The sequence below is a fragment of the Capricornis sumatraensis genome, chromosome 2, assembly GCF_032405125.1.
Source record: "Capricornis sumatraensis isolate serow.1 chromosome 2, serow.2, whole genome shotgun sequence".
Classification (NCBI taxonomy): Eukaryota; Metazoa; Chordata; class Mammalia; order Artiodactyla; family Bovidae; genus Capricornis; species Capricornis sumatraensis.
In genome coordinates this window covers 154,803,899-154,856,335 of record NC_091070.1, presented here as the reverse complement: position 1 = coordinate 154,856,335, position 52,437 = coordinate 154,803,899, and the positions used below count along the sequence as shown (strand labels likewise).

The 52,437-nt window shown below is 40.4% G+C and overlaps 1 protein-coding gene across 1 annotated transcript; it reads right to left on the bottom strand.

Moving 5' to 3' along the window:
* Positions 1-22,004: 22,004 nt before the first annotated feature.
* LOC138069656 (guanylate-binding protein 6-like) lies at positions 22,005-43,904 on the bottom strand. Its single transcript, XM_068960986.1, has 10 exons — positions 43,709-43,904; positions 42,794-42,921; positions 38,064-38,173; positions 37,669-37,865; positions 27,157-27,402; positions 25,591-25,871; positions 24,689-24,901; positions 23,675-23,777; positions 23,142-23,335; positions 22,005-22,229 (listed from the first exon to the last, which is right to left on the bottom strand). Exons 1-10 carry the CDS (start codon positions 43,896-43,898, stop codon positions 22,005-22,007), a joined length of 1,887 nt encoding a protein of 628 aa, XP_068817087.1. The 5' UTR covers positions 43,899-43,904.
* Positions 43,905-52,437: the final 8,533 nt, after the last annotated feature.

Here is a 52,437-nt window from a genome sequence, read left to right as displayed (position 1 = left end):
TGTGACATTTGGTGGGAGCAAGGGGAAAAACATCATGTGAAATAAAATTCATATTTTATGGCAAGAGAAGAAAAATTTAATCATATAAATCTGTGCTCTTTGCCCTCCTCTCTCCCTCCTACGGTACACTGTGTATGTGCATTATGTATCAACAAAACTTTCACCATGGGCAGAAATACCTGCTCAGCCATAAACAGCAACACTCCCCTGGCACCAAGACAATGCCTTAAAAGATAACATTCCTTCCTGATCTCATAAAGGGTCATGATGACGCTTCATTCTAGGTTATGTGAACCACCAATAATATGCCATTTAATGTACAGCTGCTGCTGCTGCTAAGTCGTGTCAGTCATGTCTAACTCTGTGCGACCCCATAGACAGCAACCCACCAGGCTCCTCCCTGGGAGTCTCCAGGCAAGAACACTGGAGTAGGTTGCCATTTCCTTCTCCAATGCATGAAAGTGAAACATGAAAGTGAACCCACTCAGTTATGTCCGACTCTTCGTGGCCCCATGGACTGCAGCCTACCAGGCTCCTCCATCCATGGGATTTTCCAGGCAAGAGTACTGGAGTGGGTTCCCATTGCCTTCTCCATAATGTACAGCATCTATCTCCAAAATCTTTTATCACTGACTTGACTTCTAACAGGTGGATCAGTTCTTGGAGCTTTCTGAGATGCTCTTTTCAAGTTATAATCCTCAAATCTGACTCAAATAAAATTTCGGATTTCTTCCAGAGGTCAACAAATTAATTTTTCATCAGCAACTGCATCAAAGAGTTATAGCACCTTTCATTGTTATTTTTTCAAGAGCAAGTATATGGCACTTAGCATTTTAAGTCTTGCTTTTAATTTTAGGAAGCCCCAGACTGGTCTATTTGTAAGGTTGGTGACATGACCTGGTATCAGTTTTGCCTATGTTTGTACTCAGTCACTTCAGTAGTGTCTGACTCTTTGCAACCCCATGGACTGTAACCTGCCAGGCTCCTCTGTCCACAGGATTCTCCAGGCAAGAATACTGAAGTGTGTTGCCATTCCCTCCTCCAGAGGATCTTCCAGACCCATTAATAAGCAACAAAAAGCAGAAATTAGCATTAATCAAGCATTAATAAGCATAAAATGCTTAATAAATAATAATGCTTAATAAATAGATAAATAAATGAAGTTTGATAAATAATTAAGCATTAATAAGCAACAAAAAGCAGAAATATGAGGAAGTACAGCCTGAATTTGCTAACTGAATCCTATTACTTTCATTTTCTACAAAAGATCAGTTCAGTTCAGTTCAGTCGCTCAGTCGTGTCCGATTCTTTGCAACCCCATGAATCGCAGCACGCCAGGCCTCCCTGTTCATCACCATCTCCAGGAGTTCACTCAGACTCACGTCCATCAGGTCAGTGATGCCATCCAGCCATCTCATCCTGGGTCGTCCCCTTCTCCTCCTGCCCCCAATCTCTCCCAGCATCAGAGTCTTTTCCAATGAGTCAACTCCTCGCATGAGGTGGCCAAAGTACTGGAGCTTTGGCTTTAGCATCATTCCTCCCAAAGAAATCCCAGGGTTGATCTCCTTCAGAATGGACTGGTTGGATCTCCTTGCAGTCCAAGGGACTCTCAAGAGTCTTCTCCAACACCACAGTTCAAACGCATCAATTCTTCGGTGCTCAGCCTTCTTCACCGTCCAACTTTCACATCCATACGTGACCACAGGAAAAACCATAGCCTTGACTAGACAGACCTTAGTCGGCAAAGTAATGTCTCTGCTTTTGAATATACTATCGAGGTTGGTCATAACTTTTCTTCCAAAGAGTATGCATCTTTTAATTTCGTGGCTGCAGTCACTATCTGCAGTGATTTTGGAGCCCAAAAACATAAAGTCTGACACTGTTTCTACTGTTTCCCCGTCTATTTCCCATGAAGTGATGGGACCAGATGCCATGATCTTCGTTTTCTGAATGTTGAGCTTTAAGCCAACTTCTTCACTCTCCACTTTCACTTTCATCAAGAGGCTTTTTAACTCCTCTTCACTTTCTGCCATAAGGGTGGTGTCATCTGCATATCTGAGGTTATTGATATTTCTCCCGGCAATCTTGATTCCAGCTTGTGTTTCTTCCAGTCCAGTGTTTCTCATGATGTATTCTGCATAGAAGTTAAATAAGCAGGGTGACAATATACAGCCTTGACGTACTCCTTTTCCTATTTGGAACCAGTCTGTTGTTCCATGTCCAGTTCTAACTGTTGCCTCCTGACCTGCATACAGATTTCTCAAGAGGCAGGTCAGGTGGTCTGGTATTCCCATCTCTTTCAGAATTTTCCACAGTTTATTGTGATCCATACAAAAGATCAGGCAATTTAAACATTTTAGGGCAAAGAAGACATCTTCTGTAGACATTGCTAAGTGGCTCCTTCCTCCATACTTTTCTTCAACCCTGAAGACCGATCAAGCCCAGGAGCACCAGTTATGAGACTGGAATGTGTTTGCATAGAGATGGTTTCATTTATTCCAGCTTGGTAGCTCCCAATGGTGCTGATTTGGCCCCCAGGTGACATTTGTCAATGTCTAAGGACATGTTTGCTTGTAAATGGCTTGGTTAATTGTCTACCCTGGAAAGTTTCCCTGGAATAAATGGGAGCTTCTCTGCCCAAAATGAATGGCCCACAGCCAATGCCTGCTGTGGGATATTGATATCCAACCCTTTGCTGCAAGGAGGAAGCAACTCTGGTGCTGGTTGTGCTACAGCGGTCTCATGGGACCAGCTTGAAGCCAGTTTCCACCTGAGACTGTAACCATTTTTATTTTCATATTCTTTTCCTCTCCCCCTTCTCTCAGTCCCCTTCTACTGAAAGCACTCGCTCAGTGAGTCATCTGTATAAAACTATAGCTCTCAGTCTCTGCTTCTGAGGAAACTGACCTAAGACAATACAAAGCCTGCTTTGTGGTTTAGTATATGTAAACTTCATGTGAAGGCTCCAAATGTGTTTTAAAAGAATGAGTATTATGTTTCAGGGTGAAGGTTCTACAATTAAACATTAAGCCAAGTTTGTTCATCAAGTTTTTAAGATATTTTGTAACTTCTCCAATTTTTTGGTCTTTTATTTTTTGAATTACTGAGATGTGTAAGTCACTTTTATGTTTCACAGTACAGAAATTAAAAGCCTTCTCTGTTCTTTATCTTATTGTGACATAAGTGAAAAACATTCATGCTTAAATCATCACACTCAAAATTATTCACCTTTACTCTCCTCCAGAATAATTTGAAGACTTTAGAACACTTGATCTGTACCCCCAATCTTCCTGAACTATTTAATTTTAATTCCATCTTCTCATTTTTTAGTCCGAGCATATATTATTATGATTGTTTCATGCAGTCAGTCGTTTATTATTTCACATTCTACTGCTGTCTTAGATTTTCATTTGCTTTTGCATTTCAGACTTCCTGTCTCTTGGATCTTTTTACTCCTGCTTAAAGTGAAATATTTAGAATTTCAATTACAGTTGATGTGCTCATGGCAAACTCTCCACCAGATATGAATTTTGTACCCATTTTTGAATGTTTTTTTTTCTGCATATATCTAGGTTAACAACTATCTTTTTCTTTACCATGCACTTTCTCTCTTGCACCATCATGTCACTTCCCTTGATGCTGCTGAGAAGTCAGCTTCACTCTGTCTTGCTGTGAACTAAATGTGTTTTTCTTCTGTAAATATTCTTCAGACAGTCTCATTTGCATGCCATAATTTCACTCTGATTTCTCAGGGGTAGATTTACCATTTTTTCCACTTGGATTTAATCTTGCATTTGCACATGGATGATTTTTAAAGTTCTGGGAAATTCTCTGACATTGTATCTTCAAATATAGCCTCTGTCCTATTTCTCTTTCTCCAGCTACTACTTGATTCCATATCAGTTAGACATCTTGTTCCATTCTCTCCATTACCAACCTATTCTTCACTTTGAACCATTTTTTACCATGTTTCCCTACCTCAATCAATTTCTCTTCCTTTGGGTCTGATCTGCTTCTTAGCCATATAGCTCCTCCCACAGACAAAGATGCCCTCTTGAGGCTTCCTCGGAGTTCACTTTTCCCGTCAAGTAGAACTTGACTTTAATCCTTGTCCTTTCCTAGCCCAACTTTAGTAAGAATCCTGTTAAGTTAGTTTATTGAGATTCCCCCATCCTTGATTTATGATTAAAATTCTTCATCACTCACTCTTGATGTTATGGACTAAATTTCTGTATCCTTCCAAGACAGAATTTGATATCAACAACTGAGGTGCTAAAGTTTAACAAACACCTTAAAATGTGGAAGCAGCTTTGGAACTAGGTAATGGGTAGAAGCTGAAAGAGTTTTGAAGTAGATGCAAGAAAAAGCCAATGCTGCCATGAAGAGAACTAGAAGGGTGATTCTGGTGAGAACTCAGATGGAAATGAGAAATGTGCTTTTTTAAACTGAAGGAAAGATAATTATTTTTGTAAAGTGATAAAGAACCTGCCCCAATTTCTTCATGTTCTACTATTTGGTAGAAAAATAGATGAAACTAGAAATTTAGTTGAGATTTCTAAGAGAAGTGTTGAGAGAGAAGCTTGATTCCTTCTAACTGCTTTATACTAAAATGTGAAAAGACAGAAAACAATGAAGTTGTAAATGTTAAGGAAAGAGGAACCAGAATGGAAAGATTTTGAAAACTCTCACTCAGGCTGACCACATTATAAAAAATAAGGAAGTCCACTCAGAAGAGCACAGTAAAGTTGTGGTGGCAGGACCATTTGATAAGGAAATCAGTGTGGTGTGAGCATGAATTTAGTCAGCCATCTCAACACAAGGCAAGTATAGAGATGGGACTATACCCACAGAAACACTGCCAGCTGGAACTACAGGAAACAGACAAAGTGGGATGAAATGAAGAAAGACTGTTGGACTTCTTAGATTCAAGAGAACTGGTCCATAGAGCTCTTTGTCAGCTAATAAGCATTCTTCTTTAAGACAAGGGAAGAAGAATCCCAAATACAATGCAGAGATCATCAGGGCTGCCACTTCCACCTCAGGCACAGAGTTCATGGACACGTGGTTTAGGAGTAAAGCAATGCCTTTATTTTGATTTCAGGGGTGAGGAAAATGCCCAGCAGAGAATCTGTGGTGTATGACCTCCACCCCACAGAGCCACAGGAACATGACCCCTGCCAGGGAGAGCCTCACCCACACAACCCCCACCAGGCAGAACTGTGGGGCTAATGACTCAGTGAGCCCGGGGGCAGAATTCTGCCCCAATAAATACAGAAGGGGGTGCACTGAAAAAAAAAAAAAGAGGATTATTGTCCTGCCTTAAGATTTCTAGTAGAGCTTGCCTTGCTAGGAATTTAGACTTGCTTAGGACCCTCACCCCTTCCGTCTTTCTCTCCTATTTTTCCCTGTGGGGATGGATTGTGTATCCATCCTTATACTATTTGTCCATGCTCCACCATTGTATCTTGGAAGCATGCAACTTGTCTGGGTTCACGGGTTCACAGCTGGAGAATTTTGCCTCAGGATGATTCCTACTGCAAGCCTCATCCATATCTGATATAGAAGATACTTATGTGAGACTTTTTGTGACACCCTGGGTCCGAGGTCAGGGGCAGTGGCCGGGAGAAGCTATCCTGCGTCTGAGGTCAGGGGCGGCCAGGAGAAGCCACCTGCACCCGAGGCCAAGGAAGGTGACCCTGAGGAGCCACCCCGAGCACGAGGCAAGGGGCAGCAGCTGGGAGGAGCCACCCACGCCCGAGGCCAGGGCCGGCGTCTGGGAGGAGCATCCCAAGGAGCAGTGGCTGGGCAAGCTCAGGAGGGCCTAGAGGAGCTATCCCACGTTGAAGGTCAGGAAGGGTGGTGGTAAGGAGATACCCCTCGTCCAAGGTAAGGAGCAGCACCTGTGCTTTGCTGGAACAGCCATGAAGAGATATCCCACACTCAAGTTAAGAGAAACCCAAGTAAGATGGTAGGTGTTGCAAGAGGGCATCAGAGGGCAGACACACTGAAACCATACTCACAGAAAACTAGTCAATCTAATCACACTAGGACCACAGCCTTGTCTAACTCAATGAAACCAAGCCATGACTGCAGGGTAACCTAAGATGGGCAGGTCATGGTGGAGAGATCTGACAGAATGTGGTCCACTGGAGAAGGGAATGGTAAACCACTTCAGTATTCTTGCCTTGAGAACCCCATGAACAATATGAAAAGGAAAAATGATAGGATACTGAAAGAGGAACTCCCCAGGTCAGTAGGTGTCCAATATGCTACTGGAGATCAGTGGAGAAATAACTCCAGAAAGAATGAAGGGATGGAGCCAAAGCAAAAACAATACCCAGTTGTGGATGTGACTGGTGATAGAAGCAAGGTCCAATGCCGTAAAGAGCAATATTGCATAGGAACCTGGAATGTCAGGTCCATGAATCAAGGCAAATTGAAAGTGGTCAAACAAGAGATGGCAAGGATGAACGTCGACATTCTAGGAGTCAGTGAACTAAAATGAACTGGAATGGGTGAATTTAACTCAGATGACCATTATATCTACTACTGCGGGCAGGAATCCCTCAGAAGAAATGGAGTAGCCATCATGGTCAACAAAACAGTCCTAAATGCAGTACTTGGATGCAATCTCAAAAATGACAGAATGATCTCTGTTCATCTCCAAGGTAAACCATTCAATATTACAGTTATCCAAGTCTATGCCCCAACCAGTAACGCTGAAGAAGCTGAAGTTGAATGGTTCTATGAAGACCTACAAGACCTTTTAGAACCAACACCCAAAAAAGATGTCCTTTTCATTATAGGGGACTGGAATACAAAAGTAGGAAGTCAAGAAACACCTGGAGTAACAGGCAAATTTGGCCTTGGAATGCAGAATGAAGCAGGGCAAAGACTAATAGAGTTTTGCCAAGAAAATGAACTGGTCATAGCAAACACCCTCTTCCAACAACACAAGAGAAGACTCTACACACAGACATCACCAGATGGTCAACACCAAAATCAGATTGATTATATTCTCTGCAGCCAAAGATGGAGAAGCTCTATACAGTCAACAAAAACAAGACCAGGAGCTGACTGTGGCTAAGATCATGAACTCCTTATTACCAAATTCAGACTTAAATTGAAGAAAGCAGGGAAAACCGCTAGACCATTCAGGTATGACCTAAATCCAATCCCTTATGATTATACAGTGGAAGTGAGAAATAGATTTAAAGGCCTAGATCTGATAGATAGAGTGCCTGATGAACTATGGACTGAGGTTCGTGACATTGTACAGGAGACAGGGATCAAGAGCATCCCCATGGAAAAGAAATGCAAAAAAGCAAAATGGCTGTCTGGGGAGGCCTTACAAATAGCTGTGAAAAGAAGACAGGCAAAAAGCAAAGGAGAAAAGGAAAGATATAGGCATCTGAATGCAGAGTTCCAAAGAATAGCAAGAAGAGATAAGAAAGCCTTCTTCAGCGATCAAAGCAAAGAAATAGAGGAAAAGAACAGAATGGGAAAGACTAGAGATCTCTTCAAGAAAATTAGAGATACCAAGGGAATATTTCATGCAAAGATGGGCTTGATAAAGGACAGAAATGGTATGGACCTAACAGAAGCAGAAGATATTAAGAAGAGGTGGCAAGAATACACGGAAGAACTGTACAAAAAAGATCTTCACAACCCAGATAATCATGATGATGTGATCACTAATCTAGAGCCAGACATCTTGAAAAGTGAAATCAAGTGGGCCTTAGAAAGCATTACTACGAACAAAGCTAGTGGAGGTGATGGAATTCCAATTGAGCTGTTTCAAATCCTGAAAGATGATGCTGTGAAAGTGCTGCACTCAATATGCCAGCAAACCTGGAAAACTCAGCAGTGGCCACAGGACTGGAAAAGGTCAGATTTCATTTCAATTCCAAAGAAAGGCAATACCAAAGAATGCTCAAACTACCACACAATTGCATTCATCTCACATGCTAGTAAAGTAATGCTCAAAATTCTCCAAGCCAGGCTTCAGCAGTACGTGAACGGTGAACTCCCTGATGTTCAAGCTGGTTTTAGAAAAGGCAGAGGAACCAGAGATCAAATTGCCAACATCCGCTGGATCATGGAAAAAGCAAGAGACTTCCAGAAAAACATCTATTTCTGCTTTATTGACTATGCCAAAGCCTTTGACTGTGTGGATCACAACAAACTGTGGAAAATTCTGAAAGAGATGGGAATACCAGACCACCTGACCTGCCTCTTGAGAAATCTGTATGCAGGTCAGGAAGCAACAGTTAGAACTGGACATGGAACAACAGACTGGTTCCAAATAGGAAGAGGAGTACGTCAAGGCTGTATATTGTCACCCTGCTTATTTAACTTCTATGCAGAGTACATCATGAGAAACGCTGGGCTGGAAGAAACACAAGCTGGAATCAAGATTGCCGGGAGAAATATCAATAACCTCAGATATGCAGATGACATCACCCTTATGGCAGAAAGTGAAGGGGAACTAAAAAGCCTCTTGATGAAAGTGAAAGAGGAGAGTGAAAAAGTTGGCTTAAAGCTCAACATTCAGAAAACGAAGATCATGGCATCTGGTCCCATCACTTCATGGGAAATAGTTGGGGAAACAGTGGAAACAGTGTCAGACTTTACTTTTCTGGGATCCAAAATCACTGCAGATGGTGACTGCAGCCATGAAATTACAAGACACTTACTCCTTGGAAGAAAAGTTATGACCAACCTAGATAGTATATTCAAAAGCAGAGACATTACTTTGCCAACAAAGGTCCGTCTAGTCAAGGCTATGGTTTTTCCTGTGGTCATGTATGGATGTGAGAGTTGGACTGTGAAGAAGGCTGAGCACCGAAGAATTGATGCATTTGAACTGTGGTGTTGGGGAAGACTCTTGAGAGTCTCTTGGACTGCAAGGAGATCCAACCAGTCCATTCTGAAGGAGATCAGCCCTTGTATTTCTTTGGAAGGAATGATGCTAAAGCTGAAGCTCCAGTACTCTGGCCACCTCATGCGAAGGGTTGACTCATTGGAAGACTCTGATGCTGGGAGGGATTGGGGGCAGGAGGAGAAGGGGATGGCAGAGGATGAGATGGCTGGATGGCATCACTGACTCGATGGACGTGAGTCTGAGTGAACTGCGGGAGATGGTGATGAACAGGGAGGCCTGGTGTGCTGCAATTCATGGGGTTGCAAAGAGTCGGACACGACTGAGTGACTGAACTGAACTGAAGTATGTGAGACTTTGGTCATTTCTTTTTAGAGCTGTTGCTGGAATGTACTAAAAATTTTAATTTTGAGCCTGTCAGGATAAAGTGAAAGTATTCCGCACATGTAAAGGACATGCATTTGGTGGGGCCAGTGATGGAATGCTATGGACATCATGTTTGTGTTCCCCCAAAATTCATATGTTAAAGCCAAAATTCCCAATGTGATAGTATTTGAAAATGGGCTTTTTGAAAGTAATTAGATCATAAAGTAGAACCCTCATGAATGGACTTCAGCCCTAATAAAAAGATAATGAAACATAGGGTCTCTCTCTGCTCTCTGCCACATGAAAATACAATAAGAAAACAGTCATTTACAAACCAGCAGACGCAAGATCCCCCAGCACATTGACCCTGTACTTCCCAGTCTCTAGAACTATTAAAAAGTAATTGCTGTTGTTTAAGCCACCTGGTCTATAGTATTTTTATTACAGCACCTGAACCTACTAAGACTCAATATCTAAGCTGTTGGTCTGTCTTTAGCAGGAGTCCTATGAAGCCAGTTTAGCAAGAATTTCCTTATCCTTACCTGCCTGTCTTCGTGCTGAGTTATGTCTAACTCTTTGTGATCCCATGGACTGTAGCCCACCAGGCTTCTCTGTTCAGGGAATTTCCCAGGCAAGAACACTGAAGTGGGCTTGCCATTTCCTACTCCAAGGGATGTTCCCAACCCAGGGATCAAACCCACATCCCCTTCGTCTCCTCTAGTGACAGGGAGAGTCTTTACCACTGTGCCACCTTCAGTAATTTTTTATCCCCTGACCCTCTAACTCTGCTTGTCAACTATATATTCCCAACTGACTTTACTATATTTGTATCAGAGCTCAATATTTCTTCTTTATTGTAACAGCTTTGACTCCTTTTGCAAAAATCTTGAGTAAAGCCTGCCTTGCCATTTTAAGAAGTGTCAGTATACTGTTTCTATTACAGTCTATTGCTGCATCAGATTCACCATTGTGCTCTGCAGAACTTTCACCTTGGACTTCAGTTGTACACCTGCTAAAATTTTTCCTTCATTCCTGACTGATTGAAGAGATCAGTTACTGAGTTCAACTCCTATCTCAGTGCTCCAGATAGCACAGTAAGGACAGATTTTTTTTATTCTGAACAGTCTGTGTATAATCTTGAAACTGCATTAGAATTTCAGACATCAATGATCTCAAGCATGAGAGCTTCTCAGTTCACTGAACACCCCCATCTTGAATCCCTGCTGACTACTTTTAACTTAGAGAATCCCAGTAGTAAAAAGATTCCCAGATCTTTCATTCAGACCTTGAGACCCTTCTTGGCCTTCCCAAAACACTATCGTCTACACTCCATCCTCTGGTGTCTCCATGTTCCCCTCTCCACTGTCCCTTTTCCTTCTGCTCTTAAAACGCTATTCTGCCTTTCAGTTAACCTCCAAGGTAAAAGTACTGAATCTCCACCATCTGTAGATGATGCTCAAGACACTCCCACCACTTACTCACAATCAAAACTGAACATAGAAAGTAACATTTAAACCTTGGTCTTAGATCGAATTTCACAACTAAAATCCACCAAGTCCCCAAAGGAAAGAGAGAAATTTATTTAACAGGTCAGGAGTTGTTGGGTGCTTACTTCCTAAGATCCTCCAATTTATAGCAACTTATCCACTTATTTGTGGATATGCCTTTCTTTAGTTTTGGAAAGCTAAAGGAACTACTATCTTGGCAAACCTTCATTCAGTTCAGTTCAGTTCAGTTCAGTTGCTCAGTCATATCTGACTCTTTGCGACCCCATGAATCGCAGCACACCAGGCCTCCCTGTCCATCACCAACTCCCAGAGTTCACCCAGATTGACGTCCATCAAGTCAGTGATGCCATCCAGCCATCTCATCCTCTGTCGTCCCCTTTTCCTCCTGCCCCCAATCCCTCCCAGAATCAGGGTTTTTCCAATGAGTCAGCTCTTTGCATGAGGCAGCCAGAGTATTGGAGTTTCATCTTTAGCATCAGTCCTTCCAATGAACACCCAGGACTAATCTCCTTTAAGAGATCTCAAACCACTGCAGAGTCCAGTCAGGGGGTAAAAAAGTCAAAGAAAAATCATTAGAAGACATTCTGAGTTTTATCCTGTTAAAATTGGCTGGTCATGTATTCAAACTTGAAAACAACTAAAGGAGAAACCATGACAAATTATCATCAGCAATTAGACATTACTTAGAAAGAGCATTCAGGACTTGAACTCAGTTACCAAGCAGCCTTTGCTCTAGTCACAGCTTTCTGAATGACCTAAGACTCAAGCTTCATGACATTACTCCCTCAAAACATGGCTATTGTTAAAATGCTGAGATGTCTGAACTTCAGACATTAGCCTAGCCCTATGAGGACAACAGTTCTTAAAAAACAGAAAATGTGTAATCAAATCATATGACTTTATTTATTAAAGCAATTAGGAAAAGTTAAATGAAGACAAAACCCCATAATATGGGCCTGCACTGACCAGGATGCTTGCTGCTATTGCAAAGAAAAACTCTGTTGGGTTTGGGAATATCCAGCCTTCAGATGGAAAGAAAAGAATCCAAAACCCTCTTCACAGGAGAAATACCAACTCAGCTCTGAGAAAGCAGACATTCCATGCCCTTAATTCCCACTAAATTCACAAGATGATGTTACCCTTGCGAGTTGAATGGCATCCAATCATGTGATTATTTCACAATCATGTGATTGACACCCAATCACAATATCATAGATATTGGAATGACACATTTCACTCTTAACACTGTTTCTTTTTCTGGCCCCTTCAAAATTACCAAACTGCCAGTAGTGGGCTTTGACAATTTGCTTCACAATTTGCCTGCCAGACCCTCAATATCTCTATAAGATCCCTTCAGTGTCAATACAGTTTTCTTCTTAGATCAACTACCCCAATAACTTTGTGAATTGGGGTGCTAAACGTCATTGAGACCCTGAAGGACTTCTTTCACAAGTCTCCTATTCACTTCCTTCACACCTGCTTCCCCTAATGGCTTTGCCCAATTTCCCTAATCTTCTCTGTCCTCTTCAACCTCGTACCTATTTTGAAGAGGACTTAAGCCAATTAGTGGGCAGAATTTCACCTCATTGCAGACAAGAAATTCCACTGATATTGGCATCTATGTGGTGTAGAACCCCATCATAGAATGCTGTGCTAAGTAGAGGTAGATCTCTCCTTGCTCCTCCTCAAGAGTCCCCAATGTAATTTAGCATTAGATGGATTTGAAGGACTCTCCCCAATAATTCAAAGATTATTAGATAAGGGACTTCTGGTTCCTATTTCTAGCCCATGCAACACTTTCATTCTGGCTGTTAAAAAGCCAAATGGAAAGGGTACTGGCTCTTCCAAGACCTAATGTACTAGTATGTTCCTTTTCATCTAGGAGACCTCTATCCTGAGCTCTATCAGTGTTCCCCTTCCTGCATTCAACCCCCAATCCACCCATGTCAGACTTTCCCCTTCCCATTTTGCCCTTAAATGCTATACAATCACTCAAGGTTTAGGCTTCTTTCCTCTCTGGGACTTTTGAGAAATGTAGGAACCTCAAATGCAACTACCAGAGGCTGATAAGACTAATTGCAACAAAGTGGATAATTTATCCACTCAGATGAGTTTTCAAAACACCCAGACAGCTGTTAGTCTATAGTCTTCATAAGATTACATATCATGGCAAAAGAAAAAACTTGCAAGTCTCTTTCAACTTTCACTGCTGCTGCTGCTGCTAAGTGGCTTCAGTCGTTGTCTGACTTTGTGCGATCCCATAGATGGCAGCCCACCAGGCTCCCCCATCCTTGGGACTCTCCAGGCAAGAACACTGGAGTGGGTTGCCATTGCCTTCTCCAGTGCATGAAAAATAAAAGTGAAAATGAAGTCGCTCAGTCGTGTCTGACTCTTCGCGACCCCATGGACTGCAGCCTACCAGGCTCCTCCGCCCATGGGATTTTCCAGGCAAGAGTACTTTAAATACATTTCACCAATTTTGATGTTATATTTTAATTGCAGTTCATACATTTTAAAATTTCTGTTGATACTTGTTTGACATATATAACGTAGAGGTGCATTGTTTAGTATCCAGCTATTTTAGGATTTGCCAGATATCTTTCTGATATTAGTTTCTAGTTTAATTCCACCATGATCTGAAACATGTGCTGTAACATTTCTATTCTTTTAAATTATTAAGGTGTGTTTTACAGTCCATAATGTGGTCTTGTTGTTATTTTTAAGTCACTCAGTCATGTCCAACTTTTTGCAAACAATGTACTGCAGGCTTCCCTGTCCTTCACCATCTCCCAGAGTTTACTCAAACTCATGTCCTTCGAGTCAGTGATGCAATCCAGCCATCTCATCCTCTGTCATCCCCTTCTTCTCCTGCCTTTCTCAGCATCGGGGTCTTTTCCAGTAAGTCTGCTCTTCCCATCAGGTGGTCAAAGTAATGGAGCTTCAGCTTCAGCATCATTTCTTCCAATGAATATTCAGGACTGATTTCCTTTAGGATTGACTGGTTGGATCTCCTTGCCATCAAAGTGACTCTCAAGAGTCTTCTCCAACACCACTGTTCAAAAGCATCAACTCTTTGGCACTCAGCTCTCTCTATGGTCCAACTCTCACATCCATACACGACTACTGGAAAAACCATAGCTTTGACTATATGAACCTTTGTTGGCAAAGTAATGTCTCTGCTTTTTAATATTCTGTCTAGGTTTGTCATAGCTTTTCTTCCCAGGAGAAACATCTTTTAATTTCATGGCTGCAGTCACCATCTGCAGTGATTTTAGAACCCAAGAAAATAAAGTCAGCCACTGTTTCCATCTATCTTGGTTGCCGGGGGCCAGCGAGAGGAAATCCGCCCATGGCAAAGGTCATGAGGAAGGAGGCTTGGCATACGCAAAGGCGTGATCAAGCCTCAGGAAACCCCCTGTTCCCGAGAATCTAACCCCAAAACCAGAGTCTGTGTTATGCTCTCACCTACACCTCTGACTTTACGGGGGGCTCTCCCCCATAACCGTTTCTCTCGGAGAAGGAGTAAACGCGCAGCTCCAAGGCAATAAAAATTCCTGGGCGTGACAAGAGTGTTTCAGCTTACGGACTCCTCTGAAGGTTATCTAGCCCACCTGTATAGGTTCGTCCGGCCACATGTGATTGTCTACAGGCTCCCAATCTGAGAGGCACGAGATGTTTTAGACTTACTAAAGGCAAATTATTTTGGGGAGTTAGAAATTATTAGTATAGTGGGTTGGTTAGGAATTGTATTGGTGAAGGGTTTTTCATTTGTTGTGTCAATAATTGCTGCTAATTCCCTGCTCTGGGTGGGACAAGGATGTTTCAGGTCAAACCTCTCTGCTGACAGACTAGCTTGTGTGACAGGATTATCCATACTCCTGCCACTATGCACAGGATTGTTTACTACCTCTTAACCATAAACAGCACAGAGAGTTTTGGAGTATTATGAGAGTCTTAATTAGCATAGGGCTTTTTCTTCTTGAATCAATGATTGCTGCCAGGCCTCCATATCCTTAAGCACCTGGGAATATATTAATCAATGTATTTGGAATATAGAAAAGGAAATACAGTAGTTTTTGATGTTAGCAATACTAGACTTTTTGAGTTAATGGATTTTCTCTTTTATAATAGATCACTGTGCTTTGTTATAAATCACTGTGTCCTTGCTATGTAAAAATGTAACTTTATCATATCTTAAGACTAAATAGATCTTAAGGGGAGCATTGGTGAAAGGATTTTCATTTGTTGGGCTGATGTTTGCTGCTAAATCTCCATGTTCCCTACCCTTATAATGAATATAACTAGCATATAGGAAGAAATAAGTATTAACCTTTAAGCATATAGGAGAAATAAGTATTAACCTTTAAGACTAATCATGTTAACCTTGGGTTAAATAAATTCCTTTCTTGATTGTAACTCACTACACCCTCACCCTATAGGAATGTAACTTTATTTGGAGGGTGGTGCCTGGTTTAAGAAAAAACACCCTTGGAAGAAATAAGTTTTTTGGTTATCAGAAAGAAAGGATCATAAAATGTCAGCAGGTCTCACTCATGGCCAGAAGATGATGTACCTTTTTTATACATTTATGTGAAGCACCTGATTTTGATAAAGGTCAGGACTGCTGACCCCCGCGTGACTCTGTATTCATCCCTATGTGTAACAAAAGGTATATAAGCAAACCCCAAAATAAAGAAATCGGATCAGTTTCCGGAAAGACTGATTCCCCCATGTCGCTTCTTTCTTGCTCCCGTTTTTCTGGCTTAATTCCCATCTGGAGCATGGATGCTATTCCACGTAATCCAAGTTATTCAGCCTCTTTTTCTCCACTAATCTTCCTACTACACTATCCATTTCTAATCTCTCTATATCTGTGATTAAATATGTATTTTTCCAAAGACGCTGACTCTGTCCCCACCTTCGAATCACCCTGGATCCACCGGGGCTGGACCCCGGCACTTGGTGAATGTTATGTGTGAACTTGAGAAGATCGTGTAACCAAAAAGCAGAAACAACCCAATTATGCACCAGCTTTATGAATGGGTAAATTAAATGGGTTACCTTTCACCTCACACTGGTCAGAATGGTTATCATCAAAAAGAACACAAGTAACCATGCTGTAGACAATGTGGAGAAAAGGGGAATCCTGGGTACACTCTTGGTGGAAATATAAATCTGTGCAGCCATAGTGGAAGAGTATGGAGGTGACTCCAAAATCTAAAAGTAGAACTATCACATGACTCAGCAATTCCACTCCCGGGAATACATTTTTTAAAAAAGAGTGAGAGAAGAAACACTAATTTGAAAAGATGCATGCATCCCAATGTTCATAGGAACATTATTTGCAATGGCCAAAGTATGGAAGCAACCTGGGTGTCCATTAACAGACGAATGGATAAGGAAGCTCTGGCGTATATCCGCCATGGACTGCTACTCAGTTATAAAAAGGAATGAAAATTTTCTATTTGCAGCAATATGGATGGAACTGGAAGGCATTATGCTAAATAAAATAAGCCAGAGAAATATACTACATGATATCAGTGACATGTGAAATCTAAAAAATACAACAAGCTAGTGAATATAACAAGAGAGAAGCAGACACAGACACAGAGAAGAAACTACTGGTTGCTGTGGGGGGAGGGAGGGACAGTAGAAGGGTGGGGGCAGGGAAGGTACAAAATATTGGATGTAAAATAAGCTACAACCCAGAGAATATAGCCATTAATTTGTAATAACTGTAAATTAATTGTAACCTTGAAAGTTGTATACATTTTTTAAAATTTTTAAATAAAAATAAAATATATTTTTGCCATGGAATAATATTTAGCCTAAAAAAGGAAGGAAATTCTGACACATTACAACATACATAAACCTGAAAACATTATGCTAAGTGAAATAAACCTATCACATAAAATACTGTATGACACCATTTATATGAGGTATACAGAGTAAAGTTTATAGAAATAGAAAGTTGACTATTGATTACCAGGAAATTGGTGAGAAGGAAATGGAGACTTGTTTATTAGATACAAAGTTTCAGTTTAGAAAAATGAAAAAGGCTAAGAGATAGACAGCAGTGATGCTTGCAACAACTATGTGCATATACTTAACTCCACTGAATTGTACTCTAAAAATAGATAAAACGCAAACATTATGTTGTATATATTTCATGAAAATGAAAAAAAATAATTTTAAGTGGAAGGAAAATAGAACTTGATAGTTTCTGCATTTTATGTATTAGTGGACAGTCAGCAGGGACAGAGAGACACTGGGGCCTCTCCTAGTGCAAATATATCAGAAAGGAATTCATTAATTTGCATTTGATCAGAGACTGAAATTAGTTCCTGCATCAGTCAACTCGGCCAAAAGTGAGCACCATATTCAGTGCAACATGAGACTACTGGGCATAAAAACAGTGGTCAGGGGAATAGGATCACATTGATGAAGTAAAAGAATTCCATTCAAATAGCAATGCTGAGTAGGGAAGGCACCTTTCCAACAAAAGAGATACTAGGAAAAACATTGTAGAGTTGATATACCAGTTGCGGTCAGTCAAGAGACAGAAACCACTTCAGTTTGTTTAAACATAATAAATTTGTACAAGTGACACAGGAACAGAGATCAAAGACAGGGGCTCAAGCAATAACCCTGGGGGCTAAGTAATTGCAGTAAGAAACAACATCCTAGGCTACAGAAACAAGAGACTGGCACTAATGCCGAAACTGATAAAGATGCTGATACTGATCTCCAGAGGCCTGGGCCTCAAGCAGAAAGTGACGCCTCACAGGCCTCTGTTGAGGGAGTTGGAGCCACAGAGATGTACCTCCTCCCAGACACTACCTGAGGAACACAGGATGCTGCTGCTGCTGCTGCTGCTGCTAAGTCGCTTCAGTCGTGTCCGACTCTGTGCGACCCCATAGATGGCAGCCTACAGAGACCTCAAATTGTCCCTTCCTCCTCACTCACAGATTTCATCCAGTGCCTCGTATCTTGGCTGAACCTAGTAGGCAGGCAGGGGGAAGGCGGAATGTGTGTAGTGCTGAGCTGAAACTTCCACAGCAGTGGAGAGCAGCAGGAAAGGAACAGAACAGAACTTAGAGCAAATAGTCCAAGACCAGCAACGGTAATTTCTCCAGACACTGGTGTTAGAGAGATAAAGCCATCTTATTATTTTAAAAAGGGCTGGAAAAGACTCATGAGCTCATTTTAGCTATGTTAAATGTTCCATCACTCAGACCTGAGATGGAAAATCACTTTGAATATCTACCTAAGGTCAGAAACATTTGTCCTAGCCTCACTCTGGGACTCCAGAGTTAATGGTTCAGAGCTATAAAGCTCAAACCTTGCTCAGTGAGAGAGCTTGCACATTTTTCCTATCAAGACCTTTGCATCAATCTATTAACATAATCCTTCTACTTGAGATCTTGTCTGTATGTTCTTTCCATCAGATGGAAAAACACAACATTCTCAGCAAACACCTTTACTATTTTGACTATGGGTAATGGTCACTATAGATATTGATTATCCCTTGAAATGATAAAGAAATGTTACACTTATTTATTCAGCCATCCATTCATCTATTTACTCATTCTTTCAATCATCATGTATCCTGGGTTTTATTATGCTTTAATGTTATCTTATTTGGTCCTTAGGATTCAGTAATGCACAATTACATTCCCAGACAAGAAAGACTAGATTGAAATCACACTTAAAGAAGGACTATTTGGTTTCTACTCTGAGTCTTAATCACTACCCAGGTGTTATATATATATATACACAATATTTATTACTACCTAAATATTGCCATAATATTATGTAAGGTCCATACAGGATGTAATCTGCATGAAAACAATATCTTTACTTTTCTCTCTTCAGATAATCCAGAACAATGGCAGGTAAGAATAATAAGAATTTAGCAAACAGTGTAAATAATTAGAACTAAATATTCCTAATTAGAACTAAGTATTAGAACAGGTGTATGAATAAATTATTAACTACTTTTGAAAGATTTTTTCTTTTTTTAAATGATCAATACAAGTTGGTTTTGTTATTTTTTATTAAAAGAAAATGAAAACAGCATTTCACAGAGATATCTGTACTCTCATGTTTATTGCACTATTAATCACAACAGCCAAGATATAAAAACAACCTAAACACCAATCAGTAGATGAATGAACAAAAAAGAAGTGATACATATACACAACAGAATGTTATTCAGCCATGAGGAAAGAGGGTATTCTGCCATTTGCGACAAAACAGATGGATCTTAAGCACATTATACTAAGTGAGATGTCAGACTAAGAAAGACACGTACTGTATGATGTCACTTATATGTCAAATCTAAAAATGTCAAGACTTCTTTATGTTCTTCAATTCTGGATGTCTCTGGTCTGAGGGAATAGAACATCTGCTTAATTCAAGTTCTCAATGGGAAAATGTACACAGGTTTTCTATAAAATAATTTGCTTTTCCACTAAACGCTATCATTTATTGGCCACATACTCTTTATTAAACAGTTTCTTCCTTAAAAGGCAAAGTCATTCTTCCTTCTGAACACTTGAAGACACAGTTATAATTGATAAAGTCATTTAAAATCTCCAGTGGAGATGTGTTAACAACCTTGCAGTGGCACAGAGATTGTGATACACAGAGGAGGTCACAGAGGAGGAGACTGTGCCAGAAAAGTTTCTTTTATTCTGCTAGCATTTAAATCAACTTAGAGATCTTAATCTAGTCTGTGAAATCCAAATTATCTATTCCTTCAGGCCTTTGAGTGTTCATGGAACTCTGGCAACTGATAACCATCACGCATGTGTCAGCATTTTGTTTCCAGCAGAGTCTTACGCAGTATACTCTGTGCCTAAACATACTCCATGAAGATGCGCAGAAAAGTAGGTCACGGTTTCTGTCCTTGGATGAACTTTACTTTCATTTGAAAACAAACAGTAGACAAAATGTGTTGCATTGCACCTGGGCCAGGACAGCATTTATTACCAGATCCCGTGTGCCTCTACTTTAACACGGTCACTGTAAATTCTTTTCAGGATACGGGTATCACTGCAAATTTAGATCCTGATTCCCAGAGTCCTCAGAACATTCTGGCATCCCCATTCCCCAGTACACAAGTACCAAGTAAATTTCCAGAGGTTCCCTAGAAGGGGAATGGGAAAATCATTATCATATAACCTTGTTCTAGAGTTGCAGGGTCTCTTGAGATCCTGCTCTCCTCTCCAGGTGATAAGTTCATTATCTGAAATTGGTTTAGATCAAGGCTACAGACTTTCTTTTCATCGAGGCTACCTCTCAGCCTCCTGAGAAACATCCTTGATCCCATTTGATTGCTTCCTCCACATCCAGTCCTCCTGTTCTATTTGCCATATTCAGAATTTTCTCTGGCCAGGTCCTGCTGGCTTCCACTCCAACCATGTTATGGACTGAATGCTTGTGTTCTCCAAAATTCATTTGCAGAAACCCTAACTCTCAATGTCCCAATGTACTTGGAAGTGGGGCTTTGGGGAGGAAATTAGGTAATGAGTGTGGGGTCTTTATGAGTCTGATTAATGCCCTTATAACAAAGATACATGAGGTATTCCTTCTCTCACTCTTCCAAAACTGTGAGGACACAATAGGAAACTTGCCATCTTTGAAGCGGCATGAGGACACTTAAAAGCAACCCAGCAGTGCTGACACAAGCTTTTGGACTTACAGCCTCTGTAAATGGGAGAAATAAGCATTTGTAGTCTAAGCCATCCAGTCTGTGTTAATTTGTTATAGAGCCTGAGCTAAGACGAACCATGACTCTCACCACCATCATTGTGGGTACTTGACTTTTGATGTTCAGATGCCAACACCTGGCCTCCATGTGTCGGCGTCTATCAGCCCCAGTACTGTCAGGGCATCCAGTTCTTCATGGTACATCCCTTCTTTTACTCTTGCCTGCAGCAGAGAGCCACCAGTGAACTTTCAAGCAAGATGGGATTCCTCTCACCAGGGAATATTCCTAATGTTTAGTAATTTTCTTCCAGCATCTTACAAGTATACTTCATAGGAAGTAAAGGCAAAGAGTCAGACACAACTTGGTGACTAAACCACCACCACTAATGGTTCCTCCAGCTGAGATATCAAGGGGTAACGGGAAAGTTTATACCTTATATTTGAAGCAAATGCAAGGGATTAAAAACCAAACCAAGATGAAAATGAAACTAGAATGCAAATTTTATGCCTTCTAGTGTTTTGCTCCAATTCATTGAACAGGCTAATATTTCTAGAAACAATGAACAATTTTATCATCTAACAGTCAATTTCAAAGTCCATTTATTATCATTTTTAGTATTATACTTTATGCTTTCTTTATTTGAGAAACAACAATAAAGCTTTATAGAAATGAAAAGATAGACAATATAATGAAAAACACGTGTTTTTTAACACCCTTAACACCAAGCTGTCCCTCCCCAGAAGAAATCAATGATATCAGTTTTTCAAGAGATGTTCCATGTGTCCATATAAATGAGTGCACATAATAACTGCAGTTTTTATAGTGAACAGATAGTACAAACTGTTTTCTACCTGTTTTTTTCATTCTACAATATATCTTTAAGTTTTTTCTATATTTATGTGCATAGACTTCCATTGTTGATTTATTTACTGGCTACATAGTATTCCAGTATATGTACATGCAAAATATGTATTATTAATACCAACTATATAGACACTTAAGCAGTTTTCAGTCTTTTGCCATTAAAAGAGATGGCTCAATGGACCTCTTGTATGTATATGTGTACAAAGCAGTAGCAGTGTTAGTCACTTGATCATGTCCAGCTCTTTGAGACCCCATGGACTATAGGCCACCAGGCTCCTCTGTCCATGGGATTTTCCAGGCAAGAATACTGGAGTGGGTTTCCATTCCCTTCTCCAGAGAATCTTCCTGACCCAGGGATTGAACCTGGGTTTCCTGCATTGAGAGCAAATTCTTTACTGTCTGAGCTAGAGGGAAGTCTTATATATGTATATGTGTGTATGTATGTTGTGTGTGTGTGTGTGATTTTGCACACATATATTTCTTAAAAGTGGAGATGCTATATCAAAATGTCTATGCATTTATTCTGTCTAATGTGGGCCAGGCATTGATATTTTTAGTAACCATTTTTTACATTTAAAGCCTTGCTAAATGAAAGTAAAAAGCATTCACACCAAACATAGGCCAGAGTATATACATATATTATATATCTCTAATTTCTTTAAAAGGAGATCTACTTTTTAAATAGGGAGCTCACGCCTCTCACAATATGACCAAGAAGTTTGCCTGGAGCACACAATACTGAAGCAATCTCTTTGCCAAATCTGTCCAAGACTAGTGCAATCCAGGAAGCATTACCATCATTAGTATTATCAATCATATTTCTCAAATGATTTATCTCTGCACTCATATTCTCAGATTTCTGTCTAAATCCTTCTTTAAGCAGAGCTTCCTGGGCCTAAAAAAAAAAAAAAAAAAGAGTGAGAAAAGGAGCAAAAATTTTTAAATTCCCATTTTTCTCAAGGATTACATTTTCTCAAATTTTAAAACTTCATCAAACTGTCTGTTTTATTCCTAACATTGTTCTTTCTTACTCAGTCATGGAAGGAGAATTTTATAAACAGAATATCTACCAGTTTTGACCTGAACATTAAGAGAAATTGTAGTTTACAGTCTTACTACTCATACACTATTGGGTTTAGCCCATGAAGCTAAGCCTGATGTGAGGACAAATACATTGTCTAGGCAAAAGATGTCAGGTGTGATTGCACTAAGTCTCAGCCCCACTCAGGATGGTAGAGTCACCCAAATCATAGACATCTGTTCTAAACACACCCAGATGGACAGTGAGAGAGTTTCCCTTTTGCCACACGATAGCTTGGGCATCCACCCCTGGAGACAAGGCAGCACGCTTAGAAGCTGTCCCTGCCCTGTGTTTTTTAAGTCTGGGCATTGCTGATAGTCCTATGTCAGCACAGATAGGGCCTTTGGGTGGTAGCAGGGTAACTGACAGTGACCCTCATAAAGCAAACCAGTTAAATACATGTGGTTGGAATATCCATTTAACCAAGCCTCATGAGATCATTTTAAAACTCCCCAAATTTTATAATAGGGTTTATAAATACAAACCGTGTTTATATTCTCTGATGGCTTACAGAGGCCCTAGGCCTCTTGAAGTCTCCAGAGTCTACTTACAGAATAGCACTCAAAGACTTTGGAAGGATTCAAAGGCTTTGGGGTTTTAATGAATCACAAGCAGTAAATGGCAATGGTGCTTCCCTCCATGGTCTTGCTGTAACCTTCACCCAACGCTTCCCGAGGTCCCAGGGTAATGACCATCGAGCACGACTAAGGCCACAGCCTGACTTACCTTCAGCTTATGCTCCAGCATCATAGTCTGCTCCCTCAGCAGGTTTTCTCTTTCCCTCGCCAGCTTCTCTGTCAGCTGGGCTATGTTTTCCTGGAGACTCCTCTCTTGCGCCTCCATCTCCTGCTGCTGCTCCTGCAGTTTCTGTCTTAGCAGCACCCGTTCCTTCTCAGCTGTCTCATTCCTGGCCCGCTCCTCTGCCCCAGGAAGGTTTTAGAGAGGGAAGAAAACAAGGTAAGGATTGATCTCTACCCTCCTGACCTCAGAGATTAAGATAGAGTAGGAAAGGGAGGTGGGAAATCTCTGAATTCCTTGCCTTGTCCACATCACCAAAAGCATATTCCAGAATGTGATGGGAGTCTGGCTGATGTCTAACCCCGTTGTGATTGCATAATTCCTTTTACTGTTTTCAGATGTAGCAGAGTTGTTCCACAGACGGAGAGGAATCTCTTTGTACCAGGGTTTTAGTCTCACACCTGTCAGAGGGCACTGCCCAAGCCTACCCATTCCCCTGTGAGCCAAACCCTACCCCATACCTGCTACAGCCTTCTCCCCATCAGTGAGGGCTTTATCTGCCTGCAGGATGGATTTCTCAACTGCCACCTGTGACTGCAGAAAGCTCTGGAGGACCTCATTTTCCTGAGGAACCAAGAAAGAACACAGAACTTAGATTTCCATTGGGGAGATTAGTGCAAAAACAGTCACATCCACATAATTTTTCTTCATGTTTAAAATTCCACAGTAGTTCCTTACAAGTCTAAGCTCCTTAGAGTGACCTGTCTTCCTCCCATCTCCCTCCCAGTGCTACTTCCTTCTAGCCACTCTAGACTCCAGCCAGTCAGAACTATCTTCAGTTCTACAAACCCAAGATCTCTAGTACTTTTATATGTTTGTCTTCCCAGTGTGAAATATTGCCTCTAAACTGTGCTGCTGTTTCCCTCTGCTACTTGCTGGTTAAAACTTAAGGCAACTTTGTTTAACCTGCTAAGCCTCTCAGTTCAGATCTTTAAGATGATGACAATAAGCATAGATGCAACTTAATGTCATTTGAAGGATTAAAGGGTCTAAGGAAAGATCCAGGAATCCCAATCTTGGTCATATACTCCAGGAAAACCATAATTTGGAAAGACACATGTATCCCAATGTTCATTGAAGCACTATTTACAATAACCAGGCATGGAAGCAACCTAAATGTCCATCAACAGAGGAAGAGATTAAAAAGATATATATAAATGGAATATCACTCAGCCATAAAAAAGAACAAAGTAATGTCATTTGCAGCAATATGGATGGACCTAGAGACTATCAAATTGTGTGAAATAAGTTAGAGACAGAAAGCAAATATCATATGATATCACTTATATATGGAGTCTACTAAAAAGGTACAAATGTAGTTATTAATGAATTTCATATAGTGAATCTTAAGACCTAAAGCTGTCATGATTTCCCCATGTTCTCTCATTACCCACACTTGGTGTTTTGCTCTCAGATTTTCAGGAGACCCTCTGGACTCTATTCTGTAGGCTCCCCGTGCTCCCCTTGTTCCTCACCTTTACTCCTTTCCTGGGCACTTGGCAGTAGTCCTGTTGTAATCTATCCATTGCTTTCCTGTAGAGTTTGTGCCCTCCAGGAACAGAGAAAGCACCTGCTGATATGCTTTCCATTAGGGCCTTGGAAAGCACATCAAGCTTAGCCTGGCAGTATTTGATAGATGCCTCTTCATTCTGCAGCATGAAACTCTCCTTCTTATTCTTTATGACTTCCTGCAAGGGAAATATAGAGAGATGTCACCAGAAAAATGAAAAGAGGAGATAAAATTTCAAAGAACGTAGTAGAAGGATTGGTCTAACTGCTGTCCTCATGAGAAAAATATATTTTTTAATCAAATAAAAAAGCAATCACAAGACCTGATCTATCACAACTCTGAAAACTCTGATAGAGCACAGGAAATTTTTTCAGGTTCCCTTCAGGTTCTTCATCTGAAATGTTGGAGTTGCATTATCTCTTCTCTGTGGTTCTTTGCAGTTGCAACGCTCAGTGATTCTATTTTCAATGATATAGCAAGGAGCAATCTAAGTTGAAAATGGCTTGGAATAAGAGTCTGATTAGAAAAATTTTAGTTCCTGATAAAAAGAGTGTGTTCAAAGAAAAAGAAATCAACTTAAGAATGACTTGTGTGTGTGCCCTGGACAGCACTGGAATCTGCAGAAGTATTTACTTCCAAAGGATATCTATACTGGTTTTACAGCAGAGATGAGAGACATTTCCAGATAAACTTCCCAAGATTTGGTAGAAAAAAGAAGAAAATGAAGTCCTTTGAAACTCTGTCCCTCATGTGACCACAGACTACTTCATCCTTGAGTGAGGGATGAACCACGGGGACCATAAAGGCACTGCTAGGCTTCATTATTCAAGGGGAGGGGGGAAAATGGTAAATACGAAGACAAATTACCACAAGACCCCTCTGGAACTCCTGATCTTTGTCCTTGAAGGAGCTCTCCATGAAGATGGCAATGGCTTCCCTCTCACAGGCTGCATGCACCTCCAGCAGCTCCTGGAGCGTCTCTGTGGGGAGGCTCAGTCGCTGGGCCATCTGCTCACTATAGTGGTCAGCTGCCTTCTGCACGGCTGCTGAGTTTTCCAGCTGGGCCAGAGTTGTCACTGCATTCTCCAAGCAAGGTACAGCTCCGGTGTTGATGGTATCCACATAGGTCACAACCAGAGTCCTCAGTCCTAAGTAAGTCAGGACATTTAAGGGATAAATATTAAGTTATCAATCAATAGGCACCAAGATTCTGAGACTCACACACACACACACACACACACACATACTGTACCCCCTTCTACTATCACTACCTTCATTTTCTTACTGACTCTTTATTTTTATGGTTTTCCAGCCCACAGTGCATAAAAAATTGAAAATCTACCTCTATGTAACAAACTAGGAGGCATCTGAAATATTAAAAGCAAAATAGATTGCATAGGTATTAAGATGAGACAGGGTATATCAGATTATGTTTACTCACAATTCTGAGGCTTTGAATGGATTTTTCAGTGATTTATGGACTAGTATTTATTTTTGGTCCACTCTGATCTTCCAAAAAATTAAAAGACACTTAAAATTAAAAGATGCTTGCTCCTTGGAAGAAAAGCTATGGCCAACCTAGATAGCATATTAAAAAGCAGAGACATTACTTTGCCAACAAAGATTTGTCTAGTCAAAGCTATGGTTTTTCCAATAGTTGTATATGAATGTGAGAGTTGGACCATAAAGAAAACCGAGTGCCAAAGAATCGATGATTTTGAACTGGGTGCTGGAGAAGACTCTTGGGAGTCCCTTGGATCTCAAGGAGATCAAACCAGTCCATCCTAAAGGAAATCAGTCCTGAATATTCATTGGAAGGACTGATACTGAGGCTGAAGCTCCAATGTTTTGGCCACCTGATGGAAAGAACTGACTCATTTGAAAAGACCCTGATGCTGGGAAAAATAGAAGGCAGGAAGAGAAGGGGACGACAGAGGATGAGGTGGTTGGATGGCATTACCAACATGAGTTTGGACATGAGTTTTAGCAAGCTCCAGGAGTTGGTGATGGACAGGGAAGCTTGATGTGCTGCAGTGCATTGGGTCACAAAGTGTCGGACATGACTGAGCAACTGAACTGAACTGAATCTTCCAAAATATCTTTCGTATTCTACTTGCAAAGAACACTTACTATATAGGACTTCAGAAAATGGAAGATTCTGTTTTTATACCCTGATAGTGAGTTTTTTCTCAGTAGAGAAATTTTTCAGATAAGTGGAAGCCACAGATTTCAGTGACAAAACTTGCCATTTAAGGAAGGGATTTGTAAATTCCCCAAAGTAAGATAATTATGAAGCATACACATTTCTTTATGGAGTATGAGTGCCTGTAAAACCCAAATTCCATATAGAATCAAACAAAAATACTGAAAAACACATTATATAAAATATTCAGCACACATCAACCCCCATGGAATCAGGAAAAAGAGACTCACGATTCCCAGTGACCATGATCCCCTCTTTGAGGGTCTTGATTTTTGCATTGGTGAAGATGTAAGAACAGAAATTGTTTGTTTGTTCCAGGAATTTAGGATCCAGTTGGTCTTCAGACACATTCTCAATATTGTATAGGAGTTCTTTGTCGTTTGTTGGCCAACCAAACACAAAACACTTCCGTGTTGGAAAGAAATGCCTGATACACTCTCTGGGTAGATTGGATGTTCTGGCTTTGGGATTCTTGCCTGAAGGACAGAAAAACAGATTAGAGTGGGAAGACTTTTGAAACAAGGGAGCTCCTGGTGTTCAGGACAGGGATTTGCATTTCTTTGCTGTCTTCTATGCTAATAGCTTATTTAACATAAACATTCAGCACTTCCTTGCACATAAAACTTTCACCATTGATATAACTCTGGAGAGAGTTTAGGAAGACATCTGATTCAATAAAAGAAACCTAAAAGTGATATCTGCAGACCTGCACCGTATAGAGCAGTTTTCTCTTAGATATTTACTGAACTAATGGGTAAAAGGATGAAAGTTCAAATGTAAATTTTAGCTCTACTTAGTCTCATGGTCTGGTGACTCAGACAGTAAAGCGTCTGCCTACAATGTGGGAGGTGAAGAAGGCTGAGCGCCGAAGAATTGATGCGTTTGAACTGTGATGTTGGAAATGACTCTTGAGAGTCCCTTGGACTGCAAGGAGATCCAATCAATCCATTCTGAAGGAGATCAACCCTGGGATTTCTTTGGAAGGAATGATGCTAAAGCTGAAACTCCAGTACTTTGGCCACCTCATGCCAAGAGTTGACTCATTGGAAAAGACTTTGATGCTGGGAGGGATTGGGGGCAGGAGGAGAAGGGGACAACAGAGGATGAGATGGCTGGATGGTGTCACTGACTCAATGGACGTAAGTCTGAATGAACTCTGGGAGTTGGTGATGGACAGGGAGGCCTGAGGGCGTGCTGCGATTCATGGGGTCGCAAAGAGTCAGACATGACTGAGCGACTGACCTGAACTGAACTGAACTGAGTCTCATGCAGGAATTGAGCCATGTGGCCAAGAAGAGCTATAAACAAGGGTTAAGGGACAATACTCGAAATATTGGGAATGACACCCTGATTATTTAGAGAAAACGATTTGATGCTAAAAAATACTTGGTACAGAGTTAGCTAATTTTTAGCAAAAACCTCTGAAGGATAAATGTAACTAAAATGCAATTTTAAGATGTCACCACTAATCAATCAACTCTTTGACAAAAACTATTATATTTGATCTGATAGTTGTCCTTTTCTGACTAGACAATTTCTCAATAGATATTTTGAGAAAGCATAAATAGAAAAATTAAAGCAAGAATGAGTAAATCAGAATTGATATCTCTCTCAAGGTTTCATCAGATATACCCACTGTAAATGTAACCCATTAAAATAATTCATTAATTTGTAATTAAAGCACAAATAAATATGTGAGAATCAGGAGAAAGCTGGGATGAAGACGGTAAAATGAGTGTTCTAAAAATTATCAGAAATATTGAAAAGGCATAGATTGAAAAGACGCACACTTCATCAGGTTTATTTAGAACATTAAGTCATTTTTTACATGATATTCCCAGGTGGTACTAGCAGTAAAGAACCTGCCTGCCAATGCAGGAGACGTAAGAGATGTGGGTTCGATCCCTGGGTTGGGAAGATGCCCTGGAAGAGGACATGGCAACCCAATCCAGAATTCTTCCCTGGAGAATCCCAAGGGCAGAGGAGCCTGGAGGGCTATGGTCCATAGAATCGCAGAGTCGGACATGACGAAACGACTTAGCCTAGCATATAACTATACAGGATTAGAAAGATCCCTCTTTGAGAATAAAATCTACCTATGTGAAATGCAGTTGTTGTCTTTTTTTATTAGATAGACTTTTCATTATAATTTCATGCCAACAAGTATCTGGTCAGTTGTTTTCCTCAACAAAGAAAAGCAGAAGCCAAAATAGGAAACACAGGTGTCTGGTCTTTTGAAGGCTTTAGCACCCATTGTAATCTGGATGCTAATTTACAAATGGCATAAAAAAACAAATTGATTTTGAATAATTTCACTTTACCTTACACTTTACTTTTCTTAAATGAACATCAACTCCAGTGGCTAGAGCTTTGCAACCCACTTTCCAGCCACGATTCCTACAGATATTGATCTAGTCTCAAGTACAAATGCAACCCTGTAGAGGGAATTCCTAAAAATGTACTTTCACAGCCTTGAGAAATTCCATAGAAATAGCACCTGGAAAAACAGCATATATTAAGAAACTGTGTTAATGATTATCTTTCATGTTTTTCTTAAGAATAATCTCCTTGTTACAAACCCCAAGGCCAGACCCAGAAGGGAGTATGACTGGGATCGTGAAAGCATGGACCTAGGAACACTGGGTCGGCATCAGGCATGAATGCTGCCTACCCACCTGATGACTATTCCCGAGACAAGCCCAAAAGGGAACTTCTTGGGATAAAAACAAGGAGATCTGGACTATGTCAGTGTAGTGTCTTGGGAAATATAAGATCAAAAATAGTCTTGTAGTCTGCAATTAAAAATAAAAGCTGGACTGAGAGTGGACCCTCACCTCAGTCCAATAGAGGCTGCATGTACCCTGACCCACTGTACCAGATCTCATGTTCTGTCTTCATTCTTGTCGCTTGCTCCCTGACCATTAGGGCAACAATTGGCACCCAACGTAGGGCTGGAGCGAAAGACCATTAGGAGCGAAAGTGAAATTACAGCAACACAGAACCTGGGACAGTTGAGAGGCCTCTGAAAATTCCTGCTGGTAAGTCTTCAAGCATTTACAGGGTTAAAATGGTAAAACTCAGCAGTGGCCACAGGACTGGAAAAGGTCAGTTTTCATTCCAATCCCAAAGAAAGGCAATGCCAAAGAATGCTCAAACTACTGCACAAGTCCACTCATCTCACATGCTAGTAAAGTAATGATCAAAATTCTCCAAGCCAGGCTTCAATAAATAATACATGAACCATGAAATTCCAGATGTTCAAGCTGGTTTTAGAAAAGGCAAAGGAACCAGAGATCAAATTGCCAACATCTGCTGGATCATTGAAAAAGCAAGAGAGTTCCAGAAAAACATCTATTTCTGCTTTATTGACTATGCCAAACCCTTGACTGTGTGGATCACAACAAACTGTGGAAAATTCTGAAAGAGACAGGACTACCAGACCATCTAACCTGCTTCTTGAGAAACCTGTATGCAGGTCAGGAAGCAACAGTCAGAACTGGACATGGAAAAACAGGCTGGTTCCAAATAGGGAAAGGAGTACGTCAAGGCTGTATATTGTCACCCTGCTTATTTAACTTCTATGCAAAGTACATCATGAGAAACGCTGGGCTGGATGAAGCAGAAGCTGGACTCAAGATTGCTGGGAGAAATATCAAAAACCTCAGATATGCAGATGACACCACCCTTATGGCAAAAAGTGAAGAACTAAATAGCCTCTTGATGAAAGTGGAATAAGAGAGCGAAAATTTTGGCTTAAAGCTCAACATTCAGAAAACTAAGATCATGGCATCTGGTCCCATCACTTCATGGCAAATGGAGAAACAGTGTAAACAGTGACAGACTTTATTTGGGGGGCTCCAAAATCACTGTGGAGAAGGCAAAGGCACCCACACCAGTACTCTTGCCTGGAAAATCTCATGGACGGAGGAGCCTGGTAGGCTGCAGTCCATGGGGTCACTAAGAGTCGGACATGACTGAGCGACTTCCCTTTCACTTTTCACTTTCATGCATTGGAGAAGGAAATGGCAACCCAGTTCAGTGTTCTTGCCTGGAAAATCCCAGGGACGGGGGAGCCTGGTGGGCTGCTGTTTATGGGGTCACACAGAGTTGGACATGACTGAAGTGACTTAGAAGTAAAAGAAAATCACTGCAGATATTGACTGCAGCCACGAAATTAAAAGACTTACTTCTTGGAAGAAAAGCTATGACCAATATAGACAGCATATTAAAAAGCAAAGACATTACTTTGTCAACACAAAGGTCTGTCTAGTTAAGGCTATGGTTTTCCCAGTAGCCATGTATGGATGTGAGAGTTGGACTATAAAGAAAGCTGAACACAAAAGAATTGATGCTTTTGAACTGTGGTGTTGAAGACTCTTGAGAGTCCCTTGAACTGCAAGGAGATCCAACCAGTCCATCCTAAAGGAAATCAGTCCTGAATATTCATTGGTAGGATTGATACTGAAGCTGAAATTCCAATACTTTGGCCACCTGATGCGAAGAACTAACTCGTTTGAAAAGACCCTGATGCTGAGAAAGATTGAAGGCAGGGGGAGAAGGTGACGACGGAGGATGAGATGGTTGGATGGCGTCACGGACTCAATGGACATGAGTTTGAGTAAACTCTGGGAGTTGGTGTGTAAACTGAGGGAGGCCTGGTGTGTTGCAGTCCATGGGGTCACAAAGAGTCGAACATGACTAAGTGACTGAACTAACTGAAAATGGGAAATGTTGAGACTGTAGAACACTATCACCCACATATTTGTTTATTAAGACAACTCTTGAAAGGGAGAGGAACTTCTATTTGTGAAGGGGGATTATTAGAATTGTTGCAAGCAATAGATAAATATTGCTGCTGGTTCCCATCAATAGGAGCCTTGGATTTAAAAGTCTGGGAAAAGGTTGGAGCCAAGTTTTAAAAAGAACATGCAAAAGGAACTCCACTCCTTATTTCTATTTGGAGTATGTGGGCATTAATTAACTCAGTACTGGAACCTTTGCAGACTTCTGATTTTTTTGATGAAAATGATGATAACTCTCTTGAATAACCTCAAAGTTCAGAGTATGTGGAGTTGAGGGAAAGGGGAACCCATCTGCAAAATCTGCTCCTTCAGCTCCCGAAGAAGATGATGAGGGATTTTTTCCTCCATCTCCTCCCCCTCATCCTCCAAATCAATATAGCAAGGTCAGTCACCAAATTATGTTCAATCAAGGTTATATACCAGGATTGGGACTGGGCAAAAATCAACAAGGAAGAATTTATCCTTTGACTATTTAAGAATTCAAACCGCCCTCTTTTCACCAGTGGCCACTGTTCCTATTTATCTTCCCCCACCCACACCCATACCTCTTAATTGGAAAACGGATCATTTGTGTAGATAGAGCAGTGGCCCCTAAAACAAAACAAAACAAAGCAAAAAAATGGAGGCTTTACATGAATTAATGAACAACTTAACAAAGGACATATTATTGAATCCTTTAGCCCTTGGAATTTTCCAGTGTTCATTATACGAAAGAAATCTGGTTAATGGAGAATGCTTACTGATCTGAGAGCTGTTAATGCTGTTATTGTTTTAATGGGTGCTTTGCAGCCTGGTCTACCTAATCCTAGTATGATTCCAAGAAATCTGCATTTGTTTGCTATTGATCTTAGAGATTGTTTTTTTATTAGTCCTTTACATCCTGATGATAAACCTAGATTTGCTTTTTCAGTTCCTTCCATTAATTTAAAGGAGCCACATAAAAGATTTCAATGGACAGTATTACTTCAAGGTATTCTTAACAGTCCCACTATTTGTCAAAATTCTGTAGCCAAGGCTTTACATCCAATGCGACAGCAATTCCCTTATGCATATATCATTCATTATACGGATGATATACTATGTGCCTACCTGAAATTGATAGCCTATAGGAATGTTTTTAAAGCTAAAGGAATGTTTGGAATGTACTGGCTTGTATATAGCTCCTGATAAATTACAATACGCTGAACCTTTTCAGTACTCAGAAAATAAAGTCACTCATTCTACAATCAAACCAAAAGAGGCAGATACGCAGAGACTCAATTAAAACTTTGAATGACTTACAAAAATTACTAGGAGATGTTAACTGGATTCGGCCTAAATTAGGGATTCCACTTTATTCTCTATCCCATTTATTCTATTAAGAGAAAATCCAGAGCTTAATAGCTCCCAACAAAAATTTCCTGAGGCTGAGAAAACACTAGCAATTATAGAACAAGCTGTATAAAACTGCCAAATAGACAGAATAGACCCTTTAGAGCCTCTTCAGTTGTTTGTCTTCCACAGCCCTCATTCCCCTACTGGGTTGATTATGCAAACTCCTTTAATAGTTTTATGGATATTCTTAGCTAATTTACAAACAAAATTTATTACCCTTTACTCAGATATGGTAGCCAATATAATTCTAAAAGGAAAAGAGTGTGTTCAACAGTTTACTGGACATGATCCCTGCCTTATTTGGACTACACCAACTTCCAAGGAATTAAAATATTCTCTTCAAAATTCATTATCCATTATCTTGGCAACAAGCTTTAGCTGTCCAATATGTTGGACATATTGGCAACCACTATCCTGATTTGCCTATATCTTACAGTTTTTAAAACAAACAAGATGGATTTTGCCTAGAATTACTAGTGTCAACCCCATTCCATCTGTTTCTCTCAATTTTACAGATGGCACTAGCTGAGGGAAAGCAGGATATATAGGCACGTTTACGCTAGTAATTGAAACACCTGGATATTCTGCACAACAAGCAAAAATTCTAGCTATTATACACATATCACAAAATATTCCCCAAGCAATTAATATCTTATCTGATTCTCAATATTCTGTACATGTCACTAAACATATATAAACAGCAACTATTAAGGATACTATCCCATCCACATTGGATACACTTTTTACAAATTTACAACAGGTGATTAGACACTGACAGTTTCCATTCTACATTACTCATATTCAGGCTCATACTATTTTACCAGGGCCTTTAACAGAAGGAAATACTCAACCCGATGCCCTTTTATTTTCAGCCTTTACAGAGGCATCAGCCTTTCATGACCTGACACATTGTAATTCAAAATATTTAAAAACCAAGTTTCACATCACTTGGGCTCAAGCTAAACAGATTGTGAGCACTTGTCCTACATGTCAGATGGTTGCAATAACCATGTCTCCAACAGAAACTGGGGAAATTAATCCTCATGGCCTAAGGCCAAGTCATATCTGGCAGATGGACGTAACTCACCTTTTGGAAAACTTGCTTATGTACATGTCACAGTTGATATTAACTCTAAATTTATCTGGGCAACTGCTTGCTCTGGAGAATCTACAAGACATGTTATTTCACATTTGCGTAGCTGCTTTGCTACTATGGGCCTCCCACAAAATATAAAAACAGACAATGGCCCAGCTTACAATAGTTCTGCTTTTAGGGATTTTTTTAAGGCTTAGTCTATGAAAACATCATACAGGAATTCCCTATAATCCCCAATGACAAGCTATTGTAGAACAAGCTAACAGATTCTTAAGGAAATGTTACAAAAACAGAAAGGGGGAAATGGAATGTTACTTCCACCGCAGCAAAAATTATATAAAGCACTATTTACTTTAAATTTTTTGCATCAAGATAATGATTTCACTGCAGCAGAATGGCATTTTATAAAGGAGCAAAAAGAAATTCGCCCCAAACCACCTGTTTGGTGGTATGATCCAGAAACACATTCATGGCATAGGGGGAATCTGATAACCTGGGGAAGGGGTTTCACTTGTCTTTCACTAGTGATTCAGAAACATCCGTTTGGATTCCCTCGCATCTTCTGAAATCATATGATGAGTGAACTCCCACAGAAGAGATGCTTCACATGGGATGTAGAGATCCCAGTAATGAGTTACAAAAGCATGAGTTTGAAACAAAGATAACGATTCCCCTCCTGTCAACACATCAGAACAAGATCCCCACTTGGGGACAAATTAAAAGATGAACACAGAAATCGAGGAGATCTTAGAAAATGAAGAGAAAGCTGTCACTCCTAACAACCCGGGTGTTGCCATGTTTGCTCTTATCACCACCGCAGTGAGTATACATACCCCTAGCAACAGCTGAATCTAAAAATTATACTTATTGGGCATGTAAGACTCTTGAGAGTTCCTTGGACTGCAAGGAGATCCAACCAGTCCATTCTGAAGGAGATCAACCCTGGGATTTCTTTGGAAGGAATGATGCTAATGCTGAAACTCCAGTACTTTGGCCACCTCATGCCAAGAGTTGACTCATTGGAAAAGACTATGATGCTGGGAGGGATTAGGGTCAGGAGGAGAAGGGGACGACCGAGGATGAGATGGCTAGATGGCATCACGGACTCAATGGACGCAAGTCTGAGTGAACTCCGGGAGTTGGTGATGGACAGGGAGGCCTGGCATGCTGCGATTCATGGGGTTGCAAAGAGTCAGACACGACTGAGCGACTGAACTGAACTGAACTGATACCTAACCCCCCATTACAAAAACCTGTTGATTGGGGGGATTCTATGATCCTCATTTATGTTAATGATTTTTCCTGGATATCAGGACCTGAAGCTACACGCCTTCCTCTTTTTAAACAAGAGGAAGGGACTCCCTTCAGTGTTGCTTATGGGTATGAATCCTGGCCAGTTTGTGTAGGACCAGCTACAGGATGTCTTAAATTATCTGTGCAAGCCTGGCTGTCCACCAATTCTTTAAATAGCAACTATACTAAGATTTAGCTACATCTTCTCTCTGGTCTGAGTTTTGCTTATAACAACTCAGAACCCGACAATGACACCAAATCAGACAGACCTTTATGCAAGCACCTCAAGCTATGCACTAAAAAACAAAATCATATTCAGTGGGATAATTGTTGTGGAACTGAGGGAGTAATTTTGATTAATGGTTCCTATGGAATTGTATGGGACTGGTCCCCTAAGGGGTAGGCAGTCTCTAATTGCTCTCATCAAAATCAGTCCTGCAATTCTCACAAAAGGCTGTGTTGGAAACTGCAAAAAGTCTTTCACCATACTAACATTACCACTCATTTAGATCATCCAGTTATATGGCATGGTAGTGGCATGTCTCCCTGCTTCTCACAATTGGATCAAGGAATAGGGCAAGGAGAGATTTGGAAATTGGCTTTAAGTCTTAAAAATTTCCAAATTTGGGATGGATGTTATTCCCTGACATTTAATACCAGTGCAAACTGGACATTTTATATTCAGGCTTGTGTGAGAGATCCTTATGTACTCTTGAAAAGAACAATTTCTATCAATGAAAGTGTACAAGAACTTTTTTGCCAGGATTGAAAATTATATACTTGCTTAAATTCTTCACTTTATAATTCTAATTGCTCATTTGTTCTATGAAGAAGGAGATGGGGAATATGGCTTCCAGTAAATCAAACCAGACCTTGGGAAGGCTCTTCTGAAACACATCCTCTTTTAAAAGTTATAAAGAAAGTACTACAACATTCCAAAATGTTTATTGGACTCCTTATGGCAGCTATTATGGGAATTATTGCCATAGCCACGACAGCAGTAATAGCCGGGGTGGCACTGCATCAAACTATATAAACAACTACATTTGTCCAGCAGTGGCGCCAAAATGCAAATTCTTCCTGGGGAAGTCAAACCCACATAGACCAAGAAATTAATGACCAAGTGAATGATTTAGAAAATGCAGCTCTCCTACTAGGGGACAAAGTACAAAATTTTAAGTTACAAACTCATCTTAAGTGTGATTGGAGTATCTCTTCATTTTGTGTCATACCTCGTAAGTCTAATCAAAGTGCGTATACTTGGGATCGATTATCTAAACATTTGAGAGGACACATTCATAATAATCTATCCTTAGACATTTCCCAGTTACAGGCTACTATTTCTAATATGCAGAATGCTCACTTACAATTACTCCCAGAAACTGATTTACTTGAAGAAATTGAGGAAAGCTTACATTAACTTAACCCCATGATGTGGATTAAAACTTTAGGAGGAGGATTGCTTGGTACTATAATATCAGGATGTAAATTTTTAACTGTTTTGTGTCTAGTCCTCAGATGCATGAGAAAAACCATCCTAGAACTGATGGAAAAGGAAATTGCTTGGACGGTGTATCTACTCCTGCAAAAACAAAAAGTGAGAGATGTAGTGGGAATTCCTAATAATGTACTTTCACAGCCTTGAGAAATTCCACAGAAATAGCACCTGGAAAAACAGCATATATAAAGAAACTGTGTTAACGATTATCTTTCATGTTTTTCTTAAGAATAATCTCCTTGTTACAAACCCCGAGGCCAGACCCAGAAGGCAGTGTGACTGGGATCATGAAAGCATGGACCTTGGAACGCCGGGTCCACGTCAGGCGTGAACGCTGCCTATGCACTTGATGATTGTTGACTAGCCCGAAAGGAAACGGCCTGGGGTAAAAACAAGGAGATCTGGACTATGTCAGTGTAGTGTCTTGGGAAAGATAAGATAAAAAACAGTCTTGTAGTCTGCAATTAGAAATCAAAGCTGGACTCAGAGTGGACTCTGCACCTCAGTCCCATAGAGGCTGAATGTCCCCTGACCCATTGCACCAGATTTCATATTCTGTCTTCATTCTTGTCGCTCGCTCCCGGACCATTAAGGCAACACAATCCCAGAGATGACAGACAGTGTTTAGTATATCCCACCCTCCATTAGACCATCCACTGCCCGGGTCATGCTCTAATACCTGGAATCAGCTTCAAGGCATTCTCCAGGTACTGATCTTCTGTGATAGGGTGACCATTCAACTTCAGCTCCAGGGTGAAATCCCGAACAGCCCAGATAAAGTCTGGAAAGAAACTCACAAATTCTGTGGAATCTTCTACTCCATCAGGTCTTGGAGAGGACTTGGCCTGGATGAGTTCTGTGAGCTCTGTCACATAGCTAGGACTTGGTTAAAGAAAAGCAACAGCCTCTGCATAATTCCTACATTTCCCTAATTAAAAAGTATTATCATCACTCTCTTTGGCCCTGGGTCCCCTATGCTCCACCAAAGGCAACTAAATGATAGAGAAGGAGAAATGACTCTATCATTTTCACCAAACTCGGTGAAACTTGGAGGTTCAGTTTCTAGAAGGATACTACAGCTGTTCCAGGGCCTGGTGGTTGATGGTGCTCGTGCTATTGTAGACAAAGGTGCTACATAGAAGCACAGCCAGGGCAAAGATCCACGAGTCATTCTTAGGGTCACCCTAGGAATCACATTTAAACAAGAGGTTTAGGATTTTAGTCCTAAATTAAAAATTCATTCATCCGTTGATTCTATCATGCTTTCATGTATTATTTCAGTTAACATACTCACCATGCATAGACACTGTTTGAAGACAGATGCAAATACAGATATCAGCTTTGACAATTACAAAGACATTATTTATGTTTGTGACTTTTTCATACGTAAAGTGATTCTAATCTTCATAAGAATTTCTTTTCCCTCAATGGATGAAAGAAAATAACATATACATAAAATCTAGTACAGTACTTGGTATGTAACTATGTATTCAATGATGAGTGTTAGTACTTCTTTGTTCCACACGTATTTATTAATCATAGCTCATATAAAATAGACCAGAATTGGCATAACTGCGCTTTTAAATTATATTCAATCAATCAGTTCAGTTCAGTTGCTCAGTTGTGTCCGACTCTTTGCCACCCCATGAATCACTGCATGCCAGGCCTCCCTGTCCATCACCATCTCCCGGAGTTCACTCAGACTCACGTCCATCAAGTCCGTGATGCCATCCAGCCATCTCATCCTCGGTCATCCCCTTCTCCTCCTGCCCCCAATCCCTTCCAACATCTGAGTCTTTTCCAATGAGTCAACTCTTCCCATGAGGCCAAAGTACTGGAGCTTCAGCTTTAGCATCATTCCTTCCAAAGAAATCCCAGAGCCGATCTCCTTCAGAATGGACTGGTTGGATCTCCCCACAGTCCAAGGGACTCTCAGGAGTCTTCTCCAACACCACAGTTCAAAAGCATCAATTCTTCAGCGCTCAGCCTTCTTCACAGTCCAACGCTCACATCCATACATGACCACAGGAAAAACCATTGCCTTGACTAGACAGACTCTAGTCGGCAAAGTAATGTCTCTGCTTTTGAATATACTGTCTAGGTTGGTCATAACTTTTCTTCCAAGGAGTAAGCTTCTTTTAATTTCATGGCTGCAGTCACCAGCTGCAGTGATTTTGGAGCCCAAAAAAATAAAGTCTGACAATGTTTCTATTGTTTCCCCACCTATTTCCCATGAAGTGATAGGACCAGATGCCATGATCTTCGTTTTCTGAATGTTGAGCTTTAAGCCAATTTTTTTGCTCTCCTCTTTCACTTTCATCAAGAGGCTTTTTAGCTCCTCTTCACTTTCTGCCATAAGGGTGGTGTCATCTGCATATCTGAGGTGACTGATATTTCTCCCAGCAATCTTGATGCCAGCTTGTGTTTCTTCCAGTCCAGCGTTTCTCATGATGTACTCTGCATAGAAGTTAAATAAGCAGGGTGACAATATACAGCCTTGACGTACTCCTTTTCCTATTTGGAACCAGTCTGTTGTTCCATGTCCACTTCTAACTGTTGCTTCCTGACCTGCATACAGATTTCTCAAGAGGCAGGTCAGGTGGTCTGGTATTCCCATCTCTTTCAGAATTTTCCACAGTTTCTTGTGATCCACACAGTCAAAGGCTTTGGCATAGTCAAGAAAGCAGAAATAGATGTTTTTCTGGAACTCTCTTGCTTTTTCCATGATCCAGCGGATGTTGGCAATTTGATCTCTGGTTTCTCTGCCTTTTCTAAAATCAGCTTGAACATCAGGGAGTTCACAGTTCACGTATTGCTGAAGCCTGGCTTGGAAAATTTTGAGCATTACTTTACTAGTGTGTGAAATGAGTGCAATTGTGCAGTAGTTTGAGCATTCTTTGGCATTGCCTTTCTTTGGGATTGAAATGAAAACTGACCTTTTCCAGTCCTGTGGCCACTGCTGAGTTTTCCAGATTTGCTGGCATATTGAGTGCAGCACTTTCACAGCATCATCTTTCAGGATTTGAAACAGCTCAACTGGAATTCCATCACCTCCACTAGCTTTGTTCGTAGTAATGCTTTCTAAGGCCCACTTGACTTCACATTCCAAGATGTCTGGCTCTAGATGAGTGATCACATCATCATGATTATCTGGGTCGTGAAGATCTTTTTTGTACAGTTCTTCCGTGTATTCTTGCCACCGCTTCTTAATATCTTCTGCTTCTGTTGAGTCCATACCATTTCTGTCCTTTATCAAGCCCATACCATTTCTGTCCTTGATCGAGCCCATCTTTGCATGAAATGTTCCCTTGATATCTCTAATTTTCTTGAAGAGATCTCTAGTCTTTCCCATTCTGTTCTTTTCCTCTATTTCTTTGCATTGATCACTGAAGAAAGCTTTCTTATCTCTTCTTGCTATTCTTTGGAACTCTGCATTCAGATGCTTATATCTTTCCTTTTCTCCTTTGCTTTTTGCTTCTCTTCTTTTCACAGCTATTTGTAAGGCCTCCCCAGACAGCCATTTTGCTTTTTTGCATTTCTTTTCCATGGGGATGCTCTTGATCCCTGTCTCCTGTACAATGTCATGAACCTCATTCCATAGTTCATCAGGCACTCTATCTATCAGATCTAGGCCCTTAAATCTATTTCTCACTTCCACTGTATAATCATAAGGGATATGATTTAGGTCATACCTGAATGGTCTAGCGGTTTTCCCTGCTTTCTTCAATTTCAGTCTGAGTTTGGTAATAAGGAGTTAATGATCTGAGCCGCAGTCAGCTCCTAAATATCTATGAAAGTTATTCAATACTCTCCCACTGTTCTTAGATTTCAAAAAGCAATGTTAAAAATGACAATTATTCCTTTCAGGACGCCTGTTTCAAATAGTGACAAACATCCATAACAATAAATGCAGCAAAGATGGCAGTACCTATAGAAAGCTGACATCTTAGTAATGTATATAAGCAGGGAAACTTATAGCTATAACATTAAATTAAAATTTATGTCTGTAAAGGAAGAACCGAGCTATGAAAGTTGGAGAAAGAATGTGACATGAAAGCTTCCTAGAAGTCTTGAACTGAGTATTAAAGAATTGATAAAACATGGACTTCAGGAAATGAAAGTGATCCCATAGACAGAAGCACTCATAGAGGCAAAATTAGAGATGGGAGAATACCGGGGTCTTATAATTAAAACAGAGTTATTTCATTTGACTGGAGCAGAGGGTGAGTGGAGAAGTGAATTTGAAGCTCTAGTGCAACCTGATGAAGGGCCTTAAAGGCCAGGCTAATTTGTTTATATAAATCATAGCATTTTCTAAATAGTAGCATAAATCTATATATTATTTCTACTGTAAAAGAGTGTATTAAAGCTGCTGCCTAGAGCAAATGGAAAAACTGATTTATGTCAGGACAACTCTATATGGGAATTTGGGGGGAAATATTCTATTCATTACTTTATTTCCCCAAAACTCAGTCTTAGAAAATAATCAATTAGAAGAAGAAGTGGCATTTATGGCAAACAATCAATTATTTCAACAAGACTATATCATTGTTTGTATATGACTTTCAAGATAAAAACAGATTTTTAATTCTCCTTTGGGAAGAAATATTAAAAGCTATAGAAATTTAGGTGCTATTTCCAAATAAGGCTAAAGTTAATGAAACAAAGAAATGTAACTTCTTTCACCCATTAGTAGAAAGCTAAAATACCGAAAAAATCCATCTTAAAATGTTTCTTGTAGGACAAACATATGTTTTATAGAACCATCACATCTAGAGGTATCTCACAGCTTTCTAAAATGCTCTGTGAGCAGTTGATGAATTTCATCATAGAAAATGTAAACCCATCTCTTAACTCCAACCTTTAAATACACTCTTCGTCTGATAGCTAAGAAGATGAATCAAAAATCCTTCCTCTCACCCAGACTGATGTTTCTCCTCTTCTTTACCAACACACCTTTATAACTTAACTGGAAGTAATGGAAACTGTCAAGTCCTGCCTGGATCACCTTTCAAGACTTATTACCCTAGCCGTTGGGAGTGCCAGTGAAAGAGTCTTCAGGTGTTAGCCCTATTAATTAGAAAGGCTCCCAAAGTAACTTTTCGATAATTTTCTAGCACCATTGTCCCAAGTCAGAGCAACTCAAAAGGACCATTCTTGCCCAGAGCTCTCAGGGAATTGACAGGAGTTGGTGATTGCAATGTAGTTCAAATTCGTCCTCTCTCCAACCTGCTTCTTTACCAATCACCCTTTATTAAATCTGACTGCACATGTGTGGTCTTTGAGAACAAGACCTTTACTTTGGTCACTGATATCTACCTTATTTGGGCCTAAGAATCCACTTGTAATGCAGGGGACTCGGGTTTGATCCCTGGGTCAGGGAAGATCCCCTGGAAAAGGAAATGGCAATGCACTCCAGTATTCTTGCCTGGGAAATCCCACAGACAGAGGAGCCTGGTGGGCTACAGTCTGTGGGGCCACAAGAGTCAGACACAACTTAGCAACTAAATCACCAACACAATCTACATTCTTAAGTCCAAAGGCCTAGAATTCAGCTGTTCAATAATTATTTATTAAAAGAAATCAAGTCATCCATGCAGTGCCAAGAAATAAAATATTTTATTTAATATATACCTAATAACTTTTCCTAGAAGTGGGATTCAAACAAACCATAGTTTACCTCATTTACTATAGTTGACTTCTGGATTTTACAAGTAGACTACAGCAGCTAAAGTTCTACAATCATCAAGCAATAAGGAGAAAACCCAGAATAAAAAGGATTTATCTGTGACCTTCCACCTCACCTTTTCCACATCCCCCAAGCCCTCGGTGTCCAGAAGGACCAGGGTGTGGTTCTCCTTTGAGGGGTGGGGCACACACCACATCCAGATGCCCTTGGTTTCAGACTGCACTGTGGACCCCAGAGGGAAACCTGCAAAGGGAGGGGAGAAAGAAATATGCAATCACAGCAGATAATCTAAGCCACCAAGGGGTTACAAAGTCAGACTTTCTAGAATGCGAGTACCTTAGTACATGTGATGGTGCTGTCTCTACCTCAACAAGAATGCCCTACTTCGTGTGTTCTCTGTTTCAAGGAGAAGGGGACATTAATTGTGATAATGATACCAGCATGGAGACAAAGAGGTATCCATGAATCAGATAAAACAGAGGCTATGGCTAACTGTAACAAGAGCTTTTTGAAAGAATGGTGAGTTTCAAAAGTGGAGAAGTGGATTACAGTGAGATATGGGCATGGAAAAAAAGTAAAAAATAGAAATTGAGATTGTATTTTTTCCAGAAAAAATTATTTTTTAAAATGTAGGAGAGTTTGAGAGGTTTTAGCCCCAATAGGATATGAAATCCAGGAAGAATTTTTAAGATGATAGATAATGAAATATATTTATATGTTGTTGAGAATATTCAATAAAAACCAAAATGTTTTGAAAGTGAGAAGACAACTGCAAGAACACAGCATTTAATCAGGTAGGATAAGGTAGGATTTTTGCATATGTTGAAGAAATTTTGCTTTACAGGAATAAAACAGAGAACATGATAATAAATCACAATAAGGTAGTGATTTAGTGGTGAGAATTAGAAGTGGAAGGTTGGCTTATTCAGAGGAATTTGTTTCTCCCTTCACATGACCAAGGAAGAAAACTAGGAAACTAAGCTGTCAGCTAGAATCAAACAACTGGGCTCTAACCAAGTACAACACTCACCATGGTTCTGTCCTGCAAGACGGTTCATCAAGTAGGATTTGCCTGTACGATACAGTCCTACAATGGCCACCACCACCACTGGCTGAGAAATCTTCTCAAGAATCTGTAGAGCTTTCTGGTTCACTGACAGAATCTCATTGTCATTTTCCACCAGACAAATGGGGTCCATCATGTTGGGTCCTGATGCCATGGCAACCTAGAAGAGCTTTCTAGTAGAAATAAGATTACAGGCAGAGTTATACAAGAGCTTTCTAGTAGAGATAAGATTACAGGCAGAGTTATACAAGGCATCTGTCAACTTCAAATTCAGTAAGACTTCTGTACTTTCCATGAGACAACAGGTAACCTAGAATTAGCATACTACAGAGGTTTTCCTCCATCATTTCCTCAAATCTCTGATGATGTTATTAACAAAACACAAACTATTATCACTATCTATAATTTTACTTCAAGAATAATAATAATAATAAAATCCAAGTTATTGTTACCATGCACTAAAGGCCTACAACATACCAAGCCCCAATCCTAAAAGAAATGAATCCTGAATATACATTGGGAGGACCAATGCTGAAGCTGAAGCTCTGATATTTTGGCCACTTGATGCAAAGAGCTGACTCACTGCAAAAGACCGTGATCCTGAGAAAGACTGAAGGCAGGAGGAGAAGGGGATGACAAAGGATGAGATGGTTGGATAGCATCACCAATTCAATGGATATGAATTTGAGCAAACTCTGGGAGATGGTGAAGGACAGGGAAGCCTGGCATGCTGTAGTCCATGGGGTTCCAAAGAGTCAGACAAGACCTAGCTACAGAAAAATGAACAATGAACAATGATACATAAAATACATGTGTGATGCTGTTCAGTAGCTCAGTCATGTCTGACTCTTTGTGACCCCATGAACTGTAGACCACCAGGCTCCTCTGTCCATGGAATTTTCCAGGCAAGAATACTGGAACACATTGCCATTTCCTACTCCAGGGGATCGTCCCACCCCAGAGATTGAACCCCCTGTCTCCTGCACCTTCTGCATTGGCAGGCCAATTCTGTACCACTGAGCCACCTGGGAACCCTGCATAAAGCACATACCCAGCTAAGTTCATATTTAAAAGAACCAACCATGCTATTCAAGACTTGGAACATTCAGCCTCATTCCCCAACCTCTGGGGATCAAAGAAGAGCTGAAAGTTGAGTAATCATCAATGACCAATGATTTAATCAACCATAGCTACTGAATGAGTCTTCTATTTAAAAGACTGGAAAAAAAAAAAAAAAGCTAACTAAAATGGTTCAGAGAGCTTCTGGCTTGATGAACATGGAGGTTTCCAAAGGATAACATGCCCAGAGGGAACATGGAAACTCCATATCCCTTTCTTTCTGCTGCTGCTGCTGCTGCTAAGTCACTTCAGTCGTGTCTGACTCTGTGCGACCCCACAGATGGCAGCCCACCAGGCTCCTCTGTCCCTGGGATTCTCCAGGCAAGAACACTGGAATGGGTTGCCATTTCCTTCTCCTACCCCTTTCTTACTTTCATGCATTTCTTCTCTCTTGCTCTTCCTGGATTGTATCCTTTTTTTTTTTTTTTTTAATAAATCAGTAACCTAGCAAGTAAACTATTTTTCCTGATTTCTGTAAACCATCCTAGCAAATTATTGAACCTGAGGAGAAGACTGTGGGAACCTCCACTATATAGCCAGTTAGAAGCCCAAGTGACAACCTAGACTTGCAATTTGTGTCTGAATTGAGGGACTCAACCCTTAACCTGTAGACTGTGGAGTATGGACTGAGAAATTAGCATGTCAAAATTGTTTACTATGATTATATGCCCGCATAAGTGATGACCAGAAGTGAAATATGGAGAACAGAAATTTGAGAGGAGAAGCTGAATTTTTCCTTTTCAGGGTAAAGACAAACAACAGATGATCAGAAGCCCTGAGGAGAGACTCTCTGGAAAATTATGATATTTTAAAGAAGCACATATATGGGAAATTTGAAAAGGCACACACAGGCCCAGGGAAGATGCATAAAAGAAAAGCCTAAAAAGACTTTATTGTTTCTCTTTAGCTTAATCCCAAACCTCAAAACCAAGGACAAATTTCGTGAAAGACTTCCTTGGAACAAAACTGGTATACAAACAATTCAAAATGTGACTGCTTTTACAAATGCCCAACATCACTAATTACTGCTGCTGCTGCTGCTGCTGCTGCTGCTGCTGCTATGTCACTTCAGTCGTGGAGAACTGCAAATCTCCAATATTTGTTATTTGGGTTTGGGGTGTTTTTTTTTTTTTTTTCCTTTTAACAATAGCCCTTCTTATAGGCCATTTATTTTTTTTGGAATCTTACAGAAAAACCTGAGCCAACTTTTTAACCAACCCAATATATTTAGAGAGATAAAGTAAATGTAGCCAAAGATGACCACTAGGTAAATCTATATGAAAAGAAAATGAGATTTCTTTGCAACTGTTTTCTAAGGCAAAGTTTGATTTGAAAAATTAAATATTAAAAGCACTATTATACCGTGGATCTCTTGGCATATTTTTGGTTGCTATTATGCTAAAAGTTCCCTATAATATCTATGCATGTTTCATTATCAGAATGTATAAGCATGATATTATATTCAATTATCTAAAATATTGTTTTATATTTACAGGTCAAACATTCTAGATACATTTAATACTATCAAAAGATACTTCAAAAACCAAACAAACAAACGAATCACTCTATCAGTTACTACTCATGTAGTCTTAAAACAAGGAGCCCCACCTAGTTAAACTTAAGTTTTTAAAGATAATTATAGGGGTAATGTGAGAAAAATTATAGATCCAGTATGGTGGATGTTTTAATAATAAAATTAGATACTATAAGCTTGTATCTAAGCATAGCACACAACACAAAATAGAATTTCAGAACATGTTTGTTGAGTTAGATGAAGATTTATCCACAAAAATTGCACTGAACAGATTGGTCCATTGGGTTCTGCATTTGAACACAATCTGTGAACTCCAGGTTACTAAAAAACAAAGTCTACAAATAAAAAATTTTTTATCAGAGAAAAGCAGCAAGCAGTTTCATACATTGCTCCTGCACCATTTGCTTTTGTCTAGTTCTTCAGTGTGGAAATCAAGAATACAAAGGAAAACATGAGCCTCTAACAGCCGCATTATAATTTCTAGAATTGTCCAGTTCCCTCCTTAAAGGGAAGATTACAGGAAGCTGTAGGAAGATGTGAGAAGAACCACTGCAAACAACTTTATAAAAACCAGTTCTGTCTTCCCCTCAATAAGTCATTCATCCACGCATTGTCTGTTGTGTCTCTTTGTGACTCCATGGACTGCAGCCTGTCAGGCTCCTCTGTCCACGGGATTTCCCAGGCAAGAATACTGGAGTGGGTTGCCATTTCCTCCTCCAGGGGATCTTCCCAACCCAGTGATTAAACCCACAACTCGGGCATCTCTTGCTTAAAAGGTAGATTCCTTACCACAGAGCCCCTGAGGAAGCCCCACACACACACCTCCCTCAATGAATATTCTGCTGCTGCTGCTGCTGCTGCTGCTGCTCAGTCGCTTCAATCGTGTCCGACTCTGTGCGACCCCATAGACAGCAGCCCACCAGGCTCCCCCGTCCCCGGGATTCTCCAGGCAAGAACACTGGACTGGGTTGCCATTTCCTTCTCCAATGCATGAAAGTGAAAGTGAAGTTGCTCAGTCGTGTCCGACTCCTAGTGACCCCATGGACTGCAGCCTACCAGGCTCCTCTGTCCATGGGATTTTCCAGGCAAGAGTACTGGAGTGGGGTGCCATTGCCTTCTCCAATGAATATTCTACCTCTAATCAAAAATACCCCATCCATTCAATGATAAAAAATAAGAAAAAAGATGACATCAAAAAACCCTACAAGGATGCCCCCACACTCTCCCCTGAGTATGTCTTTTTGCTTTTGCCTCAGTAAACTGCTTCTTTGTTCTCTTTGCTCAAAGAGCAAACAAACAAACAGAAAAACCCACAGATCTGTAGATCTCTGATTTCTTACTGTGAATGGGCTACAAAATTCTGAACTTCAAATTAACAAAATGCAGCTGTTCAGTCCTACTCAGGATTGGCTTTCTAAATTTGATCTACAGAAGAATTATCCAAAGGGATTGTTAAACCCAGATGGTATACATTTTTTAAATGCTACAAACAGCTCCAACTTCATAACCATGAAAAGCAAACCAACAAACAGAACAGATGGGAGAGGAGAGAGAGAGAGAGAAGGAGAAGAGAATGAGAATTTTGATGAGATTTTAAATCTTAAATTATTAAAAATCAGCTATGTGGGTACTAAATTTATCTGTACATAGATAAATTTTCAGAGCTCTGTCTGTGAAGCTTTCTTAAGTAATACAAAGATGATACAAAGACTGATACAAAGATGAAAAGAAATGATCTCTTTAAGTTATAATTTCCTGTAACCACCTTGGCAGGAAATATCTTGTTTTCTGAGTTCAAATGCCAGCCACAGAGCTTGACAAAGCAAGACAGGCAAAATCCCATAAGGGCTCTTTCTAGAAGCAGCACATCCAGGAAGACACAGTGTGCCTGTCACTTTGCAGCCCTACTGATCCAAACAGAGAAGCTGTAGCTCCCCAAATAAAGCCAGCTGTAGACCTCTGCCCTCCAGACAATAAGCAATCTGCTCTTTTTCAATTGTCACATTGAATCAGAAATCAATCTTAGATAGCACATAAAAGATGGACATACCTGCTCCACACACCAGGAGTCCAAGAACGGTTCCAGTTGCCTCTCACCCTTTGCTCACTTGCTCCTTCCACCCCTTTGTCTCTCCTTTATCAAAGGTAAAGAAGACTGAGCAAGCCAGTCCTCTCTTCCAGTATAGTGATGTGTTTAAACTGAAATTGAAAGTAATTCATGCTCTTTCTGAGGTAACAGAGTCATGCCAGATTCTATGACTACAGCACAAACATGGGTGTGTGGAGCAGAGTGAGAGGAAATTAGAAAAAGCCAGTCCAGAATTACTGAATTAGGATTGCAGAACGTGAATCCTAACACACTCCACCACTTTTCTATGGTGGAATTTCAGCCACGTTAAAGGCTTCCATGGCCTCTCTTCTCTCCTGGGCGTAAGATTGCTTGAAGTAAGTGAAATTGAGCTGTGTAAACCAAGTATATTTCAAGCATTTTTTTTTTTCTCAGCAAGGATTCCTGGGTACTGTGTTAGTGAAGAACTCTTAAATATTTTAAATCTGTTCCTTAATACATATATTTAATGAAACAAGTATCTTTTAAAATAAAAAGATAAGTAAAGATGAAAATGAGTAACCCTTCATGGTATTATCCAAGGTGCTCACTACTGGCTGGACATTTTCATACTTCCCCAAAACATGAGCCCTCAACTAACATAGGTACCACCCCCCTTTCTACAGAAATTTAGCCAATTGGACCAGTTTCAAAGGGGTTTATTTGATCAGGTAAGAAAGTGATTGTGTGTACATGTAGTGAGGAAGGCAATGGAGCCATGTAAAAAGAAAAACAGGTTTGGTAGGAAGATGCCCAAGGAAGTCAGGCCGTGAGGCTCCTTCTGCCTGGTCTCCACTGTCCTCACCACTTTGCAGTGGAAACTTTTCCAGAAAAGGCCAGATAGTAAGCACTTTAGGATTTGCAGGCCATAGGTCTCTGTCACAATTATTCAGCAGAAGCATACATAGACAAAGATAAACAAATGGGTATGGCTATGTTCCCATAAGACTTTATTTACAAAAGTAGGCAATGGGACAGATTTGGCCTATGGCCATAGTTTGTCCACCCCGGTTTAGTTAACTGTGCTGCTCCTACTACATGCTAGGGGTTGTCACCTTCTCATGTATGGTTGTCTTACAGGATAAATGGAATGGCCTAAGTCCAAGGTCTCAGGATGAGTGTCTACTTCTATGGCAATTTGGGTCTAAGTATCCTTATCATTTTGGAGCAGAGAGACAGAAAAGGAATATGCTTTCTGTCCATCTGTCTGAGCATCATCCAAGTGCGTTCCTGCCTGGGTCCTTCGGCCATGCATCCACATGTCTACACAACTCACTGTCCAACTCCCACCAATATAGCACTGCCAGTAGCTCCTAAAGAGGCCAAAGAGAAACAAGGGTGATGGCAGATAGTCAGTGGTAATGGAGAGGAGACTGGTTTGGTTGCGGGACTCCTGCTGCGGGTCTATCAGCCTCTTTGAGTGAGGAACCCTAACATCTGGGTACATGTCAAGGCGACTTCCTCCAGCCTGAGTAAGCTGTGCTTTGCTGAAATATATACAGACTTTCCTGCCTGCATTTGCTAGACTGTTCATTCCAAGCACAGATTAAAGAACACAGTTCCCAAGGAAGCAGCACAAGGCCAAACCTAAGATATAAAGACTTGCAGACACTGCCACCATGTGGCGACTCAAAATCATGATCGATCCATAATATACGAATTTCCTGCGAGATCTTTGTTGAATTCAATATAAATTCAATATAGAATCTATAGAAATTGAACTATAAAAAAGTGTGAATCCACATATACAAACATATCACATGCATGCAATGATCATTTTGATTCCATAAAGTTTCTTAACAAACACTGGCTATAATGTAAGTTCTCTTGTTTTTAGTAGCTAAATCATGTCTGACTCTTTTGTGACCCCATGAACTGCAGCCCGCCAGGCTCCTCTGTCTATGGGATTTCCCAGGCAAGAATACTGGAGTGCGTTTGCCATTTCCTTCTCCAGGGGATCTTCCCAACCCAGGGATCGAACCCACATCCCCTCCATTGGCAGGCAGATTCTTTACCCTTGAGCCACCTGAGAAGCCCCTGTAAGTTCTCTAAAGGTTAATTGAAATGAGGATAGAAGTAGTAAGGTCTTAAGCTCCTTTGGAAAGAATGTTTATTCTTGGGTTCTCCCTTCCAGAAAAGAGACGTGGATGCCCACAGTTTATTTGAGAAGCAGTGACAAGAAGCCAGAAGGAGGGTGAAGGAGGATAGCGAGAATAAGAAAGGGAAAATGGAAAAAGTCAAAAAGGTGAATTATCGAGCTTGTTACCCTTGTGGGAAACTGCAAATCAATCTCAAGATGGATATTCTGAAGAACTACACTGAATGCGTTTCTGAAGTGTCCCTTTGAAGGACAACGTGAGGATTTTTCCAACAATTTATGTTTCCCTTCAATTCAGAGTTACCTTAGAGGTCTTTAACCCCTCTAAACTTCTAGGCTGTGCTTGTGTGAAATGAACTGCCTTTCATAGCTTGAAGAAAATCCTGAGAGAGGATGGATAAGACTCTCGAGTAGGACATAGAAGTATGCTGACTGGTACCATAAGTGCAGTGGGTTTGAGAACGGAGGCAAGAGGCAGAAGGAGCAGATAGTAAGTACTAGAAATTACTGAAGCCTAGGAATTGCAAAATACAGTGACCTAATCTGAATAATCTTTTCAGACAAAGCCTTGTACTGAAAACAAGTTAAAATTCTGCATTTAAAAATGTATCTTTTTAAAAACAATAAAATTTTTGCAGGTTAGTCATGAATGACATCATTAGGTCAAATTTCACAGGAAAGTGAGCGTTGGGTGGAGCACTGAAGCTGCTTTTTCCCAATAACATTTGCCAAACAAGGGAATGTACCATCAGTTTTAAAGGCATTATGAGATAAGGGGCCAGAGTTCAAAAGCCAGAACTTGTCCAAAGAGTCTATGGGGATGTAATATACTACAGTTGCCATGGTGACCAGAGTTAACAGCACTGTATTGTAAGTTTGAAAGTTGCTAAGAGAGTAGATGTTAAAAGTTCTCATTAAGTGAATATAACCTATATTAAAGAAGAAAGAAAGAAACTTGTAGCAAACAAAAGGCCAAAACCAAATGGCATCACTGGGAAATTATACCAAACATACAAAGAACAACTTACAGCAGTCCTTCTTAAACTCTTCCAAAGGATTGAAGAGGAGGAAACACATCCAAAGTCATCCTATGAGGTCACCATCACCCTGATACAAAGATACTACATAAAAAAAAAAAAAAAAAAAAGAAACGTCTAGGCTTAAATTCCCACAGGCACTTTATAATGGCCAATGTGTATGTAGTTGTAACTGTAAAAATAAAGCCAATACTATTCGGGTGGGCATATATTAATACGTGGGTTTGAAGCTTACTTCTTTTATTTATATCTTGGGAATTAACAATTCAATACTTCTATAATGTTATAATATTTTCCAACTCTCCCCTCTCCTAGACTATTTCCTAAAAGTCTGAAATCACTGTTATTTATCATGATACACACAATCAGTTCAGTTCAGTCACTCAGTCGTGTCTGACTCTTTGCAACCCTATGGACTACAGCACGCCAGGCTTCCCTGTCCATCACTAACTCCCAGAGTTTACTCAAACTCATGTCCATCAGGTCAGTGATGCCATCCAAACATTTCATCTTCTGTCATCCCTTTTTCCTGCCTTCAATCTTTCCCAGCATCAGCGTCTTTCCCAGTGAATCAGTTATTTGCATCGAGGGGCCAGAGTTTTGGAGTTTCAGCTTCAACATCAGTCCTTCCAATGAATATTCAGGACTAACTTCCTTCAAGATTGATTGGTTGGATCTCCTTGCAGTCCAACAGACTCTCAAGAGTCTTCTCCAGCACCACAGTTCAAAAGCATCAATTCTTCAGTGCTCAGTTTTCTTTATAGTCCAATTCTAACATGACCACTTGAAAAACCATAT

Bases quoted from the DNA above. Each gene is read 5' to 3' on its own strand.
- LOC138069656 (XM_068960986.1), bottom strand. From the start codon at position 43,898: ATGGCATCAGGACCCAACATGATGGACCCCATTTGTCTGGTGGAAAAT. The intron at 24,902-25,590 runs GTAATTTGTCTT...TTTCCCTTGCAG, and splicing joins AGTTCCAGAGGGGTCTTGTG to GAAGTCATAAAGAATAAGAA. The intron at 23,778-24,688 runs GTGAGGAACAAG...TTGGTTCCTCAG, and splicing joins TGCCCAGGAAAGGAGTAAAG to GAAAATGAGGTCCTCCAGAG.